At 33.3% G+C, this 72,089-nt stretch overlaps 2 protein-coding genes and 1 long non-coding RNA gene across 6 annotated transcripts; 2 read left to right on the plus strand and 1 right to left on the minus strand.

The window, feature by feature from the left end:
- Nucleotides 1-540: 540 nt before the first annotated feature.
- Nucleotides 541-9,350, minus strand: LOC121217943 (uncharacterized). Of its 3 annotated transcripts, none has more exons than XR_005914205.1 (3): nt 7,864-9,322; nt 7,638-7,754; nt 541-3,152 (listed from the first exon to the last, which is right to left on the minus strand). It is a non-coding gene; the product is annotated as an uncharacterized lncRNA (long non-coding RNA). The 3 variants fall into 3 exon arrangements; XR_005914204.1 differs by lacking the exon at nt 541-3,152 and adding an exon at nt 3,182-4,177; XR_005914203.1 differs by lacking the exon at nt 541-3,152 and having other exon boundaries at nt 7,544-7,754; nt 7,864-9,350.
- An 11,133-nt stretch (nt 9,351-20,483) lies between these two features.
- On the plus strand, nt 20,484-22,839 carry LOC107904182 (probable terpene synthase 9). The gene is made up of 7 exons (XM_016830465.2): nt 20,484-20,657; nt 20,744-20,999; nt 21,115-21,487; nt 21,561-21,779; nt 21,856-21,994; nt 22,066-22,314; nt 22,392-22,839. The coding sequence occupies exons 1-7, from the start codon at nt 20,550-20,552 to the stop codon at nt 22,680-22,682; spliced, it is 1,635 nt and encodes a 544-aa protein (XP_016685954.1). The 5' UTR covers nt 20,484-20,549; the 3' UTR covers nt 22,683-22,839.
- Nucleotides 22,840-37,263: 14,424 nt separating this feature from the next.
- Nucleotides 37,264-38,678, plus strand: LOC121217944 (uncharacterized). Of its 2 annotated transcripts, XR_005914206.1 has the most exons (3): nt 37,264-37,891; nt 37,963-38,208; nt 38,286-38,678. XR_005914206.1 is itself a non-coding variant. In XM_041094667.1 (2 exons), exons 1-2 carry the CDS (start codon nt 37,740-37,742, stop codon nt 38,171-38,173), a joined length of 363 nt encoding a protein of 120 aa, XP_040950601.1. In that variant the 5' UTR covers nt 37,264-37,739; the 3' UTR covers nt 38,174-38,678. The 2 variants fall into 2 exon arrangements, 1 of the variants encoding a protein (XP_040950601.1); XM_041094667.1 differs by having other exon boundaries at nt 37,963-38,678.
- The last annotated feature ends 33,411 nt before the right edge of the window (nt 38,679-72,089 follow it).

Genomic DNA, 72,089 nt, shown 5'->3' on the forward strand with positions numbered 1-72,089 from the left:
GTCTCATCATTCTTCAAAAATGTGCATTTGAGATGCTCGGGAAATAGTTTTAATTCCAGATCTGATGCCTGCACAATAGAAGGTAGAAGTTTAGTGTTCATCGGAGACAACAATTCATTAACAGATTCAAAATCTTCAAATATCATTTTAGGTTTATCTCTATAAGATGACTTAAAAGTTTCTTCTACTAATGAGTCAATTATGTCGATATAGTTTACGTTCAAAATTTCACTAGGATGACTAATAGCACCATAAACGTTAAACTTCACGATCTCCTCGTCAAACTCCATCATGAGGGTTCCGCTATGCACGTCAATTTTAGTATTTCCAGTACTAAGGAAAAGTCACCCCAACAAGATATCTGAAGACCCAGGAGTGTTATCCTCTTCCATTTTTATCACATAAAAGTCCGCAGGAAAGATAAGTCCGTTGGCTTTCACTAATACGTCCTCAAGGACTCCTTCAGGATGCATAATAAACATGTCTGCTAATTGAAAGATAACACTTGTTTCCATAAAAAAAACCATGTTAAGTGATTCGTTAATAGAAAAATGCATTACATTTATGGGGGCCCCTAAATCACACATAGCTTTTTTAATTCCTAAATGGCCTATTTTGCATGGTATTGCAAACATGCCATTGTCTTTACATTTTAGTAGCATCTTCCACTGCAATATCGCAGATACATTTTCACCTACACTTACTCTTTCATTTCCAGTCAATTTTTGCTTGTTGATGTAAAGCTCCTTAAGGAACTTGGCATATCATGAAATTTGTTTGATGGCATCTAACAATGGTATGTTGATCTCGACATTTCTAAATTTTTCGAGGATCTCTTTTTCCCCCTTACCTCTCCGATGTTGGCTCAATCGTCCTAGAAACGGTGGTTGAATTATGGGCAATGGAGGTTTCGTTCAGACCTGTTCATCGTTTTTTTTCTTTTTCTAGGCAAAATCTTGATCAAGATTCCTGTCAGGATTCGGTTCCAGTACTTTTCCACTTCGTAACGTCACTGCATTTGCGTATTGTCTTGGGTTAGATTCCGTTTGTGATGGCAGCTTTCCTTGTGAGTTCATTTTCTCAATTGATGTAGTTAACTCTCTTATGGATGCCTCAATTTTCTGTTGAAAATCTTTTGCTTGTTGATGCAAAGCTCCTTAAGGAACTTGGCATATCATGAAATTTGTTTGATGGCATCCAACAATGGTGTGTTGATCTCGACATTTCTAAATTTTTCGAGGATCTCTTTTTCCCCTTACCTCTCCGATGTTGGCTCAATCGTCCTAGAAACGGTGGTTGAATTATGGGTAATGGAGGTTTCGTTCAGACCTGTTCATCGTTCTCTTTCTTTTTCTAGGCGAAATCTTGATCAAGATTCCTGCCAGGATTCGGTTCCAGTACTTTTCCACTTCGTAACGTCACTGCATTTGCATATTGTCTTGGGTTAGATTCCGTTTGTGATGGCATCTTTCCTTGTGAGTTCATTTTCTCAATTGATGTAGTCAACTCTCTTATAGATGCCTCAATTTTTTGTTGAAAATCTTTTGTTTGTTTTTGGAGATCGAGAGTTTACCGTTGTATTTGCTGTTGGAAATCAACAGTTTGTCATTGTATCTACTACTGGAAATCAAACACATTAGCTGCTAATTTATTGACCATGGTTTCTAGAGAGGTACCTGAATCTTGCGTTTGTTGTGGAAACTGGTTTTGGTATGGCTTGTTATACTGTAGGTTTGCCCAATAACTCAAGTTAGGATGGTCTTTTCATCCTGGGTTATATATATTTGCATAGGGGTCATATCGCATTTAGGGCAGTCCAGGAAAGTTCCCCACAGCATCTAAATGGGTCATAGTATCGTCACACAAACTAAGGCATGCATCAGTTGTATGTTCGGGTGTTGCACAAATTCCGTACTGTCGGGCTGGTCCTGTTTTTACTGTAAAAAGAGAATTCACAATATTAGTAAGTCTATCAACTTTATCTTTTAAAGCTGAATTACTTAGCTGGTGAACCATTCTAGTGGATTCATGATTGGCTCGAAATTTCTGAGTATTTGCAGCCATCGTGGAGATAAGTCCCTTGCCTGTTGGGGAGTCATGTTGACCAATGCCCCTATATTGGCGGCATCTACCATGTTCATTTCTATGAGCTTCAAGCCTTCATAAAAGTATTGGAGTAGAGACTGTTCCGTTATACCATGTTGTAGGCAACTTGCACACAACTTCTTAAATCGCTCCCAATAGTCATGAAAAGACTTTACTTCTTTTTGCCTTATCCCAATGATCTCCTTTCTTAACTCGGATACACCCGATGTTGGAAAAAAACCTGTTGAGAAACAAAATGGAAAGATTAGTCCAAGTTGTAATAGATCTAAGAGGTAGATAAAACAACCATTCCTTAGCAAAATCTGCTAAGGAAAAAAGGGAAAACACACAATTTGATTTGATCCTCAATTACGCCTTGAGGTTTCATACTAAGACAAACTATATGAAACTCTTTTAGATGTTTTGTGGATTTTCATTTTGTAATCCGCGGAAAGTCGACAGTAAATGGATTAATCCTGACTTCAGTTCAAAATTAGTATCCATAGTAGGATATGCAATGCATAACGACGATTGTTCTACAGGAGCTTTGGCCAATTGCTGAATCATTTAAGCAATACGTTGATGTGCTAGATTCGGGTTTTCGTTAACCCTAGCGTTAAGCACTTCTGCTGGTGGACTGACTCCTATTTTTTCGTTTTCTAGTGTGTGACTAAGGTTTTCGTTAACCCTAGACTCAACTTTGTCACCTGGTTCTATTTCCGGCAGTGGGTTACTCTAAGTCCCTACCACCTCTGACTGTTTTTTATGTAGCTTTGTTTCCTTGCGATTAGCTCTCACAGTCTTCTCCATTTCTGAATCAAACATAAGAATTCCTGAAGGCAATCTGATCATAAGAAAAAAAAGAAACAAGAGTAGTATGATACAAGACCCCAGTAACGGTGTCAAAATTTGGTGCGTCATTGAAAACACTAAAAATATTCTATCCCTATAAAATAACGAAAAGAATAGTATAAGGGAAGTAGGGTCAATTCCTCAGGGGCTGAATTTGCACAACTTCTTGTTCCTCGAGATCCCGGGCATAATCGTCCCCAAAAAAAATGACGTACCTAAAAAAAATAAAAAACTAGAATTAAAAGTATGGACGAATTAAGATTGTGTAAATTGAAATTGAAATTGTAAAAATAAACAGAGTCGAGAAAAGACATTCTTGGATTGAGAGATTCTAGCCTCCGGTTATCTCGATCCTCCTTGGGTTCAATTGTAGGCTTTTAGATGATCCTTCTCATGACAGAATAAGCCAGTTATAGTGGAAGAAGACGCATACAACCATAAACTCCACTTAGATTTTAGACTTACGATATAGAGGAACCTAACTCTAGCCAACCATTACTTTTGTGGGACCGTCTTACACTAGATCATCACTTCTCAATGGAGAATGCCACACCATTTTGTCTTTTGGGCTTGACAACCACTGACGCAGTAAGCTAACGAACTGACTGTGCAACCTTCCCTAACAATACAAAGCGGACACCTTTGCACCAGATGAAAAGATCACTTTTGAAGGGACATGGACGAAAGCTTCAGTCCTGTTGTGCGGAGAAACAATGAATACTCGTTGAGAATGCTAAGTGCGGATTCTAAACCTCATGAACCCTTTTTGGGGATTCTCGATAACCTTTGGCTAGATGAGTTTAGTGGTTCATGCTTTTTAGAAAAAAAATAAGTTTAATGAAATGGAATTTTATTGAAAAATAAAAGGAACGAAAGGCTAGAGCTTTTTGGGAGAGGGAGCTTTTATAGAAAAGATAAGTGCCAATTTGTGTCACTCCATCCTCTATTTATAGTACTTAAAAAACCCAATTTGTTCCTACTTAAATTCTAAAAGATAAATAAAAATAAATAAAGATTAAAGCTAAAATTAAATCTAAATAATAATCTTAAAAATAATCCTAAAAAAATTTAAATTTAAATAGAGTCTTCTATTCATAAATCTCTTCTTTAAATTTTTGCCCCAAGTCTTTCGCACTTTGTATTTTCAGCACTACTTTTTCCCTACTTCGCATGCTGTCCCATTTTGTCTTTAAATTCATTCTTTTTGCCCCCAAATTTCCTTTTGCCTTCAATTTAATCCCTAATAGGTAAAAGAACCATAAATAACTTAAATTTGTAGGATCAAACTCAAAATAAACATGTAATTAATACATTCCAGAGTATTATCAATATGTTCATATATCGATCCATTTGCAATGTAAATAACATAATAACAATCAATATAAATAACATTAATATGATAACCTTTTATACGAACTTACCTTGATGACTAAGGCGTAAAAACGAAATCGAGCTAATCCGAAACTTTTACTTTTCCCTGATTTAGGCCCGTACGTGGTTTATATTGATCCAAATAGATAATTATATTCAATTAAGTTTTCAATTAACCTCAAACATTCAATTCAATCCATAATTCACATTTATGCATAATTACCATTTTTCCCCTAATATTTTAACTTTTCACAATTTAGTCATTAAGCTTATAACTGTAAACCTAACCATTTTAATCAAATTCCATATCAATTAAACATACAAGGGACCTTGAAACTATTCATATTTATTACCATTTCACAATAAAACCCTAGAATTTATACCTTTAAAAAATTAGTCCCTAAATGACATTTTCATCACAAATCACTTTACCAAGACTTGTTTATTTTTCAAAAAATGTTCATAATCTATCATTTAGCATCACAACCTATTCAAATACATTCATGGAAAGTCCTTTAACCTTTAATAGTTTTATAAATTGACCTCTGGGCTAGTTAGATTAAGCTACAACAATCACAAAAACATAAAAATCATTAAAAACTAACCTTAAAACACCAACATGCATGAGGTAGACTTAGCTGAATCTTCAAAGCACCAAAAATGGTGTTTTTCTTTAATATTTCAGTGGGAGAAACCAATTAGAAAGATGATACCATCTGTACTTTGTTTTAATTTTACTTTATTTATCAAATTACTAAATTAACCTTTGACATTAACATTAGAATTCGCTTAAACTATGTCCATAATTGTCCACTAACCTTTTGAATGTATAATTACCATTTAAGTCAATTTACTTTCATTTCCATAATCATTTAACCCTTTTAACAAATAGAACTCAACTTTTATCCTTTTTACGATTTAGTCTTTTCCCCCTAATTAATGATGCAAACATCAAAATTTCTTAATCAAATTTTAATACGACCTGAATAAAATCTCATAGACACTAAATAAATGATAAAATATTAATTTACTTGTCAGATTCATGGTCCCAAAACTATTGTCCCGATATCGTAGAAAATGGGCTGTTACACAAAATGTGAAATTTTATTTAATAATATAAATAGTAAATTTAAATAAAATTATTACTATTTAGGTTTAGGAATTTTTTTGGATGATTTTAATTTTTTATTTGGGGGTAAAAGGTGAGAAGTAAAAATTTAAGGAGAAATAAAAAGTTTTGGGGTTAAGGGAGTAAATTTTTTGAGGGAAAGTAAATTGGGGAGCAAAATTTTGGGGGAAAATATTCAAAAAAGGAGGGAAATTGGGTTTGGGGTAGAAAAGAGTGGGATGGAAGGGGAGTAAAAGTTTTGAGGGGAAAGTACAGAGGTTTGAAAGTTTGAGGTAAAAATGTAAAATATTATAATTTTATATTCAGTTTATTCAAATTATTCTAGCCATTCGAATTCAAAAACCAAACTCGATTCAAACTTGAAATTAAAAAAAAAAGTTTGAGTTGACTTGAATAACTCGATTCGTTTAACTCGAAATTCAAAATTTTTTGTTTGATTTTTTCGAATCGAATCAAGTTTTACTCACCCTTAGATGGAGAAGGAGGAGATATATTGGGAACAAAGGACACGAGCCAATTGGTTGAAGATGTGGGATAAAAATATTGCTTTCTTCCAAAATTTTGCATCCCAATGTAGGTGAATGAACCAAATGTGTGGTTTGCAAAATGATGATGGGGAGGTAACTATGGATGAAAGAAAGATGGAGATGATAACCCGTAACTATTTTAAGAATATATTCTCTACAAGGGGTAATGGCGACATAGACCATATTTTATTTGGTGTGAATAAGTGTATTACGGATAACATGAACTAGATGTTTTCGAATAGATATACGGGGGAAGATGTTTATGTGGCACTAAAAGGTATGGGTCCAACAAAAGCATCATGGGCAGATGGTTTTTCAACTTCCTTTTTTAGAAATTTTAGCATATCGTTGGGCGTGATGTTAGGTCATTTTGCCTGGAAATTTTGAATGGAAGTCAGTCTTTGTAATCTCTAAAACTCACCAACATTGTGTTAATACCAAAGATAGGGCATCCAGTGAATTTAATGAATTTTAGACCGATAAGCCTTTGAATGGTGTTATATAAAATGATTTCGAAGACAGTTGCTAACCGGTTTTACAATGTTTTAAATTGTTGTGTAGACGAAGCCTAAAGTGCATTTGTTTTGGGCCGTTTAATCACAGATAACCTGCTCATTGCTTATGAAATTCTACACACGTTTAAGCAAAAAAGAACAGGTAGGAAAGGTTTAATGGCATTAAATTAGGCATGAGTAAAGCTTACGATCATGTAGAATGGGATTTTTTAGGATTTTTTAGGAGTATGGTAATTAAAATAGGATTTGCTAAGTCATGGAGTCAATTTATTCTGCAATATATTAGCACTATCTCTTATTCTATTATCTTGAATGGCGCAACAGGAGAGGTGTTTAAGCCTAAGAGGGGCTTACGACAGGGAGATCTATTAAGTCCTTTTATTTTCTTGATATGTAGTGAAAGGCTCTCGACACTAATGAGGATGGCAGTGGAGAAGGGTATAGTAAGAGGGGCAATAGTAAGTTGAAGGGGTCCACAGATTTCTCATCATATTTGTAGACAATTTTATTTTATTTGGGGAGGCTACACAGAGGGCGACTTATATCCTTAAAAATATTTTAAAGGAGTATGAAGCGTGCTCAGGATAATATATCAACTATGAAAAATCCATTGTGTTTTTTAGCTCAAATACCTCCAAAGCTGTAAGGAATTTAGTTTTGTAGGGACTGGGAGTTCAATGTTCTATTAATCGCAAAAAATATTTGGGCTTGTCAAATATAGTAGGTCAGAAATGATAGGTGTTTCAAGGGTTAAAAGATTGCATTAAATCGAAGATCAATAGTTGGAGCACTAGCCAGTTGCGTAAAGGGGTAAGGAGAATTTTATGGAAGTAGTGTTACAGGCAATACCGACTTATGCAATGACTTACTTTTTATTGCCTAAATCTCTTTGTGTGGGAATAGAGCGGATAATGGCAAATTTCTAATGGCAAAAAGCATAAGGTAAGCGTGTGATCCATTGGTGTGAGTGGAGGTCGCTATGCGAATTAAATGAAAATTGGGGCTTTGGTTTCCATTGTTTAACAAAATTCAATTTAACCTTAATAGTTAAGCATGGGTGGAGGTTAATAAACAATCCAAATTTGTTGTTAACTCTAACATTAAAAGTTAAGTACTATTCGATTTTAGATTTTCTGAGTGTTGGATTAGGGAATATACCTTCCTATACATAGAAGAGTGTAAGGGCTACTAAGGGCCTCTTACAAGCTAGGCTTTGCTGGCAGGCCTGGACAGAAAAGGTAATCCCAATGGAGGAGGCTGCATGAGTGCTAGGAGCTGTGAGGTTTAAGATATAGCAGGGAGTAAGTGATCTGAAGATCAGGTTGGTTGTAGATTTAATTGATGTTGATAATAGGAAAAGGAAAGAAGATACAATTAAATATACCTTCTGCGACAGTGATGTAAGATGAATTTTGTGTATTCCGTTGGCAAGATTCCCACATGATGATTACATAGTGTGGCGAGTGGAGGCATCCAGGGAGTATTTGGTGAGGGGCGGATATAAACTTATATTACAAGGTATTCTTGATCTCGTGCTAAATTATAATCAAAATGAAAATGTAGAATTTTACAGAAACTTCGGGGCCTAGATCTACCCTCTAATATTAAAATTACAGTTTGAAGAACTGGTGTGAATTTCCTACCTATCCTAGCTAATTTACAATACAAAACATTAGTTGCAGAAGCAATTTTCCCAAGATATAAAACGAAATTGGAAACTAGGGAACATGTTTTTTAGGACTGTCTTGCAACAAAGGAGATCTGGGATAAATTACAGTTTGTATGGTCACAGGAACTGTTAAATCTAAAATATATGGAGTGGATTACCTATGTTCTGGCGTATAAACCCAGTGATTGGTGTTGAACCTTTGTTTGTACTTTATGGGAAATTTGGACCGAGAGGAATAAATGGGTGCGTGATGGACAAAAAAGATCAAGGTCAAGTATCGCAAACTTCATTAAAAGCTATATTCGAGAATTGGATGAGCTGGAGAAGAAGTTACCAATCAAGAGTCGAGCCAGTGAAAGATGGTGACCATTGGATTCATCAGTTTTCAAAATAAACTTTGATGTTGCATTTAATAATAGAGAAAGCAGGTCTTGTTTGGGAATGGTGTTACGAGATTCAAATAGAGAGATTTTGAAATCGAAGATAGTGATAAATGAGGATATACTTTCAATGTTTGCGGCGGAGGCCATTGCATGTGTGCAAGTGGTTACACTAAGCAATGATTTAGGTTTAACGATGGTGGAGATAGAAGGGGACACACTATTAGTGGTCAAGAAAGTCCAAAGCGATGGGGTGAATAGATTAGAAATTGGAGCCTACATTAAGGATGCGAAACATTAGGTGAGGGTTTTCAAAAATATAGATTCAAATGGGTTGGGGGAGGCAAATGGACTCATTCTTTGGCAAATGAAGGGTTAAAGAGGGGAGAACAAATGTACCTGCAAAATGAAGTACCTAACTTCGGAATAGTAGCAACGGAGAATGATCGGGGTTGGGAAAGAGATCTGGATTTGAGGCGACATCGATGAGAACTAGAACGGGAAGTTTTCGTTGGAGAAGGTATGGGGAATGTGAAGAATGCAAAAAGTTTTCCTCCAAAAGCTATTGTTGATTCAAGTCAGTTTAGAGGCTTCTAGAACCTGACAGCTCATTGTTGGATTAGTTTATTTATTTTTGTTGTATTTTCTTTATTTTATTTTATTGTGTGATTGTTGTTTATGCCCAACGGATTAGAGTGGGCTTTTTTTTTGTTTTTTTGTTATTATTCAATCCAACTTATACTTCTCAAAAAAAAGAAGAAGAAGAAGAAAGGATTTAGGCGTTTGTATCAGTACTAAAGATATTTTTCAATCTAATAAAGTTATCAGGACTTAAACAAAAAGTCATAATAATAAATTTAATTTTTAATGTTTACATTATTTTATCCATTTGTTCTTTTTAAAGCCAATTTTTGTTATTAACCTTTCAAAAAAAGTTGAATATTTTTTAATAAAAATGATGACTAAAAACATTTTTTTAACAATGTTGGCTTGGCAATCCACATCATGCTAATATGACATTATTTTAAAAATACTTTTGTCCTTTTATATTTTATATAATTTACAAAAAAACATATTATGAAATTTGAACTAAAATATCGTATTGTTCATTTTTTTTTCAATTTCACCATTTCAACCAAAACATTGTTGATCTTTTACATTAATTTTTTTAAATATAAAGCCTAAAAGAAATCAAGTTCATTTTGTTGTCCACTAGGATTAGACCTGATCATGGGTAGGTCCACCCGTCCAAGCCCAAAGGTTCGCTTGAAAAATAGGAAGGTTTGGACAAAAATATAGGCCATTCTAAATCTTATAGCTTTTGAATTGAAAAATCTTAAAAAATTAACAGCGTGTTTGGTTCAGTGGAATAGGTAATCCATTACGCCCCGATTACTCGCCTATTACATTACCGATCTATTCCGGCATTTGGTTCGCTGTAATCGGTATTACGCGGCTATTACAATACCGACCTAATCCCCAAATTTGCTACTTTTCTATTCCCTTCCCAAATCGACGATTACCCTATTACGTGCGTGTTCCCTTCCCAAGTCTTTGTTTTACCCTCCCTCCCTACCCGAAATCGACCTCCACCCTCTCCTTTTTCTGTCCTCATCATTTGTCCTCCCATTTCCCACTGCTTCATTTTTTCTGTCGGTCTCGGCGTTTGGTTTTTGAATCTTGAGGTATGAATCAACTTTTCATTTCTTGAAGCATTTTACATGATTCTTTTCGTAATAATGGTAGTATAACTGTGGCATTATCTCCACATTTTATAGGAGTTTCTGCCATTTTTTGAATGAGTTGGGTTTTTTCCCCAGAATTTTCCCTTTGTATATAGTTTCTGCTAGTTCTATTTCTTCGTTTTTCTTTTTGGTGCTAAATACTCGCTTGAATCTGTTATTCTCTTTTTCTTTTTGACTGTCCTTTTATGTTTTCTATATTGGTTGAACAATTGTTTCATCCTGCATGAGATTCAATCTTCAATTCCAGTACTTGTTATATGCTGATTATAGCAGATACGATTCCTCTGTCCTCTCTGAAACTAGAACTGATAGTATAAACTTGCTATGATTAATGTTAATATCTTGGATAATAAAAGGCTAATTTCTTCTGGGATTATACCTATGTACTCAATTTTGTCTTTACACCTTCAAATATTTTCCTTTAGATATTAAATTTTAATCAGATTATAATCTTAGTTTGAGTTTTTCGATTTGGAATTAGGGTGTTTTTAGTGTTGTCAATTTATGTTATATCCAAAGCATTTCCAGCCAGTTTCCTTCAAATTCTGCCATTGAAGCTTTGATCTTTTTCCCCATAATAGATGCCTCCATAGAGTTCTGCAGCAGTATAGAACCAATTTTCCAATTCCTGATATAATTTCCAGATTAGAAAAGGATTAAACGTTTATACTAATATTGTCGAATTCAACATTGACCATTCAATATTCAATAAATATATTCAACCCTTCATCCTTGTAACATCAACAAGATGTCTTCGCATTCTCTTCTGATATCTTCCCTTCTGGCCCTCTTCTTTCTCGTTGTCTTAACTAGAGTTCCGACGATTTTATCCATCTACGATCTGCAGTACTTGGCATGCAGGAACCTCACCCTATGTTTATTTATTTTTATTTGTTTTAGGGTCGCATAGATAGTCAATCTTGGTTTCAGTTGAATATTTTAACTTTAAAAAATAGATTTAATGTTGGAATTATTAAATGAATGAAATTGAAGAGTATCCTCTTTATTGATTTTTGCTGTCTCTCAACACTTAATCGATTTCCCTTTTCTCATTACAGGTTCTTTGTTCCAACACTTCTTCATCGCAGTCATTCCCGATTTGCTCATTACAGGTTAGTTTTTCATTGGTATTCATGGTTTTGTTTGTATGTTTTCCCTGATTGCATGTTTGTATTGTTGTAGCAGCTTTTGTTGTTTCCTTTGTATGGTTTTGTTTGTATGTTTGTATTGCTTATTACAGCTATTGTTTGTATGGTTATGGTTATTGCTGCAAGAAATGTAGAGACAAAATGAATGTAGGAATATAATGATTCTCAATCCTTGCTTGCAAGCTAGGTTTGGTTTGGTTTGGTTTGGTTTTGTTGGGTTTTTCCATTCACACATACACTCCACTCTCTATCTGACTCATAATTCATTGTTTGCTTTCTCTGCTATCTCTCTCTCCCACATGCCTTACAACTTTTGTTTTGTGTATCATGGAATGACAGTGATTAACATCACCCTATTGGTTTTAGTAGATTGTATATAGTCCAACCTGCGAAAAAAGTGGTTATTAGCATTATTGGACCAACAAAATTATTGGGATGCAGGCAGCCTGCACCACACAACTTTTTTTTCTCCCTTCTCTAGGTCTGCCAGCTTTATCATATGAATGAAGAACCCATGTTCCATTTGTTTCAACAGAATGGGGAAAGCTAACCACTTGTGTACATATATTTCTGAAGACGAGTAATAAATATCTTTTCATGGAATGAACCAGGTTAAAAGGTCACGTTAATTCATCTAACACCATTTAGCACGATTTCTTAGTTAGGTAATCAAACTCAACTTCTCCTTTTGTTTCATGTTTATTCCAAACTACCCGATTTCTTAGTTAGAAAATAGAACTATATATGGTGAAGTGTTGAGTAAATGATAAAAATCATCTGTAAAAAAGAAAAAGAGAATCCTTATCTTTTGCAGCACATGGTAGGGAAGCTAATAATAATAATAATAATAGTAATAATAATAATAATAATAATAATACCACTAATTAATTAATTACTCTCCACTCCCTGCATTGTATGTCCTAGGAATAATTTTGATTGCTGAAATCTTGATTCACAAGTTTGGTTTGAATTCTTTTGTTTTGCTTGCAATTACCGGCCAACAACAATGTAGGTCCTTGCCATTGAAGTAAATTCCAAAAAGTCTTGATTCATTTTATTTCTTTTATGTTGTTTTTTAAATAATTAAAATTATGGTTAAAATTATGAAAACATATTTCTATTTATTTATTTGATATTTTTCTTTTCTGGGTTATTAAAATAAATATTAAAAGTATTTTTTTTAAAGAAAGTAGTATGTATTCAAAACTAAAGTTAAACACTTTTTGAATTTAAAATAGGTTATATGTTTTTACTAATAGGTAATATGTTTTTTTTTAAGAAAGTAGTATGTATTCAAATTATTGGTGTACCAATGCACCAACTTTTTACTAATATATAATTTATTAGTGAAAGCGTACATAAAAAAAATTGATACAAATTTGATATATAATTTATTAGTGAAAGAGTACATATAAAGAGTACATACAAATTTGATACTAATATATAATTATGTTCAACCTTTAATTGATATTATTTAAATAATAATAATTATTCAACCTTTAATTATGTTCAATCTTAAAGAGCATTATGCCTACAAATAATGGGCTTAAATCATAATTATTTGTACATTTAAATACAATACTACATTTCAATCTTTTCCAATCATAATTGCAAATACAATAGTATTAATAATAATTTGTGCATGTAAATGAGATAAAAGTTATATACATTTTTACAAAATGAAATTTAAATTTAAAATGAAATAAAAGTTTTAAAACTTCAATTTCATTATTAAACCAAATCCTCATTCTTCGTTTTATTTGTTTTAAAATTAGAAAACCTTAATTAAACTAATCATCAATAAAAAAACTAATCAATGATCAAACTTTGAACATGCTTTATTAAATCTTCAATTTCATTATACGAAACAATATTTAAATTTAAATTTAAATTTAAATGTTCAAACTAATCAATGTTCAAACTTTGAACATGCTTTAATTAACTAATCAATATATTTATATGAAATGAAATGTTATAAAAGTTTTAAAACTTCAATTTCATTAGTAAACCAAATCCTCATTCTTTATTTTATTTGTTTTAAAATTAGGTGACCTTAATTAAACTAATCATCAATAAATAAACTAATCAATGTTCAAACTAATCATCAATTATTTTAAGTCAATTATACATATACCTTTAAATCCTCATTTATTTAAAATGTAATTAAATATATTTTCTTTCATTATTGTTTGGGTGATTGATAAAGAAATGAAATTAAAGTTGCAACGATATCATTTAATAGATACTTTTTTGCTTCTTGTGTTTTAAATTTGTGCTGTTTATTTTTATTTGATAATGTGTAATTGTAACTTCAATTCTTTGATAGTGTATTCTAATTTTAATATGTTGTAGTAATGGCTCGTCTGCCTTTAATTGCACAAAGTGTGAGGCGTAAAAGAATTGGTATTGCTGTGACAATATGGTTGGAAATCTGTAGAATTGCGATTTGGTTCTTATTTAGAATGGGTGCCAGCCTTAGCCTACATAGACCAAGGATTAGGTCCTATACCTTAGATTTTTATGCAAAACGAGATTATGTGAAAAGACTTGTATATGCTAGCGACGAGACCTGTATTGAACAAGTTAGGATGAATAGAACTGCATTTTTAAAACTATGTGAGATGTTAAAATCGATAGGGGGATTGAAGTCGTCAAGGTTCATGCTTGTTGATGAGCAAGTAGCAATGTTTTTACATATCATCTCCCATCACCTGAAAAATCGAGTTATCAAGCATCACTTTAGAAGGTCCGGGGAAACTGTTAGCAGAGCATTTCATAGTGTTTTAAATGTTGTCATATGTTGTATCGCCGGCACCCCTACGGCGCAACGGAAAAATTTAATAATCGGTGACCCTAACCACGGATCCATGTGTGAGGAACGAATCGGGGTGAAAAGGGTTACGAAATTACCTAATGCTATTCTGAGTAGACAACAACTTCTCAACAACGTGTAGTCTGATCTACAGTCGAACTAAGCCGCAATCTATCGAGACTCCGACCTCTACGTGATCCACCCAGTTGACTACGGACGGAAGAAATTTCCAAAACAGTTTTGAGAGTGAATTTTCTTTGACGGCTGCTAGACCAAAACAAAAAAAAATGGGATACTTATATCCTTATTATTTATTTTTTAGTGTTTTTTTATTTATGAATTAAAATAAATAAAATAATATTTTAAACCAAAAATTATAATTACATTAATTATAATATAATTTCGGTAAACCATATATTTATTTGAATTCATATGCTAACCTCATTATGTGTACAACAACCTTGTACATAATGTGTTGGAAATCGAATTAAATTAATTCTATAATTAATTTAATTCAAGTGACACCTAAAAACAATACCAACTATGGTTTATTCCGTTCATTTTAACTATAGGGTGTGACCCTGTAGGTTCTTGTAACGTTAGCAGTAATACTAGAACGATTCCAATGTTACAAACAATGAGTGGCATCTAGCAATGCATCATTGCTACCTAAGTCACAAGAGATCATGATTCGACATAACCTTTTATGATTAACCTTTTATGCAATAATCCTTAAGTCCTTTATCTCTGGATTGGACACAAGTCATGGAATAGTCACACTTGTATAGTCCATTCCATGTTCCTTGATATTTTAAGCAGACTACGATATACAAATAAGTATGACATCTCATATCAACTTATTTGAGCATGGCCATGCATTTCTAGTCTCACTTAATCAAGTGGCCTAAGATATTACTCCCATTATGTAGGAGGGACTTATTCTATATCGACCAACCATATCCCTCTACATCGATTGTGGTATATCCAACACCAGCCTTTATAGAACAACCAGTTACGGTGTACGTTTGACTGTATCAAAATATACTACTCACGATATTGGGATTATGATGATCTCAAGTCTGAGGATCATATACATATTAATCACTATGAGTAATGTCGTGACAATTACATAATAATTCAAGAAACATACTCATAATGGGTCAGTCCAATATGTTGTTCTCTAACACACATATTCATGCATCGATTCTGATATTCCATATCAATGATAACTCTTTATCATCAATCAACTACATGTTAGTCTTAATGCATTATTGTTGTCCTATCCAACAATAATACTTGACTAAGGATCTTTTAAGAATAATCATATTATTCTTAGGACATTATTAGAAAACAGTTTATTTATACACACAGAAAAGAAACTGAAATAATAATGGTAACGCCTTATATTAATAAACATGATAAATCAAGTATGTTATTACAACCATCTCATGATTGATCTTTGGGCATACTTTAATATCATACGCTTACAAGATGTGTTATTTAAAAAGCCGGAGCCAATTACAACCGATTCTTCTGACATAAGGTGGAAATGGTTTAAGGTATTGGACTGAGTTTTATATATAGTTTGCACAACATTTAGTTGCTTTAGATTTAAAATAGTATTCTAACTCAAGGTTTTATATCATGTGATATAGAATTACTTAGGTGCTCTTGATGGAACCCACATCAAGATTAGGGTTCCAACAGTTGATAAACCTAGATATCGAACGCGAAAAGGTGACATAGCAACAATATCTAGGTGTTTGTACACCTGAGATGCAATTTGTTTATGTTCTTCCTGGTTGGGAAGGTTCAGTTACCGACGGACGGGTTCTTCGAGATGCCATTAGTAGAAGACATGAACTAAAAGTTCCTCATGGTAAAGTGGATAGTTAGAAGACTTTGATATTGTTCATTAAGATCAAACTTTTTGTGCTGAATTAATCATTTTTAAAAAAATTTAATTTTATAGGTTGTTATTATCTAGTTGATGCTGGATACACAAATTGTGAGGGATTTCTTGCACCTTTTAGAGGACAACGATATCACTTGAACGAGTGGCGTCAGGGTTATCAGCCAAGTTCTCCACAAGATTTTTTTAATATGAAACATGCCTCAGTATGTAATGTTATTGAAAGATGCTTTGGGTTATTAAAACTTAGATGGGGAATCCTTAGGAGTCCATCATTCTATCCTGTAATGGTGCGCAATAGAATTATTATTGCATGTTGTTTGCTCCATAATTTTATTCGAACCTATATGAGTATTGATCCCATTGAAGCAGAGGTGGGAGAAGGATTACCTAGTAATGTGGTGGATGACGATGAACCAAATATCACAAAAATTCATCCATCGGATGCTTGGGCTACTTGGAGGATGGAACTAGCCAACCAAATGTTCGATGAATGGCAAGCATCTAGAAATTAGTTAGGTTTAGGGACAAATTGAGTTTGACTTAATTTGTTGATGTTATTTTATGTATCTAGTTTATGAAACTTTGGTGGTGTTTGAATAAAATTCTGTATTGTACTAAACTTGTTGAATTATAATTTAATTTCTTTTCATTCAGCATGTGTTATAATTTTAAATTTAGTATTGAGCTTTTGATTTATGATATTGAACTAACGATATAATTTTATAAACTGTTCACCTTTTGATTCATGATATTAAAAATAGTAAATAATGTTAATTTGTTTTTTTTCTTAAGATAATTATGTCAGGTGTTCTACAATCACATGCTTCTTCTCAAGCTTCTCGAGGAACCAAAAGAAAATGGGTTCCAGAAGAAAATGCAGCCTTGGTTTCTTGCATGGTGGATTTGCACAATGTTGGAACATTTAATGCTGATACCGGGTTCAAAGCCGGTTATTTGAACGAGTTGGAAAAATGCTAGAAAAGGCTTTACCAAATGTAATGTTGAAGGTGGAAACCAAATATTGAATCGAGGATTAGGTTACTAAAAAGGGAATGGTCAATCGTCTACGACATGCTTAATGGCCAAAACAATAGCGGCTTTGGTTGGGACAAGCATAGGCAGCTCGTTGTTGCTGAAGATGCAGTTTGGGACTCCTATTTAAAGGTAAAATGTATTTCAAGTCTTTATTTGTTTTTTTTACCAAACTTATAACTAATATGATTTCCTCATTTTTTTTAGAGTCACAAAGAAGCCGATCAATTCAGACATTGTACTTTCCCTTACTACGACTAGCTTACTGCCATATACGCAAGAGATCGAGCGACTGGGAAAAATGCTCAAACAGCTGCTGATGTTCTTGAAGAAATAAATGCTGAGGATATACCTACTACAGATATGAATGAAGAGAGAAACACATTCTATGATTGCGAAGCTGACATCTCTTTGGATGACATGGATGTTTCTGGTACGGAGCCGCGAGGAGATAAAGACCAAGGGGGTTTCTCATATTCAAACAAGAGAAAAAAGAAATATGCTGCTCGTGATAATATCTATTCTTCATTTGATGAGGCTGCCACTTTATTGGCCGAAAACATCAAGGCCGTTGGCGATCAAATCAGTAGGAGTATTGCCTCCGAGGTGGTAGTTCAGCAGAAGTCAGAAGAATATCAAAAGATGGAAGAGAAAGCTTCAAATTTATATTCAACCTTATAGGAAATTGAAGGTTTAACCGACGATCAGCAGTATGAAGCTTTGAGTAAAATTCCAGATCATCCAACTCAAATGATCGTTTTCTTTAGTTTACCTTCTGTTGCGCGATTGGAATGGGTCAGAAGATTTCTTTCTCACCATTAAAAATCAATGTTCAAACTTTTTGATGTTGTAAAACTATATAACATATGGATTATGATGTAGAATTTCATTTTCATCTAACCTTTTCTTAATATAAGTTAATTATGTTTATGCAGAATATAATTCTCAAGTTATATTTTGATTTTAGTAAATTCATATAAGAACATTTTATTATTAATAATTTTATGAAATTATATATCATTATTAAATTATATTTAATATTAATTATTTTAAATTGTATAAATTCATATAAGAAAATTTATTATCAAGAATTTTATGAAATTATATATTATTATTAAATTATATGTAATAATAATTATTTTAAATTATACAAATTCATATAAGATAATTTATTAGTTATAATTATTTTAAATTTTATTAAGTCATATATTTTAATTAAAATATATTTCATATTAATTATTTCAAATTATCTTTTATAGTATCATATATTATGATTTGAGTAAATTCATATAAGAATATTGATTACTAAGAATTTTATTAAATTATATATTTTAATTATAATATATTTAATAATAATTATGTTAATTTATATTTTATAGTATCATATATTATGATTTGAGTAAATTCATATAAGAATATTGATTACTAAGAATTTTATTAAATTATATATTTTAATTATAATATATTTAATAATAATTATGTTAATTTATATTTTATAGTATCATATATTATGATTTGAGTAAATTCATATAAGAATATTGATTATTAAGAATTTTATTAAATTATATATTTTAATTATAATATATTTAATAATAATTATGTTAATTTATATTTTATAGTATCATATATTATGATTTGAGTAAATTCATATAAGAATATTGATTATTAAGAATTTTATTAAATTATATATTTTAATTATAATATATTTAATAATAATTATGTTAATTTATATTTTATAGTATCATATATTATGATTTGAGTAAATTCATATAAGAATATTGATTATTAAGAATTTTATTAAATTCTATATTTTAATTATAATATATTTAATAATAATTATGTTTAAATATGATTAAATTATTTATTATTGATATTAATAATCTTATTAAAATTTAAATAACAATAACAATAATCATTTACCAAAACAAATTTATGCTAAGGGTATTCTAGTCATTTTAGTTTTTTCCATTATGCTATTACACTTTTATTCCATTCAACCAAACACAAGAATACTATTATGCCTCTATTCCATTACATTCAGCCAAACAATTGATTTGCTATTACCCCTCTATTTCATACACCTCTATTCCATTACGCCTTTATTCCATTACGCCTCTATTCCAATACAGCGAACCAAACGTGCGGTAAATATGATCTAAATCTTAAATGTTGTTATAGGTGTTTTGTGTGCTTTTATATGTGTATAGCATATGTCTCTCTATAACATCCAAAAAAATTTATAGACAAGTGAGGCTATTATGTAAAAGATTGATTGTATTTAGACTCCAAATTTAATTTCTTTTTATGTTTTCTAATCCACTTTACTCCATTTTGGCTACAATTAAGGTCACTAAACTATTCGTAAGTTTACGTTTGGCTCACTCAACTTCAAAAAATTATAAAATGGTCACTGACCTATTTAAAAGTTCTCATTTAAGTAACTGGGTTTTTAAAATCTCTGCTATATGGCACTCTATTCGCACCACTTGCACAAATCGAAAACTCTCTTTTTCCTTCTTTTTTACAATTTAATTCTTTTCATTAAATAACTTTGAACATCAAAAACCTGTAAACCAAAATCCAAATAATGTTCTTCTCTAATATTCAACACTGATCATCAAATCAACTTGGAGCTAAGGTATATTTTTTTACTCATTGATGAATATTGATCTATCATACCAATTGTCGAATCGTCGGTTAGAGCTAGCTAGCCAAACTTTTTTTAAAAAGAAAAATACTTAACAACCCAATAACTTAAATAAAAATTTGAATAGTTCAATAACTTAAATGAATACGTTTAAATAGTTCAAAATCAATTTATAATTTTTTGAAATTGAATGACCATAACAAAAGATTACTATTTAAATGTAATTGATTTTTTTTAATTTTAACTACTAAACTTATACTATTTATTGTATACCAACTTATTTATTTATCTTAGACTAAAATCCAATGTACGTTCAAAGGTGGATAGAATTGAACAGATAGCCGCCATGCGACGCCCATCAATTTGGGTTTAATGAGGGCAGGGTTGAGTTGGATTTAAATAAGACGAAACTGATAAAATATTGCGTACTGTAATAGTCAAATCTATAAACAAACCTAATTTTAAAATACAAGTGGATAGCTTTCAGCTAGATTAATTTTGACGTGTCTATATTTATGAGCCAACGACACTTGCATGCATGACATCCAATATACTGTTATTATTATTAGACATTATTGGAAGATATTATTTAACTCAACTTTGATAAATATCTTGACCGTCCACAAACTCTATATAAGGACATCCAAGTTCAGATAAGCTCCATAGCAATTCAAAACTTACAATATATTGAAGAAATAAGCAAATCTCAAACTTATTTCTCAATGGCACCAACATCCCAATACTTGAATGATGAGCAACGTCGAACCGCTAACTATCATCCCAGTATTTGGGATCCCACCACCATCCAATCCTTTACCACTCCATACACTGTAAGTTGTTTTGCATGCTAGGCTTGTGATAAATGTTATTATAGATATATGTTGCATGTAACAGCCCTTTTTCTTTTGAATTTTAGTACGAACTCTATGCTACACAATTGGAGGATCTGAAACAAAAGGTTAGTAAATTGCTTGCCTCAACGAAAGACAAAGCTGCCTTGTTGAAGCTAATAGATTCAATGAAGAGGCTTGGAGTGGCCTACCATTTTCAGGAACAGATTCAACAGGCTTTGAATCAATTGAATTCGGATCTAAATCTTGTGTCCAATGATCTTTCCACAGTTGCATTGCATTTTCGGATCCTACGAGAGGATTGCTATCCTATTACCGCAGGTTTGTTTGTTTCTGGATGCTTTCAAATTTGTTGGCTTATTAAGCACGGTGACGTTACAAACAAATTCTATCCTTTTCTTGTTTTCGTTTTAACTATTATGGTAAAATTAAACAGATGTGTTGGAGAAATTTAAAGGTGGTGATGGGAGGTTCATGGGGAGCTTATGTGGGGATGTTGAAGGGCTTTTGAGATTGAATGAAGCTTCATCCATGGCAATACAAGGCGAAAAAATCCTTGAAGAAGCTAAGGCTTTTAGCAGTGAAAATCTCAAGAATATAATAGGGAAACTGGAGAAAGTTGAGGCTAAGCAAGTTCAACGGTCATTGGAAGTTCCACTTTATTGGAGGATGGAAAGGATTGAAGCACGAAACTTCATTGATTCCTACGCCACGGATGATTCAAACAGCTCAGTTTTGCTTGACCTGGCTAAGTTAGACTACAATCTTATCCAGTCAGTTTACCAACAAGAACTGAAACAACTTGCAGAGTAAGATTAATTTACTTATAATATATGGTTTTTATTTTCGAAATTGGGTTTTTATTCATTGGATGAAAAATAGGTGGTGGAGGGAATTGAACTTCAAGGAGAAACTTAGTTTCAGCCGAGATAGATTGATGGAAATATATTTTTGGGCTACTGGTTTGAGCTTTGAGCCCCAATATGCCAAATGCAGGATTTGCTTCACTAAGTATGCGTGCCTAGCAACTGTAGTTGACGACATCTATGATATATATGGATCACTTGAAGAACTCGAATGTTTCACCAAAGCAGTCACTGGGTAATATATAGTCTTTCTTTCATAATATTTTTATAGCAGCTAAAATTGGGTTTTTGATTATATGGATTTGCTATAGGTGGGATGTGAAGGTCGTCCAAGAACTTCCGGAGTACATGAGAGTAATGTTCTCAGCCATTTCAGACTTTACTAATGAATTAGCCCAACAGACCTTGACAGACCATGGCCTCGACGTTCTGCCCTACATCAAAGAACAGGTAACATTGAGAGCCTGAGAATTAATATTTTGTAGAATTGGCTCTGATTTGTTGTTATTTGCCAATTGCAGTGGGCTATACTTTGCAGAGCTCATATCAGAGAAGCCAGATGGTTTTATGGAGGTCAAACTCCCACTTTTGATGAATATATTAAAAACGCATGGATTTCAATTGGAAGTCTCGGAGGGTTGGTTCTTCTTTGTTTTGTGGAGGCAGACTCCATTGTTAATCAATTTCCAAATTGTCTCAAGGATTATTCTCAATTATTTTATTGGTCATCTCTCATTACTCGACTTAGTGATGATCTAGGTACTTCCAAGGTAATATATTCATTTGTAATACATAATTTGCTACAGTCACTAAATTCTAGATTTGCTAAATTTGTTTCATTTTGAAGGCTGAGATGGAGAGAGGGGACATACCAAAAGCAGTGCAGGCTTATATGATTGAAAAAGGAGTATCAGAAGAAACAGCACGAAATCATGTCAAAGAACTGATAAGCAATTCATGGAAGAAGATTAATGAAGAAATTTTGGATAATCGTTTCTCTCGAGCTATTGTGAATTTATCTAAGAACATGGCTCGAACTGCTCAATGCATATACCAGCATGGCGACGGATTTGGGACATCTACCGGTGTCACTAAAGATTGTATTATTTCATCAATTCTTAGGCATTTTTCAATTTGAGTATTTAACTTGGTAAATGCATGCATTGATTGAATAAAGAGTTACACTAAGTTTGGTTTGCTGTAATGGAATAAAATTATAATGTACTAGAGATGTAATGAAATAGGGTTGTAATCCGTTTGAAATGGAATAAAACTATAATAGTACTTTTGTGCTTGATTGAATAAAATGAGGTTGTAATAGCATAAGGAAAAAAATGAAATGACCAAAATACCTTTAGCAAAATTGTTTTAGGTGGATGATTACTAAAAATAATTTAATAATAAATAAATAATTAATCATATTTTAATATAATTATTATTAAATATAATTTAATAAAAATAATTTATAATTTAATAATATTTTTAATATAATTATTTTATATTAAAATATTTTATTTTAAATTATATTTTGAAATTAAATATTTTATATTAAATTATTTAAATTTTTTTTCTAAGTTCAAGTTTTAAAGGACTAATTTGGAAAAAAAATTGTTATTCAATGTTGCATAAAATAACCATTTTTTGGTAATACCAAAGAATAGCTATTACGGTAAGACAAGTAATAGGAAAGTAATGGTCATTTCAACTAAATAAATGAATGATTTATCATTTAATGAATAGGGGAAATGCTATTCCATTCCCCCAACCAAACATGATGTTAATGTTATTAAATCTTTGTATTATTTTAAATTAATATCATATTTTCTTAAACCTGTAATATTCTTAAATTGAATAATAAGTATCTTTTGTCTAACAATATTAACTTGCACATTTTGAATTTAAATTTATACACTTATAAATAATTTATTTGATTTTCAAATATAATATTTCATAAAATAAAACTATGTTATGCAATAAGAGAATGTTACTTAAAAATTCAAATTAAAAACATATGACATTTCTCGTATTCTTGATTTCCTATAAATATAGGATTTAATCAATCCACTAATATAAACTGAAAAAACTCTTATATAAATTATATAACATTCCACTATTAAAAATAAATGAAATACACACTCTAAAATATAGTTTATTTTATATTGATAACTTAATTTGTTTTTTTTTTTAATTTAGTAATTCGTTTCTCACTAATTAATCACTGATGTGGCACATTAATCTATTGAGTGAGGACTGACACTTTTTTATTGACTTTTAACTTAAAAACTTCTCTATAATTAATTTAAACCATTTTTGGGGGTTCTTTCTCTTCTCTGTACCTCAGAATCCTCACTTCTCTCTCCGCCGATGAAAGCCACACCAAGTCATCCCCATCACTTTTATGCATGGCACTGATGTGTCTGTCATTGTACTATCACCATCTGGTACCACCTCAACATCCAAAGACGGTGATGATACTTGCAAGAACTAAAACAACTCGTAGAGTAAGATTAATTTACTTATAATATGGTTTTTATTCATTGAATGCAAAAGAGGTGGAGGGAGTTGAACTTCAATGAGAATCTTAGTTTCAGCCAAGACCGATAATTAATGGAAATATATTTCTTGACTACTGGTTTGAGCTTTGAGCCCCAATATGCCAAATGCAAGATTTGCTTAACTATGTATGCGTACCTACGTCAATGACATGTATGGATCACTTGATGAACTTCAATGTTTCACCAAAGTCGTGACCAAGTCTTATATTCTTTGAATTATACTTTTTATTTACTACAAATTATTTTTATATTTAAGCTTTCAGCACAAATATTTCTTTTGATTTCTATTAGAATTTAGTCAAAATTGTATGCCATACAAAAAAAACCTTTCTATTTTTTCTTTTGTTGAGATTTCAAATTTTAAATAAGATATATAAGATAAAATAAGTTGAGTCAGACACAAATATTTTCAATTTTCCATAACTTGGGTTGCTATGGGTCGGACTTCAATTTTCCTTAGTTTGATTGCTATTTAGGTTTAGATGAAACTGATCTTAATAACAATTTCTCATAATAACAGCATTTCATGTAAATTTATTGTAAAATTGATTTTTTTTATATTTTATATTTACTTATTTTATCTATCGCAAAAACAATCAAATATATAAAATATATTTTTTACTAAATTAATTATCTATAACAGTGTTTTGTCTTGAAATTTAATAAAATCAGTTCTATTCTTAACTGAAATAAAAATAATAAATTTTAGTTAAGATATTATTTTAAAAAAATATTTAAATTTTATATAAAAAATATTACTTATATTTTATTACATGAAAATGATCTTTAATAAATAAAACTACACTTGTAAATTTTATTAATGATACAATCTAAATTTCTTTGTTTAATAACATTATTAATATATTATAGTTACAAAATTACAAAATTTTTATTTAATTCACTAGGCTTTTAAAATATCTGCTACATAGCATTCTCTGTTCGCACCGCCGGCACTAATCGTATGCTCTCATTCCCCTTCTCTTTTACAATTTAGTTTTTTCATTAAACAACTTTGAATGTCAAGAATCTGTGAATCAAAATCCAAACAATTTTCTTCTCAAATCTTCGACATTAATCATTAGATTAACTTGGATCTAAGGTATGTTCTTCTACTTATTGATGAGTATTGATTTATCGTATCGATCAACGAATCATCGCTTTGGAGCTCGCTAGCCGAACTTAAGAAAACACACTTAACAACCCAATCTCTTAAATAAAAACTTTTGAATAGTTCAATGACTTAAATGAAAACTTTCGAATAATTCAGTAATCAATTTATAACTTTTTGAAATTGGGTGATCATAACATAAAACTTACAAATAGTTTAACCACCTTGGTTGTAGTTAACTTTTTTTTTTAATTTTAGGGTAAACTACCAAAATAGTTACTTTTGTTTACCTCAGGTTACATTTTAGTCACTTATGTTTGAAATGTTATGTTTTAGTCACTTACGTTAACGTGTTGTAATATTTTAGTTATTGAGCCATTAATTGTCGTTAACGGTGTAATGGTAAGTTGACATGGCATGTTAAATCAACATTGAAAAGAAAAATTTTAGGTTAAATTATACAATTGGTCCTCATATTTGTTTTTTGTTTTGAGCAATTTAACTTTTTTTATTTTATATTCTTTTAGCTTTCTTTTTTTTTTCTTCTTTATTTTCCATTCTCTTCCGCTTCTCTCTCTCTTTTCCTCCATTCTCCATATCTTTTAACGTAACTTTTTTATGTTTTCCATTTGTTAAAACTTTTTTATGTTTATAAAAAAAGAAAAGGCAAAAGCTAAAACCAAAATAAAACATGCTTTGCATATATATTCTTACCCCATAATTATAAACCCTCACCATCCATCATCAATTTAACGAACCAATTTGGATCTCTCAATGACCTAGTCCACAAGCTCCTCTCACTTGAAGACCTCGTCAACCGTGACTTATGACAGTCCACCCTCAACAAAGTTTTCTGAGCCCGTCCCTTAACCTCCTAACCAACCCCCACAACCACCTTATCAATCTTACCTACAATATTCTCTCCCTCTCAAAACTATGTTGTTTCATGGATTCTTCAAATGAGCTCCACACTCTTAATGAAAAAAATGACCACCATACGAAACTTACCCTCAACTTTACCACATTTGTTTGGTTTCATGCTCCCTTTCTCTCTTCTACTCATCTATGCTCGGCTTCCAATCAAGTTTGCTTGGAAATATCCAAGAAGGTTTAGATCAATTTTATCGTTTGCTTAATTTTATTCGTCAGAAAATAAAAGAAAAGGAAATGAAAATCTACACGATTCTGTAAAAGTTTGGAAACGAAAAAAATTTGTTTTGGATATAAAGAATTCAATTTATGTTTAGATTTGATTAAGGATATGATTTTTTTATATTGATTAGTTAGATCCAACTTTAGTTTCAAAATTAGGTTATATTCAAATCGAGATTTGATTAAGAATGATGGATTTTCAGTTTTGAGTGAAATTCTATTTAGGGATTGTAATGGGCCATTTATTCCTGGACCCTAAACAGACTAAACAAATAAAAATAAAAATAATTAACAGTCCAAGTCCAAATGTTATAGGCCCAATTTACAAGTTAATAGCCCAAACCCTAACCCAAAGTCTAAAGCCCATAACCTAAACTAATTTAGAAACTTTGAAACCTAGTTTTCTTTGGTGCCGCTCCTCGTGCCTCTGCAGCGTGCTCATCGCCCGAAGTCTAATGTACGTCTGCTGCTTTGCACCAAAACGGGAAAGGCACGCGTCCCATCTTCCATTGACTGAGCGTCGAACCTGCAAAAGAGAACAAAAAAAGAACACAAGAGCAACAATAGAGAAACAGTAGCAGAAATGAAAACAAACAGTGTAAGGCATTCGACTATAAAAGCCACAAATTCAATGTAACCTGGACACAAAAATTTACAAAAAAAAGACCAATAAATAAAAAAAATATCAAATTTCAAGAGGTGATTTATTTTCTTTTTTGTTTTATTTATTTTTGAATCAAAAGCAAAAAGTAATAAATATATATAAAAAAGGAACCCTTTTTACCCGTCATTTGGTCGCACCAATGGTGTTATCTCTTTCAGTTCGAAGGTCACCGAATCCCTGGGGATTCGGCCAAGGCTGCAGTAGAGGACAAAATCGAAAGGTTTCCCTTTTAAGATTTTGGTGGGTTTTTGGGTATTTTGGTCTTAAATCGGGGTTGAGTGTAGAAAAATGATAAAAAGACTTTTTTATTATTTTTCTGGGCATTATGGACGGCGGCGCCGTCGCCGGCGGAGCTCGACGACTCCAACAATCGGCCTGAGGATGGCTCGGAGAGAAGGGAGAGGTTTTTTAGTTTTTTTTTATAAATAGGGTTAAAATAAATTTTTTAAGGTTATTTGGCTTATATAGGGTGCCAAAACAGCACCATTTTAGAAGGGTTTGAAAGGCCCAAAAACAACGTCGTTTTGGGGCCAACCTGATCCGACCCAGAGGATCCGCATGTTTTTAACTAAGGGTCTATTTACCCTTTCAGTCCTTCCGCTTTTATGGCCTGTTTCAATCTAGTCTTATTCTTTTTTTTTTCTTTAGGGTTTAGGATTTAGGGTTTTGACACATGTCTATTATTTTTATTTCTATGAAAATAATGCATCTTTGTGTCCCACTTGGCAAATATTCTATTTTTCTCTCTCTTTTTTCTCATACTAATACTACACATTTAATCATTCTTAAATTTATTTTTTTATTGGGTCTCCTTTTATTCTTATGATAGGTCTCTAGATATCAATAATATGAGCAACACTGCTGTTAACTCAAAGTCTCCTTTCGAGCAGGATATGTGTCTAAAGGAACCTTAGAACTTTAAAGATGATTGAAATTGTAACTTGTCTCCTGATTTGTTAAAGATGGTAAAGCAAGATGAGAAACAGATCCTACCTTACGAAGAGTCAGTGGAAATTGTGAGCTTAAGGGATGAACCAAAAAAGAAAGAGGTGAAAATCGAAACTTGCATCACTACATAGACAAGGCAAGACCTCGTTGAGTTACTTCAAGAATTCAAAGATGTCTTCGTATAGTCATATCAAGACATGCCTGGTCTAAGTATTGATATCGTGGTACACCGGCTTCTCATAAAGGAAAAATGCAAGCCGGTCCAGCAGAAACTTCGAAGGATGAGGCCCGATGTGCTGTTGAAAATAAAAGAAGAGGTCAAGAAACAATTCGACACGGGCTTCTTACAAGTGGTTAAATACTCAGAATGGGTAGCTAATATTGTCCCCGTCTCCAAAAAATATGGGAAAGTACAAATGTGTATAGACTAAAGGGACTTAAACAAGGCCAGCCCAAAAGACAATTTTCCATTACCGCATATTAACACTTTAGTGGACAACATGACAGATTACTCACTGTTCTCCTTCATGGATGGCTTCTCGAGATACAACTAGATAAAAGTACATTCTAAAGACATGGAAAATACCACGTTTGTAACCATGTATGGAACATTTTGGAATAAGGTGATACCATTTGGGCTAAAAAATGCGGGAGCGACGTATCAAAGAGCCATGATAACCCTGTTTCATAATATAAGGCACAAATAAATTGAGGTTTATGTCGATGATATGATCGCAAAATCCCTAACAGAAAAGGAGTATATACAAGTCATAAGGAAATTGTTATTAAGATTGAGAAAATTCCAACTAAAGCTCAATCCAACAAAATGTACCTTCGGGACTAGGTCGGGGAAATTGCTAGGATTCGTAGTCAGTGAAAAGGGGATTGAAATTGACCCAGATAAAGTCAAGGCTATACAAGAGTCGCCTCTGGCACGCACTCAAAAAGAAGTTCGAGGTTTCCTAGGAAGACTAAATTACCTCACTCGGTTCATTTCACAACTAACTGAGAAATGTGACCCCATATTCTGTCTTATTAAGAAACACAATCCAGGTGTATAGGATGAGGAGTGCTAGAAAACATTTGATAAGGTTAAACATTACTTGTCTAATGCCACAATGTTGATGCCTCCTAGCCCAGATAAGCTACTAACACTGTACTTGGTAGTATTTGGAAATTCTATGGGATGTGTGCTTGGCCAACATGATGAGTCAGAGAGAAAAGAGAGGGATATATCACCTCAGTAATAAGTTTACTGAATGTGAGACAAAATATTCGCCAATTGAAAAGTTGTGTTGCGCCTTAATCTAAACAACCTAGAGACTGAAATAGTACATGTTGTACTATACAACTTGGCTAATCTAAAAAATAGACCCCTTAAAGTACATGATAGGGTCAACTGTTCTGAATGGAAAGATGGCCCGATGGCAAATTCTGCTTTTCGAATTTGATATAGTCTATGTGAACCAGAAGCCAGTAAAAGGGAGCGCAATAGCAGATTTTCTAGCAATAAGAGCTCTAGAAGATTACGAGCCTTTGAACTTTGATGAAGATCTGATGTATGTTGCAACCACTGAAGAAGATGCTCAAGAAGGACATCTTTGAAAATTAAATTTTGACGGAGCGTCAAACGCTATAGGTAACAAAATCGGGGCAGTCCTAGTATCCCCAAACGGATATCATTATCCCTTTACTAGTAAATTGCACGAACAATATGGCAGAATACGAAGCATACATCATGGGTATACGTACGACTATAGAACGCAAGATCAAAGTATTAGAGGTATATGATGATTCTGCACTAGTAATCTATCAACTCAAAGGAGAATAGGAGACGAGAGGCCTCAACTTAACCAATTATCGAAGGCTGGTCCTTGAATTAGTTAAGAAGTTTGATGACATCACCTTCTGCTACCTCTTGCGATATGAAAATCAGATGGCTGACGCTCTAGCTACCTTAGCTTTCATGGTCAAAGTGAACAAACAAGAGGATGTAAAACCTATTCAGATGAGTATTTATGAGGTTCTAGCTCATTGTTACAACATCGAAGAAGAAGAAAAGGATTATTACCCTTGGTGCCACGATATATTGCGATATGTGAAGAATCGTGAATACCCTGACCAAACAACTGAGAATGATAAAAGGATGTTGAGGAGATTGGCCAATGAATTTGTCCTAGATAGGGAGATCCCATAGAAAAGAATAAAGGATTAGGTGCTACTAAGATGTGTGGACGCCGTTGAAGTTAAAAAAATCTTGGAAAAAGTCCATGAGGGTGTTTGCGGAACACATGCTAATGGTTTTACAATGGCTAGACAAATAATGAGGTTCGTATATTATTAGTCCACCATGGAAGGAGATTGCATCAGTTATGCCAAAAGATGTTATAAGTGCCAAATTTATGGAGACAAAATTCATGTGCCTCATTCACCTCTTCATGTTATGACTTCTCCATGGCCTTTCTCTATGTGGGGCATGTATGTCATTGGGCCGATCTCGTCAAAAGCTTCCGATGGGCATCGGTTCATCTTTGTGGTCATCGACTACTTCACCAAGTGGGTAAAAACTGCTTCATATGTCAATATTACAAAGTCGACAGTCAACAAATTCTAGAAGAAAGAGATCACATGTCGGTATGGAATGCCAGAAAGGGTCATAACTGACAATACATTAAACTTGAACAACAATACAATAGTGGAGGTCTGTGGTCGACTCGAGATCAAACACCACAACTCGTCACCATATTGCCCAAAAATGAATGGTATAGTAGAAGTGGTCAATAAGAACATTAATAAGATAGTGGGGGAAAATGATAGAGACTTACAAAGATTGGTATGAGAAATTACCATTTGCCCTCTATATCTATTGAACGTCTATTAGGACCTCTACCGGGGCAACGCCTTTCTTATTGGTTTATGGAATGGAGACAATTTTACCCATTGAAGTCGAGATCTCTTCTCTCCGAGTTTTGTCAGAGTTAAATTTAGATGAGGTAGAATAGATCCAATCTCGATATGATCAACTAAATTTGATTGAAGAAAAGAGGATAAAAACTATCCATCATGGTCAAATGTACCAAAAATGAATTATTCTAGCTTATAACAAAATGGTTCATCCCAGAGAATTTCATTAGGGGGACCTGGTATTGAAAAAAATCTTTCTCATACAAAAGAACTTTAAAGGAAAGTGGATGCCAAATTGGGAAGGACCTTATGTGGTAAAGAAAGTCTTTTCTGGAGGAGCGTTGATTTTGACTGAGATGGATGATAAAAGCCTACCTAATCCTGTGAATTCAAATTCGGTCAAGAAATATTTCACTTAACAAAAAAGGAGAGGCCAAGGCAAAAACTCGTAAAAGGGCGCCTTAAGACCAAAGGGGTTTTGAGTTGAAAACCCAGGAAAGGGCAATTCAAATTTTGATCAAATGTGGGGCATGTGATAGTATTTGCCTCTTTGAGTTAACAAGAAAAAGAGATGTTACATACTGGGGCATCAACAAAGTACTCTAGATCTCCTAAACACATATCAAGTTCAAAAGGGTCATCGAGAAGTTAGTGCGAAAAAGCTCATGCTACGATATCTAAGGCATGTAGTTTCATATTACTCATTTTATATTTTATCAACGTTTTTTTCTATTTTGATTAATTTATTCATTTTGAGTTTTGCTCCTAATAAATTTTAATCTTGTCCACTGTTATGATCTCTTTCAAGCATATTACATTGAAATAACGATTAATGGACTAATAATATTCAAGTAAAAAGAGTTCTGCATATTGCTTTAAAAGGTTTTCTAAATAGTACGAGGATCTGAGACAGGACCACTAGTCAAAACTAACCAAATTCAAGAGTTGGAAACATTTGGGAAAGAATAGTCTAAATTGTGATTATTTCTTCGGGTTTCCTCTCAAAAATACTATCCGAACAAGAAGGTAAGGTAATACGTCAGTGATAAAACCTTGATGAACAACGAGCAATGTCAACCTAAGTATTAAAAGGGGATCATTCTTGACAAATGGCATTCTACATCCATGCAAATATCATTCATACACATTTAGTTAGGAGCATTTGGTTCATTCTGATCATAACATCCTAATTTCTTGGCATAAATATAGGCCTATAAAATGGATTCTACAGGTCATGTTCCCTAGAGAACAGTGTAACAAATCAGTGAAACCATAAATCCTATACCTCTGAAGTTGCAGTGGAATGGATTGAAGTTATCGTGGCAAATCTTATCTCCCTGAAGTTGCAGTGGAGCAGATTAAAGCCACAAATTCTATCTCACTGAAGTTATAGTTGAGCAGATTGAAGATACAAAAATTATCTCCTAGAAGTTGCAGTGGAGCAGATTGAATATGCGAATCTTATTTTCCTGAAGTTGCAGTCGAATAAATTAAATCTACAAATCACAAATCCTATACCCCTGAAGTTGCCGTAGGATGGAATGAAGTCGTTATGGTGAATCTTATCTCTCTAAAGTTCCAGAGAAGCAGATTAAAGCCGCAAATCTTATCTCTTTGAAGTTACAGTGGAGTAGATTAAAGATACAAATCCAATCTCCCTGGAGTTACAGTGGATTAGATTGAAAACACAAATCTTATCTCCCTGAAGTTGCAGTGGAGTAGATTGAAAACACAAATCTTATCTCCTTAAAGTTGCAGTCGAGCAGATTAAAGATACGAATCTTATTTCCCTGAAGTTGCAGTGGAACATACAAATCTTATCTCTCTGAAGTTGCAGTGAAAAAAATTAAAGTCACAAATTTCATCTCCTTAAAGTTGTAGTGGAACAAATTAAAGCTAAAAAACTTATTTCCCTAAAGTTGTAATGGAACATATTGAAGCTACAAGTTACAAATCTTATCTTCCTGAAGTTGCAGTGGAGCAAATTGAAACTACTAATCTTATCTCCCCAAAGTTGCAGTGGAGCAGATTGAAGTGACAATTCCTATAACCCTTAAGTTGCAATGGGTTAGAACAAGGCTACTTGAAAAAAAGAGACACCAAAGAAGTCAAGATTCGACGAGACCAGACAAAATTGGCCCTTCTTAAAGTCTTTGATCCATTCCCGTTACACGTCAATGAGCAAAGTGCGGCAGCTGTAATGAGCCATTTTTTCCCAGGCCTTAAATAGACTAAACAAATAAAAATAATTAACAATCCAAATCCAAATGTTACAGGCCCAATTTACAAGTTAACAGCCCAAACCATAACCCAAAGTCCAAAGCCCATAACCTAAACTAATTTAGAAACTTTGAAACCCTAATTTTCTTTGGCGTTGCTCTTCGTGCCTCTACAGCGTGCTCGCAGCCCAAAGTCTGACGTGCGTTTGCTACCTTGCACCAAAAAGACAAAGGCGCGCGTCCCATCGTCTGTTGACAGAACGTCGAACCTGCAAAAGAGAACCAAAAAAGAACACAAGAGTAGCAGCAGAGAAACAGTAGCAGAAATGAAAGCAAACAGTGTAAGGAATTCGACGATAAAAGCCACAAATTCAATGTAATCTGGACACAAAAATTTACAAAAAAAAAGCAATAAAAAAACAAAATATCAAATTTCAATAGGTGATTTATTTTCTTTTTATTTTATTTATTTTTGAATCGAAAGTAAAAAGTAATAAATATATATAAAAAGAACCCTTTTTACCCGTCGTTTGGTCGCACCACCGGTGTTATCTCTTCCAGTTCGAAGGTCACCGAATCCTTGGGGATTCGGCCAAGGCCGCGGTAGAGGACATAACTGAAAGGTTCCCCTTTTAAGATTTTGGTGGGTTTTTGGGCATTTGGGTCTTAAATCGGGGTTGAGGGTAGAAAAACGATCAAAATAGGATTTTTTTTATTTTGTTGGCCACCGTGGATGGCGGCACCGTCGCTAGCAACCGGTGGCCATCGCGGTGGGAGCCCGGCGACTTCGACAACCGGTCAGAGGATAGCTCAGAGAGAGATGAGAGGTTTTTTGGTTTTTTTTTAGAAATGGGGTTAAAATGAATTTTTTTGAAGGTTATTTGGCTTATATAGGGTGCCAAAATGGCACCGTTTTAGAAGGGTCTGAAAGGCCCCAAAATGACGTCGTTTTCAGGGTCGACCCGATCCAAACCAGGGGATCCATACGTTTTTAACTAAGGATTTATTTACCCTTTTAGTCCTTCCACTTTTATGGCCTATTTCAATCTAGTCCTATTCTTTTTTCTTTTTAATTTTACCCTATAATTTTATTTTTATTTCATTTTAGTCCCCTGAGGAATGATGTCGTTTTAGGGACAGGGAATAATTGCACAGTTAGTCCCTCCTCCTTTGCGCACGTTTTATTTTAGTCCTTCATTTTGCCTGTTCTTTTTTTTATCCTAAACCCTAAACCCTAAATTTGGTTTAAATTGCAACTTAATCCTCATTCATTTAACTTCAACCCTTAATATATTTTATATATGATTTATTTATCTATTTATTATCATTTACTCTTTTTATATATTTAAAGATTATGTTTATGTATTATTTTATTCTTATCTTCATTACTACTACTATTATTTATTTATTTATCCTTTATTTATTCAATGCCAACCTTTTTCATGAATTATTATTATTTGTTTATTTACCTATTTATTATTATTACCTTGTTTTTTTCATTTTAAAATTCATATGGTTCATATTTGTATATATTATATTGTCATTAATATCTCATTTTTATCTTATTTTATTTCATTTTTCCTTTTATTTTTTGGGTACTTTTAAGTCGTGTCTTTTCAATCATGTATTTTTCGTTTATTTTATTTTAAGTTACTTTATCTATTTATTTAGATTATGTTATTATTATTAAAGTATACCCTTATTTATTTATATTTTATCATTCCAATATTCTATCCATATAGTCATTTTATATTATTCCATTTATCACTACTATATGTTAAGTTTAGATATGCCCGTCCATTGAGGTATTGTATCCAAATAAAAAAATACGCATCGTTTTAAATATGATATTTGTTATTGTTTAGAAAAGAAAATTTTTAAAAAAGAGAAATAATACAAGGTTCCGTACTTGGTGATTCGAGAAGTCGTGCTCTAACTTACGGGGTTCGACTTTCTCGTTGAACCTAGATAACCGAACATCCCTTTTAAATTTAAGTCGCATGAGTTTTAAATAACAGTTAAATAAAGAGTAAGTTTATTTTAGAGGACCCGAAATGCTGTGTCTTAACTTATGGGATATGACCCTTTTGTTACCTCGAGATAAGATCTTTTACACACGTTTTGATTTTACCAAAAAATACATTAATACAAAGAGGGATCGTATTTTAAACTCTTTTCGAGTTTTCAACTTTCAACACTAAGACATTAATTAATCAACTAGGTATCAATTTTGGGTGTTACGAGGGTGCTAATCCTTCCTCGTGTATAATCAACTCCTGAACCCACTTCTTGAAGTTTGTAGACCAAAAATCGTTGTTTTAGTAAATCAAACCGTTTATTAAAACAATCAAATCATGAGGTGACCCGATCACACCTCATAAAAAAGGATTGGTGGCGACTTCTATTTTCGTTTTCGTTTTTAAATAAAAAGTCGATTTAAAAAAAATTTCGACAGGAACCATGTGAAAGAAACAAAGACTTGATTTATTTAGTGGGCAAAGATTATGTTTCTGCAGTGAAGAATATGAGAAGAGAGAAAATTAAAGGGGAAGAAGAAAAGGAAAACAAAAAAAAAAGAAAAAATTAAATTGTTCAAAAAATAAAAATATAGGGACTAATTTAACAAATGGAAAATATAAAAAAAATTATGTTAAAAGAAATAAAGAAGGGAGAAAAACAGCGAGAGAAGGGAAAGAGAATGGAAAAAAAAGTTCAAAAAACATAAAAGACAAATTAAATTGTTCAAAACGAAAAAATATAGGAACCAATCATATAATTTAACCTAAAATTTTTATTTGAAATGATAATTTAATATGTCACATCACCTTACCATTACATAGTTAATGACAATTAACGTTCAGTAATTAAAATATTGTAACACGATAACTGAAATGATCGAAACGTAACATTTTAAGTGACTGTTTTGATAGTTTTTAAGTACTAAATTTAATACTATTTATTGAGTATCGACATATTTATTTATCTTTAACTAAAATCCAATGTAGGTTCTAAGTTTGAGGATGGAGTAGAGTTGGGTTCCCACTGGATTTTATTTATTTATTTGAGCCTACTTTTTTATTTCATTTAATATTAAAAAATAAAGTTTATAGATTGATATTTTTATTTATAACTAAATCTAATAAACAAATAATTTTCTAATAAAAATAAATTTGATAAGATGAAACTGAATCAAACCTAAAATATAAAATAACTTGATAAATTCTGCCTACTCAAATAATTCAATCTATAAACACCGAAATTTAAAATACAAGTGATGCATCTCTATTATTATTATTATTATTATTATTATTATTATTATAAGAAGAAGAAGAATCTATTATTAGACATTGGAAGATACTATTTAATTTAAATAATTTTTTTAAATAATATAATAATTAGTTTATAACTTTTTAAAATTGATGGATCTTAATGTAAACTTATTAATAATTTAATTATTTTAATTATTGTTAATTTTTTTTAAATTGTTTTGGTAAATTATAATAACAGAACAAAACCCAATTAATAAATGTGACTAGCACAATTCAAAGTCAGACCACATAACAATAAACACTTTTAACTACTAGGCCATCCATCGCATAGAATTCTTATTTTTAAATTTAATACTATTTATTGCATATGGACGAATTTATTTATCTGACATCCAATGTACGTCCTAAGTTTGAGGACAGTGTGGAGTTGGGTTCCCAGTAGATATTTTTTGTTTGAACCTACTTTTTATTTCATTTAATATTAAAAAATAAAATTTTTAGATTGATATTTTTATTTATAACTAAATCTAAATAAGCAAATAATTTTCTAATAAAAATAAATTTAAAGAAGATGAAACTGAATCGACCTAAAATATAAAATAACTTCATAAAGATATTGACAGTCCACAAACTCCATATAAAGACATCCAAGTTCAAATAAGCTCCATAGCAATTCAAAACTTACAATATACTGAAGGAATAAGCAAATCTCAAACTTATTTCTCAATGGAACCAACGTCCCAATCCTTGAATGAAGAGCAACGTCGAACCGCTAACTATCATCCCAGTATTTGGGATCCCACCGCCATCCAATCCTTTACTACTCCATACACTGTAAGTTGTTTTGCATGCTAGGCTTGTGATAATTGTTATTATAGATATATGTTGCATGTAACAGCCCTTTTTCTTTTGAATTTTAGTACGAACTCTATGCTACACAATTGGAGGATCTAAAACAAAAGGTTAGTAAATTGCTTGCCTCAACGAAAGACACAGCTGTCTTGTTGAAGCTAATAGATTCAATGAAGAGGCTTGGAGTGGCCTACCATTTTCAGGAACAGATTCAACAGGCTTTGAATCAATTGAATTCGTATCTAAAGCTTATCTCCGATGATCTTTCCACAGTAGCATTGCATTTCCGGCTCCTACGAGAGGATTGTTTTCCTATTACTGTAGGTTTGTTTGTTTGTTTCTGGATGCTTTCAGAATTGTTAGCTTATTAAGCACGGTCACGTTACAAACAAATCATATCCTTTTCTTGTTTTCTTTTTAACTACTCCGACAAAATTAAACAGATGTGTTGGAGAAATTTAAAGGTGGAGATGGGAGGTTCATGGGGAGCTTATGTGGGGATGTTGAAGGGCTTTTGAGATTGAATGAAGCTTCATTCATGGCAATACAAGGCGAAAAAAATCCTTGAAGAAGCTAAGGCTTTTAGCAGTGAAAATCTCAAGAATGTAATAGGGAAACTGGAGAAAGTTGAGGCTAAGCAAGTTCAACGGTCATTGTTGTTATTTGTCAATTGCAGGTAACATGGAGAACCTGAGAATTAACATTTCGTAGAATTAGCTCTGATTTGTTGTTATTTGTCAATTGCAGTGGGATATACTTTGCAAAGCTCATATCACAGAAGCCAGATGGTTTTATGGAGGTCAAATTCCCACTTTTGATGAATATATTAAAAACGCATGGATTTCAATTGGAAGCCTTGGAGGGTTGGTTCTTGTTTGTTTTGTGGAGGCAGACTCCATTGTTCATCAATTTCCAAATTGTCTCAAGGATTCTCAATTATTTTACCGGTCATCTCTAATTACTCGACTCAGTAATGATCTGGGTACTTCCAAGGTAATATCTTCATTTGCAATACATAATTTGCTACAGTTACTAAATTCTAGATGTGCTAAATTTGTTTCATTTTGAAGGCTGAGATGGAAAGAAAGGACATACCGAAAGCAGTGCAGAGTTATACGATTGAAAAAGGAGTATCAGAAGAGAAAGCACGAAATCATGTAAAAGAACTGATAAGCAATTCATGGAAGAAGATCAATGAAGAAATTTTGGATAGTCGTTTCTCTCGAGTTATTGTGAATTTATCTAAGAACATGGCTTGAACTGCTCAATGCATATACCAGCATGGTGACGGAGTTGGGACATCTACTGGTGTCACTAAAGATTGTATTGTTTCATCAATTCTTAGGCCTATTCCAATATAGATCACCAATACTTGCTCTCAATTTTAGTTTTTCAATTTTGTTGGAACATTAGCAGCAGCAAAAACAATTTACAAAGCAGAAAACCAATGGAAATCGAAGCAAAGAAAAGAAAACAACAAGCAAAACTTAGACACTCAAAGATTGTAACTGAACATTCATGATTTTTCATTCAAAATTTGAAAAATTTATTGGAGTTACAAACTTTGACACATTGACATTTACCTAATAAGATAACTGCTCCCATTAAGCTAAACTAATACAAGCTTAAAACAGAAACAAAGATAAGCTGACATACCAGCTTTTACTTCAAAATCACATCACTAACTTAATCCTACTAACTTTGTAAGTTAGTTAGAAATGAACAAAACAAAAATACATAACAACAAGGTGACCAAATCAGTTTGCTTCATTCGGTTCAGCTTCAGTCTAGCGCACCAAGCAAAGTTGCTGACCTCGATGGCTGCATGCTGCTGGTTTCATGTTGCATTGCAGGCCAACTCTCAACACTCCTCCTTGGTCTGTATGCAACCCCTACCAATTGCATTTATCAAAGCTTCAAATCGAGTAGCTCCTAATGGCTTAGTCAATATGTCTGCCAGTTGAAGCCCTGAGCTACAATGAACAAGGCTGACTTCCCTAGTTTGCTTTGCCTCTCGAACAAAATGCAATTTAATCTTAAAGTGCTTAGTCTTACCATGGAACACAGGGTTTTTAGCTATAGCAACTGCTGATTGATTGTCCACTCAAATTTCAGTTGCTTCAACTTGATCTTCATTGAGATCTTGAAGAAGTTTCCTCAGCCATATGGCCTGGTTAACAACTGCTGCAGCTGCAATGTACTCTGCTTCAGCTGTGGACTGAGCAACAGTTTGTTGCTTCTTCGAACTCCAGCAAAACACACTCAATCTAAGTGTGAAAAAGTAACCAGAGGTACTTTTCTTATCATCAAGAGAACCTGCCCAGCCACTGTCTGAATATCCTTCAAGTTTCAGCTCTCTTCCACTTTTAAACATAACACCATAGTTTGCTGTACCTTTAATGTATCTAAGAACCCTCTTTGCTGCCTTCAAATGAGCCCCATTACAGCAGTGCATAAACCTCGATAGCAGACAGACACCAAACATGATATCTGGCCTAGTTGCTGTTAGATACAATAGACAACCTACCAGGCTTCGGTAATGTCTTTCATCAACCCTTTCTTGGTCTCTATTACTAGTCAGTTTCTCACCTTGAGCCACAGGTGTGCTGACTGTTTTACAGTTTTGCATGCAAAACTTAGTAAGAATCTTCAAGGCAAAAGTATGTTGGCTGATGAAAATGCCCTGATTAGACTGATGTACTTCCATTCCAAGGAAGTAATTCATGATCCCCAAGTCAGTCATTTCAAATACTTGCTATATTTGGACCTTGAACTCATCAATGAGCTCCCTTTTGCTTCCTGTCACTAGTAGATCATCTACATACAGAGAAACAATCAGCAAGGTCTCACATTCTGATTTCTTCACATAAAGTGTAGTTTCACTAACACTTTTCTCAAACCCGAGCCTAGACAGGTACGTGTTAACCCTGTCATACCAGGCCCTTGGTGCCTGCTTCAGGCCATAAAGAGCCTTTCTCAGCCTATACACCTTGTCTTTCTGTCCAGCAACTTTAAATCTATCTGGTTGCTCGATGAAAATCTCCTCCTTGAGAAAGCCATTTAGAAATGTTGATTTCACATCCAATTGGTGAACCTTCCACTGTTTCTGAGCAGCTAAAGCAAATAGAAGCTTGATTGTATCCAATCTTACTACAGAAGCAAATGTCTCCATGAAATCAACTCCATACTGTTGACTGTAGCCCTTCACCACAAGCCTAGCATTGTGCTTGTTCAGTGAGCCATCAACATTATATTTGGCTCTAAACACCCACTTAACACCTATGACTTTCTTGTGGTCTGGTTTTCTCACCAATTTCCAGGTCTGATTCCTGTTAATCATCTCTAATTCAGCTTCCATTGCCTTCTTCCAGTTCCTATCCTTGGCAGCCTCTTCATAGTCAGTAGGCTCAACTACTGCAACATTGCACCTTTGGTAAACATCAGCCAAGGTTCTGGTGCCTCTCACTGGTGCATCATCAACAACATCAACATTTGGTCCTTCTTCTATAGGTTCAGTGACCAAGTCCAACTGATTTTCTTCAAGCAATCCTGCTTCAACACCATTCCAGCTCCATACTCTTTCTTCATCAAACTTCACATCTCTGCTGACTAACACCTTCTTTGTTAAGGGATCAAACACCCTATAACCCTTTTTGTTACTGTTGTAGCCAACAAAGATTCCTGCAACAGCTCTACTTTCAAGCTTGGTTCTCTTTTCTACTGGAACATGAGCATAACACACACAACCAAATACTTTCAAGTGTGCTACCACTGGTTTGACTTCATGCCAAGCCTCAAAGGGAGTTTTGCCTTTAACTGCTCGAGTTGGTAACCTGTTGAGCAGATACACTGAGGTGTTGACTCCCTTAGCCCTAAACTTGCTTGGAAGCTTACTCTGAAATAACAGACATCTGGCCATATCAAGCACAGTTTTGTTCTTCCTCTTACATACTCCATTCTGTCGAGGAGTATAAACATTGGTTAGTTGATGATGAATCCCAACATTTTCACACAACTTCTGAAATCTATCAGACACATATTCAGAGCCATTATCAGTCCTCAAGGCTCTAATTTTGCAACCAGATTGGTTTTCAACAAGTGCTTTAAATTTGCAAAATGTCTCAAACACATCTGACTTTTGCCTCAAAAAATAAACCCAACAGAACCTTGTCAAGTCATCTATAAACAGAACAAAATACTTGTTGTCACTGATTGAAGGTGTTTTCATAGGACCACAGACATCAGAATGCACCAATTCGAGCCTCTCCTGAGCTTTCCAAGCATTGTTAGTAGGAAATGGCAATCTAGCTTGCTTACCAAGCTGACAAACCTCACAAATAGTCCCATTAGCTCCAATTTTAGACATGTCATCAACCAATTTTAGCCTATGCAACAGATCAAGAAACCTGAAATTAGCATGGCCTAATCTCCTATGCCAGAGGTCAGTGCTATCAGCAAGGCTGGTGTAAGCCTTTCTTTCTACTTGACTTACATCCAACATAAAACATCTATCATTCATAGCTACAGTAACCAGTTCTTGACCAAGTGAGTCTTGAACAATGCAGCAACCATTTTTAAAGACTAAGGCATAACCTTTTTCCACTAATTGGCCAACACTAAGCAGATTGTGGTCTATATCAGGCACAAAGAGCACATCAGTAATCAGTTTGTTACCTGAACCAGTGCTTACCAACACATTGCCCTTGCCTTTAGCCTCAATCAGCTTCCCATCTCCAATTCTGATCTTCAAGGTGAAGGTCCTGTCAAGGTCCTTAAACAACCTTTCATCTGCTGCCATGTGATGTGAGCAGCCACTGTCCACTAGCCAATCACTTGTGGCCTTTGTTGTGCTGACAAAACAGGATGTTGTGAACACATGCTCCTCCTGAGCTTGAATGTCCTCAGCAGGTCGAGCTTGTTGCTGAGTAGCCTCCTTTCCCTTGCTTTTGCATACTTTTTCTACATGACCAAACTGTTTACATTTTCTGCATTGAATATCTGGCCTATACCAGCAATACCTCTCTGAATGTGTTATCTTCTTGCAATGAATGCATGGTGGAAACACCCTTTTTCCTTCATCTCTTCTTGGTTTATCTCTTCTGTTGTGCCAAGGCTTATTGTCTTTCAAATTCAAACTTGAACCTTCATTGGCTTTTGCCTGGAAAGTAACTTCAGGATGTTCATCCTGCCTATTTGCTCTCCTTTGCTCAAGTGCATACAGGGAGTTTATCAGCTCAGATAATGAGATGGCTAATAAATCCCTCGAGTCTTCAAGTGAAGAGATCTTTGACTCAAATTTCTCAAGGAGAGTTGTGATGACCTTTTCAACAACTCTGCTCTCATTGAAGTCCACTCCAAGGAGCCTTATGCAGTTGACAACGGCCATTATCCTGTATGAGTACTGTTTAATGGTCTCAGACTCTTTCATCTTCAAATTTTCAAAGTCTCTCCTGAGATTGATCACTTGCTGCTGCCTTGTTTTGTCAGTCCCCATGAACTCCTCCTTCAGCTTCTCCCATGCCTGCTTAGGTGAGTCACGGGCCATTATCCTAGTGAAGATTACATCAGATACCCCATTCTGCAAGCAGGCCATAGCCTTGTGCTTCTTGGAGCATTCTTCACTGTGCTGCCTCATCTGAGCAATGGTGGGATTGGCTCTCAATGGAGGTGGTTCAGCATCATTTTCAATCACATTCCACAAGTCATGTGCCTGGAGGTATGTCTTCATTTTGACTACCCAGATATGGTAGTTCTCTCCAGTAAACACAGGTGGTGGAGGTGGAGTGAAACTCATTTTGTTGGACTAGGTTTAAGGCTTCAATCTTTCCTCTTTTAAGCTTTGCTTTTGACAGAATACAACCAACAACAAAGGCCCATCAAAGACTCGGGCTCATGATACCATTTGTTGGAACATTGGCAGCAGCAAAAACAATTTACAAAGCAGAAAACCAGTGGAAATCGAAGCAAAGAAAAGAAAACAGCAAGCAAAACTTAGACACTTAAAGATTGTAACTGATCATTCATGATTTTTCATTCAAAATTTGAAAAATATATTGGAGTTACAAACTTTGACACATTGACAGTTACCTAATAAGATAACTGCTCCCACTTAAGCTAAACTAATACAAGCTTAAAACAAAAATAAAGATAAGCTGACATACTAGCTTTTACATCAAAATCACATCACTAACTTAATCCTACTAACTTTGTAAGTTAGTTAGAAATGAACAAAACAAAAAATACATAACAACAAGGTGACCAAATCAGTTTGCTTCATTCGGTCCAGCTTCAGTCTTGCGCACCAAGCAAAGTTGCTGACCTCGATGGCTACATGCTGCTGGTTTCATGTTGCATTGCAAGCCAAATCTCAACAAATTTGAGTATTTAACTTGATAAATGCATGCATTGAAGAAAGAGTTAATGTTATCTAATCTATCTATTATTTTAAATTAATTTTAAATTTTCTTAAACCTATAATATTCTGAAATTGAATAATAAGTGATCTTTTGTCTAACAGTATCAACTTGCACATTTTGAATTTAAATTTATACACTCATAAATAATTTATTTGATTTTTAAATATAATATTTCATAAAATAAAAGTTTGTTTTTCATTCTTTACATGCAATAAAAGCAAGGAATGAAATAATATTACATAAAAATTCAAATTAAAAACATGACATTTCTCTTATACTTGATTTCCTATAAATATAGGATTTAATCAATCAACTAATATAATTTTTTCGAGAAAAATACCTTATATAAATTATATAACATTCCAATATTAAAAAAATTACACTTAGTCATTCTAAAATATAATTTCTTTTATTTTGATCACTTCAATTTTTTTTCTCAATTTAGTTACTCCCATTAAAGTAATTTGTCTTTCACTAATTGATCGCTGACGTGGCACATTAGTCGGTTGAATGAGGACAGTTGACACTTTTTTATTGACTTTTAACTTAAAATTTTCTCTATAATTAATTTAAAATACTTTTTTTGGGGGGGGGTTCTTTCTCTTCTCTATACCTCAGAACCCTCACTTATCTATTCGCCGTTGATAGCAGCACTGGGTCATCTCGATCACTCTCACGCATGGCACTGATGTGTCTGTCATTGTACTACCACCATTTGGTACCACCTCAACATCCAAAGATGGCGATGATACTTGCAAGAACTAAAACAACTTGCAGAGTAAGATTAATTTACTTATAATATGGTTTTTACTTTCAAAAATGGGTTTTTATTCATTGGATGCAAAATAGGTGGAGGGAGTTGAACTTCAAGAAGAAGCTTAGTTTCAGCCGACCGATTAATGGAAATATATTTGTTGGCTACTGATTTGAGCTTTGAGCCTCAATGTGCCAAATGCAGGATTTGCTTCACTAAGTATGCATGCCTTGCAACTGTAGTTGACGACATTTATGACATATGGATCACTTGATGAACTCCAATATTTCACCAAAGTTGTCACTAAGTCTTATATTCTTTGAATTATAATTTTTATTTACAACAAATTGTTTTTATATGAATGCGATGTTTAGATTGTGGTTATCTCGATTTCATTTATCATAATTCATAGATATATTCGATGTAATCACAATTAATTGTTATCACATTTATATCTCACGTCGCAATATTTTATATACAAATTTAAGTCCATAATGTGAAGGGATAAAATCGTGAAAGTGGACAATTTAAATATGGGATCATTGGAGTGATATTGGTTCTATATGCTTTGACTAGGACATCAAGTTTTTATAGGGTATATTGGCTTTGAAATTGGGGGATGTTAAGGTTGTTCAAGGATACCAAAATACATGAGCGTAATGTTCTCAGCCATGACGGATTTCATTGATGAATTAGCCCAACAGACCATGAATGACCATGGCTTAGTCGTTTTACCTTAAATCAAAGAACAGGTAATATCGATAATTTGAAAATTACATTTCATATAAATGAATTGGGTGTTAAAACTCAATCCAGTAAGCATGTTTGGACTTAGACAAGATGAATCAAGTTTTAATAATAAATTAATATATAAATATACATATATTAATATAAATTTTTGAGAAAGTTAACATTAGCTTGGATTTAAACGTTGTCTGAATCACAACTGGATCATGAACACTAATGCTATTAGATGCCTCTAATTTGTTGTTATTTTCGAATCGAAGTGGGCTATACTTTGCAAAGCACATATCACAGAAGCCTGATGGTTTTATGGAGGTCAAACCCCAACTTTTGATGAATATATAAAAAATATGGATGGATTTCAATTGGAAGTCTTGGAGGGTTGGTTCTTCTTTGTTTTGTGGAGGCAAACTCTATTGTTGATTAGTTTCCGACTTATCTCAATGATTTCTCTCGTTTAGTTTACTGGCCATTTCTCATTACTCGACTCAGTATCTAGTACTTCTAAGGTAATATACTTGGTTTCAATTTTATACTTTATGTACTTATTATTTTCATTTTGAAGGTTGAGATAAAGGGAGGGGACATACCGAAAGTAGGGCAGAGCTACATGATTGAAAAAAGAATATCTGAAGGAAAAGCACGAAACCATGTAAAAGAACTAATAAACTATGCATGGAAGAAAACCAATGAATAAATTTTGGAAACTTGTTTCCCTCAAGTTATTATGAATTTATCTAAGAACATGACTCAAGCTGCTCAAAGCATGTACCACATGGTGATGGTGTTGGCACATCAATTGGTGTCATTAAAGATTGTATTGTTTCTTCTATCCTTAAGCCTATTCCAATTTATATGACCAATAATGGTTTCCTTTTCTTTTTTAATGGGTAAAGTAGATAGATAGCCACTTAACTACAAAAAAATTTTTATTTTAAGAACTAAAAATAAAAAGGTTGCAATTTAAGCACTCACGTTACATAGTTCGGTCATTTTTATACAATCAATAATGATTTCCTTTTCCTTTTTTAATGGGTAAAGTACATAGAGAGTCACTTAACTATAATTTTTTTTTTATTTTAGGCACTAAAAATAAAATAGAAAAAGATTCAATTTAAGCACCCACATTACATAATTCGGTCAATTTCATTAAAATAAATGACGAGAAGCTAATGTTACAATTTAAAAACTCAGTATAATAATAAATTTAGCCATCAACATTTATATATTATATCGATTTAGTCATACTTTTTTAAAAAATAATCCTCAAAATTTACAAATGTTCTCAATTTGATCCTAATTCTAAAAAATTCAAAGAAATATATAAAAATACATAAATATTTTCAAAAAATATAATAATAAATTTAAATTTTATATTAATATTTATATTAATATTAAATAAATATAATTATATTCCTATTAAATAAAATAAAAATATTCCCACCCCTCCTCCCCCTCCCCCTCCCCCACCCCACCCCCGTTCCATCCATTTTGCTCCGTTTTTAAACCTAAACCACTAAACTCATGTCCAATGAAACAAAGGAGTAAGGGGACCAATGATTGCAAATAGAGCCCAAAACCATTCTCTGGTAGAATAACATCAGCATCTTAGCATAGCTCCCAAAAGATTAAAATTATTAATCACACCTTCCCTGGCTCAGCTCTCGGCCTCCACAAACCCAACCTATATTTGTGGGTATATTTCAGTATCAGCTTCCTCTGCCACACTAAAATCAAAAACAAATCGATGACTCACTCAGAGTTAATTTACCTAAAAAAATTTTTAAAAAAAATTAAATGCTGAAAGGTGTCAGCTTAATTATATACGAAAATGGTATGTTTTTATGGGTCGTGCCTATCTGACAGGCGCAACTAGAGGTGATAATGGGCCGGGTCGAGCCGTGTTCGGGCCGGGCCCAAAAAAAATTTGACCAGCCCCCTAGGTCCTAGCCCAGCCTGGTCCAAAATATGAGCTTGAAATATTATCCAGACCCGGCCCAGGAAAAAATTTCTAAGCCCGAGCCTGGCCTGGCCCGGCCTATTTTTTAATAAACACCAAAAATTTATTTTAAAAATAAAAAATAAAAAAAGTATTTTAAAAATATTTTAAAATTAAAAAATAAAAATAAAAATAATTATTATATATTTGGGTCGGGCCCGGGCCAAAAATGTGTTGCCGGAGGCCCGACCCATTTTCTTGTCCAAACCCATATTTCGGGCCTATATTTTCACCCGAACCCTCTCATATTTCAGGTGGGCCATCGGGCCAGACATGATCACCTCTAGGCGCAACCACTTTCTTTTATATTAATTTTTTTAAAAAAATATTATTTTTATTGGTGGCCTTTCTCATAGGCGCCACTACTTGTATTTTTTTTCCAGCCTAGTATATGACCCGTGTAGAGATACGAAAATGGTATGGGGTAGGTAGCGCTTATCTGGTAGGCGCGACTGGTGGAACCTATCTGACAGGCGCGATTGGTGCTTAATTTTTCCCCTATATATACTCCCTCGAAAATCAAATGAGCAGAAGATATACACAAAATTTAGCAGAACAGAAGTAAGAAGATAGGGAGAAGAAAGAAAGAAAGGAAAACAAAAAGAAAGATAAGGCATTTTAGTTTATTTCTTTTTAAATAGAAAATAGAGTTTTGTTAGTACTTTTATTATTTGAAAGTTATTTTGTTAGGTTATTAATTTTGTTAGCTTCTGAATGAAAAATTTTGTATTAAAAATTGTATGTAACTTTTTTGCTATTCGAAACTGTTTTAAGAATTTTGAATTTTTTTTAACAGATCTAGCATTGAAGATGGAGAATTAGTTCTTCGTATGCGTTTATTTCGATGGAGAAATTTTGACAACAACTGTGGGATGTATATTTGAATGCCGCAAGCAAGTAGCAATGAGATTTAATAGAAATATCTTGTTCGATGATACGAAAGAAAGAATTAGTGAAAATGGCTTAATTTATTGATTTTTTTGAATTAGAACTAAAATGACAAACTTTGTAAACATTGATGGTTAAGTTTGTTTAATTTTTTAGATTTAGGATTAAATTTATAAAATGTGTAAATATTGGAGGGTTAAATTTGTTATTAGACTAATACAAAATGGCCCAAATCAAGTTTCCGTTACTCGTCTAATGACAATTTACAGGAGAGTGACTAAAATATTTAATTTCAAAAAGTTGAACGATTAAATAAATAATAATAATAGTTGAATGACTAAAATAAAACTAAAAACATAATTGAGTGACTAGTGTTATAGTTTACCCAAAAGAATATTGGCGAAAGTAATTGATTCCTAACCAAGATAAGAATTTTCCCACTTGAGGGCATTGTGGATTGACTAACAAGAATTATTCAAATCGTCCACTTCAAGAGACTTTAATCTTATCTATCAAATCATGCCCCACTAAAGGAATTGGAAAATAGACGAATATTTTTTTAATATGTTATTATTAGAGTATAAATATAATTAAATTAATATTATATGAAGGGTAATAGATAGAAAATCGGCAAAAAAAACCCAATTTAATATATATTACAATTGCACATTATAAGATTTAAACTTAAATGTTTAAACATTTATAAAAAAATAAAAAAATAAATATAGAGTCAAAGTAATTATAGTTTAATGTAATTTATTCACTATCAAAGACTTTTATTTTGGTTCAACTATAAAAAACGAATAAGTAAATAAATAAGTGGTGGAGCCAAAGGTCCAAATAAAGTTCATACTAATCCTATACATGGAATGTGGAAAGAATGGCTTGCAATATGAACTAGGATCTTCTTCCTATCATGTTAACCTTCTCCTTGGATTGTTATATTTTGATATAAAGATAGTTGAATATAAACTTAGAAGTTAAAAAACCCCAATGTTTGGTTTATTAATCAATGGTATTTATCTTGTGAAACTAAATTACAAAAATTAAGTTAAAAATTTTTTATGTTAAAAGTGACTAATTTCAAGTTTATAAAAATTTATATTAATATTAATTTCACGCTCACATTATTATTTAAGTTTCAACTTTTACTTAAATTCAACTCAAATTCAATTTATCAATTTTAGAATAAAATTACTTTTGATTTAAACTGAGTATTTGAGCACACAAATTTTATTAAATATTAATATAAAAAATTAATTTTGTACCTAAAACCATTACGTGAATACAAACAAATATTTACATATGTTCAAAGATTCGAATATGGTTAAGAGACATTACCTACTAAACTTTTTCTTTTCTTTTTTATTTCAACATATGATTACGTTAATGAGGTTTTGTTTATAAGATAAAGTTAGAAATTTTAATATTTTGAATGTTTTTGTTTTGATTTATATGAAATAGTAATTAAATTTTATATCAAATACGTATTTGAAATGGATTTAAATCGTGTAAATTTTAGAAGGCTTAAGTTCTTTCTATGTCACATTTTAAAATTTTATAGTACGAAGATATTAAAAACATAAGTTTAATATATGTATATATATATAATTCTTAAAAAATAGTGTAAATTACAAAAGGAAAAGAAAAAAATAGGAAAAAAATTAATTAGACTAAAGATAATATAATATTTAATTTTTAAAAATAATTTAAATTAATAAAAGGAAACAACAAAAAAATTAAAAATAATGAGAATTGAAATTTTTTTTATTAAAGATTATATAATATTTATGTTACGTTTAGTAGGAGCGTTAGTATATGAATTAATAATAAACTAATTTAATTGGTAATATTTAGCCACTGACTTATTTTTAGTAAAGAGCAAGACAAAATTTTACTTATTTTAGAGAAGTCTTATTTTTTTACAAGAATTTTTATTTATCTTTCTAATTTCAAGTTATTTTTTTTTGAACAATCTGTCTTACCCCATAATGTGGGTTAAATTTCCTGGATTAAGTTTGTAATTATTGAAATTAATTTATTTTCTGCTTGGGCATGTAATTGGGCTTCTGTTTGGGATTGGTCTCTTAAGGATTTTTGAAAAATCTTAAACTCTATTTTCCCTCCTCATCTTTTTCCTTATGTCTCGCATATCCTAGTGTTAAAACCTTAGGGTGCTGCCCAACCCTAGTATATAAGCACACTTTTCTAAGGCTAGTGTAACAGCTTTTTTATTGGGGTTAGAAATAGTGATTTTGGGATCACAATTTCGACGAGTAGTCATATCTAGTAATATAGTGAATCGTGATTTGATAGAACTATTAACTAGCTAGTTAGATACAATATAAGTGGTTCATACCAAAAGTCAGTGGTTTTGAAAAATGAGATATCATAACTTCGTTTTTGTAAACTGAGTCGCAAATATTTCCATTGAATATTTATGGAGCTATTATATAGGTGAATTAAGGTATAGTCCGAAAATTTTGATTCTTTAATAGTTAATTAAGGTATAAAAACTAAATAATAAAAAATTATAAAAGTTAATCGTTATTATTAACGGTTCAATGATTTAAAATGCAAATTGACCCTTTTAATAAATGATGGACGGTTTGTGTATTTCTTTTAAGTGAAGAAGATGCTTATTATAATATTAATTAATAATAAAATATGATAAAACATATGAAAAACCAAATCATTATCATTCAAAACCATCTTATAGTTCATCATTTCTTATTTAAGTTTTCCTAGTTCTTCACTTTGGGTTTAGTTTCTTGGGACTCTAGGAATACAAATTTGAATCGGTGGCATTTCATTTTATCAAATTATATAATGACAATAACCACACTTGTAATAAGAATAGTCACTTACATATGAAAAATACACATTAGAAATAATATATAAATGTAGAATTGTGATATTTAGATAAAGTAATTAAAATTTATGGCTTGATTGAAAAGACTTAGGTTTAAGGTTTTTTTAAAAAAAAAAACAAATAGATTGAGCTTTATTTACTAATTACTCAAAACAGTAAAACCAAAACCCAACCTAACAGATAGACTTGCGGGCTTACTATGAAAACAATAAAACTAACACCTACAACAAATGCGTCAAGAAACACAATCAACTCCAAAATTATGCCCAAGAAGAAAAGATGGTACTCTCAGATCATCCAAAAATCGGGAATCCAGATTGATGAAGAGGATAATATTGAATCAATATTCTCTATTGATGATGAACCCAATGAACAGTCGCTATGTGCAATTCAGAGCATTGAGCTCAGTGACTCTGAATCATCATCATCAGAAATATTTATAGTTCAACCAAAGTCAATCCATTCTCTTCTATCAAACTCTCAATTTTTTTCCCAGATTCCCATACCACATGTTCTAGTCTCCATCTACCTAGAAAAATATGGCAAGCCGATTACTGTCATTGCCTTCATTGATACTGGAGCAGCAGAATCCCTGAAGTTTTGCCAGCAAATTGGTGGGAACCCTATACCAAATACTTTCAATCAGCAGCAAACAAAGTCTTTGCGACTCACTTAAGAAGCAAGCCCATCAAGATCCAATTTTCCCTGGATGTTTAATTACTACTACAATTCTTGGATCAAAACTTCCAGGCAAAGATCTCATTGTGGGTTTTGACCTTTACACCAAAGTCAAACAATTGAGGATCCTCCCAGATGGAATAAAGTTCAAACAGATGTTCAGACCCTTTGTCCAAACCCCAAACTTTTCTCGGTTTATGAGACAAAGATCCAGCAAATTATTGAAGAATTAAAAGGAAGATCTTGTGCTAAATCTCATTCGGAGTTCTTGAAAAAATGCAAAAATCCTTTATGGATGAACTCTGAATTTTTCCTCAAGTTACCATTCAAAAAGAATGAGGATATCAACCCCACAAAAGCCAGTCATATGGGCATGAATCCAGAACATCTCAGACTAGCAGAAGAGGAATGCCAGCAGCTACTGGATCAAGGGTTGATAGAAGCCTCAGATTCACAATGGGCTTGTGAGGCGTTCTATGTTAACAAAAGATCAGAACAGGCCAGAGGAAAGTTAAGACTGGTAATTAACTATCAGCCTCTTAACTGTTTTGTCCAGGAGGATAAATTCCCTTTGCCCAACAAAAATACTTTATTCTCAAGCCTTGCAAAAGCCAAAATTTTTCCAAGTTTGACCTAAAGGCAAGGTTTTATTAGGATTATCCATACTCATTTTATTGGAAATCCTGATGATCTGTTAACTCTCAAGAGAATAGAATTTTTCAAAAGAAGATGTTGTTCCTACAGAAAGAAAATTTTGTCTAAGCATTTTTACGCTATGACAAAACTATTTTGTGCCATAGGATTGGATTCCAGTCTAAAGCAAGCAGTGGTTGCATCTATTCCAGATCCATTACAAGTAGCCATAAACCAGAATCTCTACAGGCAAAACAGAAACATTCTCAATCTAACCATGGGAGAAATCCAGCAAGAAACGTATATTGCTTTGGAAGACTTATGCAACAGAAGGAAAGTCTTCAAAGACTATCTCCATTGAGACAAAAGATTAGATAAAGCCTGTGATGATTCACATCTCAAGATCAAATGCGGAAAGGACAAATCATGCTATTGTCCTACAAAAAAGAAAAGACATTTCAGAAAAACGAAGAAGTTTAATAGATTTCAGCATCTGTGAATCTTCCACTCTTGTATCCACAAAGTTGTCTTTTTCTTGTATCTTCTTCTAATAGAATTGCACCCCAATATTTGTCACTGGCATCAGTTTGCAAAATTCTTTTTCCTTCTGAAGGGATCTGTAATAGTGGTAAATGAGCGAGTTATTCTTTGAGTTTTTGAACTACTTGAGTCTGTTTCTTTCTCCATGGAGGAGGATTCTTTTTTAGCATTTTTCTTAAAGGATTTGTTAATTTTGAAATTTTTGGAACAAAATCTCTGAGATAATTAACAATTTCTAAAACTGCTGAACTTGCTTCTGAGAGAAGTTCTTTATTGGAAATTTCTTTAATTCCTCAACAATACTGGGGTGAGGCTGGTACCTTTTATCTTTTATGATCATGGCCGGGAACTCTATTTCTTCTTTGTTGATCTGTATTTTTCATTCAAAGAGCACGATTCCATATTTAAAGATGATCTGTTGAATTTTTTCAAGGAGGGTTGCATGACTTTCTTGGTCTGGACTATAAAGGAGAATGTTATCAATATAGATCAGTGCTTTGTCCATTACGGGCTAGAAAATCTTTATAATGGCCTTTTGAAATAATGATGGAGCCGTTTTGAGCCCAAAAGGCATCACCGTCCATTGGAAATGTTTGTTTGGGATACAAAATCTCGTATTGGGCCTGTCTTCTGGACTTATACGTAATTTCCAAAACCCTACCTTTAGGTCAAACTTGGAAAATATTTTAGCTTTTGCAAGGCTGGAGAATAAAGTATTTCTATTGGGCAAAGGGAATTTATCATCCTGGACAAAACAGTTAAGAGACTGATAGTTAATTACTAGTCTTAACTTTCCTCTGGCCTGTTCTGATCTTTTGTTAACATAGAACGTCTCACACGCCCATTGTGAATCTGAGGCTTCTATCAACCCTTGATCCAGTAGCTGCTGGCATTCCTCTTCTGCTAGTCTGAGATGTTCTGGATTCTTGCCCATATGACTGGCTTTTCTGGGGTTGATATCCTCATTCTTTTTGAATGGTAACTTGATGAAAAATTCATAGTTCATCCATAAAGGATTTTTTCATTTTTCCAAGAACTCCGAATGAGATTCAGCACAAGATCTTCCTTTTAATTCTTCAACAATTTGCTGGATTTTGTCTCATAAAGTGAGAAAAGTTTGGGGGTTTAGACAAAGGGTCTGAACATCTGTTTGAACTTTATTCCATCTGGGAGGATCCTCAATTGTTTGACTTTTGTGTAAAGGTCAAAACCTACAATGAGATCTTTGCCTGGAAGTTTTGATCCAAGAACTGTAGTAGTAATTAAACATCCAGGGAAAATTGGATCTTGATGGGCTTGCTTCTTAAGTGAGTCACAAAGACTTTGTTTGCTGCTGATTGAAAGTATTTGGTATAGGGTTCCCACCAAATTTCTGGTAAAACTTCAAGGTTCATCATTGATTCTAGTACTCCAGTATCATTGAAGGCAATGACAGTAATCGGCTTGCCAAATTTTTCTAGGTAGATGGAGACTGGAACATGTGGTATGGATATCTGGGAAAGAAATTGAAAGATTGATAGAAGAGAATGGATTGACTTTGGTTGAACCATAAATATTTCTGATGATGATGATTCAGAGTCACTGAACTCAATGCTCTGAATTGCACATAGCGACTGTTCATTGGGTTCATCATCAATAGAGAATATTGATTCAATATCATCCTCTTAATCAATCTGGATTCCCAATTTTTGTAACTTTTACTGAATCATTTCCGCACCCTTTTTATTGTTTGGACATGATTTTACAAAATGTCCTTTCTGTTTGCAGATATAACATCGGGTGCACTTGATTCCTTTGGAAGACCTTTTCTTCTTGAGATTTCTCCATTTATACCTTTTTTCAGAAAGGTCTTGAAGAGAACTTCTTCATTTTTCTGAAATATCTTTTCTTTTTTGTAGGACAATAGCATGATTTGTCCTTTCCGCATTTGATCTTGAGATGTGAATCATCACAGGCTTTATCTAATCTTTTGTCTCCATGGAGATAGTCTTTGAAGACTTTCCTTCTGTTGCATAAGTCTTCTAGAGCAATATACGTTTCTTGCTGGATTTCTCCCATGGTTAGATTGAGAATGTTTCTGTTTTGCCTGTAGAGATTTTGGTTTATGGCTACTTGCAGTGGATCTTGAATAGATGCAACCACTGCTTGCTTTAGACTGGAATCCAATCCAAGGGCACAGAATAGTTTTTCATAGCGTAAAAATGCTTAAAAATCTTTCTTTCTGTAGGAACAGCATCTTCTTTTGAAAAATTCTCTTTTCTTGAGAGTTAACAGATCATCAAGATTTCCAATAAAATGAGTATGGATAATCTTAATTGCTTGGGATAAATCTGCCAACACCAAGAACTGCATCTAATTAGCTTGACTAGTGGAATTCCACCAATCTTTTAACATCCCAGTGAATCGTGATACAAATTCCATGAGGATGTTATAATGACTTTCTTCTGTTAATCTTCTACTTTCAAGCCAGGGATGAAATTCCTGTAGTCTTTCTGGCCATTTGTTAGTTGGAATATCATCTAAAGTAAACACTGTCTTGCTTACTGAGACATCAGGTGTAGAACTTGCAATCGAGGGTTCCCCTGTTTCAGTGGCTTCATCTTCTGACATTTCATCGATCTTTACCTCTGTTTTGACAGTAGTCATTATTTCTTGTTCTTCTTCAGAACATGTTGATATCTCTGAATCTTCTGAGACTGAAGTTGATTCTGGGGAGGCTGACTATTCTGAAGGGGATTCTTTTGTTTTTTCTAAAACAGTTATCTTTGGTAGTGAGCTCTGATTGTAACCCCTTAGAAACTCTGTTAAGGGATTTGTATAAGAATTATTTTCTTTCTGAATCATCAATGATTTTGACACTTGTCTGGACGGAGATGAAGGGGGCTTTCCTCTTCTTCTGAAGGAAAGCTTTCTTCTTCTTTCATCACTGGTCTTTTACCCAGGGCTTTTTCTTTTTGCTTTGTCGTTCTTTTCTTTTCTGCTTCTTTTTCTTTTTTTTTAATCTGTAAAAACAGATCAAAAGTACTTGCCTTTTTTTTCTTCTGGTGGGGGAAATTCGATCCTCACATTTTCGGATGATCTTGGTTTATCAAGTTGTCTGACAGAGGGGAATAACTCAATACCATTTTTTGCAAGCTGTGGTATTGGCAATTTCCCTGTCTCTTCAAGAGTTTTCATGTGGTCATTCAAGCTTTGGATCCCCTTTTCTCTCTGCTCTATGTGAGAGAAACAGTCTTGTCTTGGTGCTGCTTTCTCAGTGACAACTTCTTTTAGCCTCTTTTTGAAAAGGCTGATTTAATCCTTGATCATCTCTGCATTTTTGTCAGTTTTTTCTCCAATTTTCGAGACATTTGCGTCAATTTTATTGACCTTCTGATCTATCTTCTTTAATGCAGTATTTTGGGCCAGAGCGTGTTCTGTCTGCCAATTTACACTGTGTTTGGTTCAGTGTATTAGGTAATCCATTACTGACCGATTACGCGCCTATTACATTACGCCCCTATTCCGGTGTTTGGTTCGTTGTAATAGGCATTACGCGCGTAATACAATCCCAACCTAATCCCCAAATTCCCTGCTTTTCTAATCCCTTCCCAAATCGAGTATTACACATTACGTCCGGCTTCCCTCCCCAAATTCCCTACTTTTCTAATCCCTTCCCTGTTTTACCCTCCCTCCCTACCCAACCCTATCCTCTTCTGTCCTCATAATTTCTCCCCCCATTTTCCCACTGCTTTCGTTGATGATTCTGTCCTCATCGTTTCTTCTCTCGGTCTCGGCGTTTGGTTTTTGAGGTATGAATAAACTTTTCATTTCTTGAAGCATTTTACATGATTCTTTTCGTAATAATAGTTTCAGCCATTTTTTGAATGAGTTGGGTTATTTCCCAGAATTTTCCCTTTGCTTGTTTCTGCTTGTTCTATTTCTTTGTTTTTCTTTTTGGTGCTAAATACTCGCTTGAATATCGAGTTAACTCTTTTTCTTTCTGCTAGTTCTATTTCTTCGTTTTGCTTGTTTCATTTTTTGTGCTAGTTCCAGAACCGTTTTGCTTGTTCCAGAACTGTTGCGGTTTCTATCTTTGCAACTGAAGCTTGGGCAGGATTTCCAACAGTTTTATCCTCACAAACAATCTACTTTTCAGCTATCTCATTTTCACTCATCTTTTGAGCTTTCACAACATGCTGTTACAGATTAAAGCTTCAATATAAATAGATATATAGAGAATCAAGACAAGAATAAGATTAACACATTTGAGTTTTCTTACCTTTTAAGTTTGAGTGGTTTCCGATGCTTTGTCTTCAATCAGTTTACCCTTTAGCTCGTCTTCTCCTAGGCCATCTTTCACCGGCAGTTTTGGTTCTGAAGTCAGATAAGATGTTTCAGCAACTCCCTGGACCTGTCGACATATAACCGAGAATGAATAAAGAAAGTAGATGGAAATTGTTAAGTGATGCATTTGCTTGATTACCTCTTCTTTTGAAACTTCATTCACTATGATTTCATTTGTTTTGTCACACTGATTTTCTTCATCTATTACTTTGACAACTTCCTCTTTGATTAATTCATTGTCAAAAGCCTTCTCACTTGTCTCAACTTCGACACTTGAGGCTCCTTCAACCTCTGTTGCTTGTTCTTGGATCTTCTCTGGACTCTCATCTTCTTTCACTTCAGTTTCCGTTGTTTTGTCATCTTCCTTTGTTTCAAGCTTAGTTAGTTCCTCGGTTATTGAAGCTTGAGCAACAGTAGTTTCTTGACCCACAACAGCATCAGCCAATGCTGAAGCTTGAATTTGATCCTTTGGTTCCTCCACTTGAATAGCACAAGCAACACCAGTTTCAGCTTTCTTACCATCTCCAAGCTCATCAATCTCTTCTTTTTCCAAGCATATCTCTGCCGTTTGCTTTGCATCAGATAATTTATCCTTAGAAGGCAATGTCAAAGATGTTGTCTGAATTTGATCTTTGGGTTCCTCATTTTGAAGACCCTGATCAACTATGGTTTCTTCTACTGAAACAACCTTGGGCTCTGTCTCTTCTTCCTTGTGCAAGCTTACCTCTTCCATTGTTTTTGTTTCCGATGAATCCTCTGAACTCTCATGTTTAACTATTTCAACAACCTCTTGTATTTGTTCTTCTATCTTCTCACTCAATTGTCTGGTTTCAATTTCTTGCTTGGAAGCCAATGTCGTGGTAGAAGTTTGAACACTTTGAGATAAGCATTCGGATGATGTTTCAGGCACAGCTTTGGCTTGTTCAACTTCATTCACTTTTGGTTCCAAGGCTGATTCTGTTTTCTCCAGTTCATGTTGTGGATTTTCGACTTCTTTAGTCTCTTGATTAGCATCACTCTCACAATTTTCTAGACTCATCTTGACCGAGCTCAAATTCACAAGCTCCTCATTCACCTTGGTGTTGTCTAAGCTTGTCTCAACTCCGACTTCGGTCACAATTTTGTGACTCTTGTCTTGACAATCATGCTTGGATTCATCAACAATGTCCTTAATTTTTTCTTCTGATTCTGCGTCTTTGGTGCCTGTACTTACAGGGTCTCCAGACTCTTGATCCTGTCTCCTATCTTTCGATTCTACGATGACAGATGCTTCTTGGTCCTTGATTGAATGATCTTCAAACTCCAAGTTTTTCGCTTCTACCTGTTCTTTTGAGTCTCCTTCCTTTAGACATTCTTTTGAGACGGAACTGTAGTCTTCCACCTATCAATAGATAGTTAAAAAGTTTCAAAAATTAAAGAAAATTTTAGATGACTAGCAGCTTATATAGTTAAATTTTAATTATGAGAATATTAATAATCTGAGTTTGCTTAGCCAATTGATGATCTTGTATCCGGTTGATGTTTTGGTATAAATGAGATATTGCAGTTCTAAGTTGTACAATGTGAAAATGCAATATATATATTAAAAGAAAAAAAAGATGACAATGATTACTCTTTAACAGTTTATTTGTTGTTTAGTTGAATAGATTTTGCAGAACCACCCATTTCCTTTGTTTTTTTCTTGTTTTCATAATGTTTGTTGTAATATTGAATTTGAATAATATATATTCAAAGCTGCCAAGTTGGTATATTTAATAATCTAAAGGACTGGTTACTAAAAGAGAGGCTGCTTTGGTTATTGGATGATCAATTTTATAAACTGATTATTTTTGTAACATCGATTTCCCTTTTCTCATTACAGGTTCTTTGTTCCAACACTTCTACATCGCAGTCGTCCCCGATTTTCTCATTACAGGTTAGTTTTCCATTGGTATTCATGGTTTACTAGTATGTTTTCCCTGTATGGTTATGTTTGTATTGCTGTAGCAGCTTCTGTTGTTTCCCAAATGAATATGCTTTTGTTTGTATGTTTGTATTGCTCATTACAGCTTTTGTTTGTATGGTTATGGTTATTGCTGCATAATTATTGTTCGACGAATGGCAAGCATCTAGAAATAGTTTGTGAAACTTTTGTGAAACTTTTGTATTGAGTTTTGTATTGTACTAAACTTGTTGAATTATAATATATAACTTCTAATTCAGCATGTGTTATAATTTTAAATTTTTTGTGGAACGAGCTTTTGATTCATGATATTGAACTTAATTCCTTAGATTTTATAAAGTGTTGACCTTTTGAGTTATATATATTAAAATAGTAATTAATATAATTTGTTTTTTTTTGTTCTTAAGATCATTATGTCAGGTGTTCCAGAATCAAATGCTTATTCTCAAGCTTCTCGATGAAGTAAAAGAAAATGGGTTCCAGAAGAAGATGCAGCATTAGTTTCCAGCATGGTGGACCTGCACAATGTTGGAACATTTAATGCTGATACCGGGTTCAAAGCCGGTTATTTGAACGAGTTGGAAAGAATGCTACAAACGGTTTTGCCAAATGCAATGTTGAAGGCGAAACCTAATATTGAATCAAGGATTAGGTTACTTAAACGAGAGTGGTCAATCGTCTATGACATGCTTAATGGCCAAAATAATAGCAGTTTTGGTTGGGACGAGCATAGGCAGCTCGTTATTGCTGAAGATGCGGTTTGGGAGTCCTATTTAAAGGTAAGATTATTTCAAGTCTTTATTATCTTATTTTTACCAAACTTATAACTAATAAGATTTCCTCATTTTTTTAGAGTCACAGAGAAGTTGCTCAATTCAGATATCGCACTTTCCCTTACTACGACCAACTTACTACCATATACGCAAGAGATCGAGCAACTGGGAAAGATGTTCAAACAGCTGCTGATGTTCTTGAAGAAATAAATGCTGATGTTCGTACTACAGCTATGGATGAAGAAAGAAACTCATTCTATGACTGCGAAGCTGACATCCCTTTGGATGACATGAATGTTTCTGCTGTGGAGCCGCAACGAGATAGAAACCAAGGGGGTTCCTCATCTTTAAACAAGAGAAAGAATAAATTTGATGCTCGTGATATGTCTTCTTCATTTGATGAGGCTGCCACTTTATTGGCTGAAAACATCAAGGTCGTTGGCGATCAAATCAGTAGGAGTATTGCCTCCGAGGTGGTAGTTCAGCAGAAGTCAGAAGAATATCAAAAGATGGAAGAGAAAGCTTCAAATTTATATTCAGCCTTATGGTCAATTGAAGGTTTAACCGACGATTAGCGGTATGATGCTTTGAGTAAAATTCCCGATCATCCAACTCAAATGATTGTTTTCTTTAGTTTACCTTCTGTTGCCCGATTGGAATGGGTCAGAAGATTTCTTTCTCACCATTAAATATCAATGTTCAAACTTTTTGATGTTGTAAAACTATATAACATATGGATTATGATGTACAATTTCATTTTCATCTAACCTTTTCTTAATATAAGTTAATTATGTTTATGCAGAATATAATTCTCAATTTATATATTGATTTTAGTAAATTCATATAAGAACATTTTATTATTAAGAATTTTATAAAATTATACATCACTATTAAATTATATTTAATATTAATTATTTTAAATTGTATAAATTCATATAAGAAAATTTATTATCAAGAATTTTATGAAATTATATATTATTATTAAATTATATGTAATAATTATTATTTTAAATTATACAAATTCATAAAATATAATTTATTGGTTATAATTATTTTAAATTTTATTAAATCATATATTTTAATTAAAATATATTTAATATGAATTATTTCAAATTTTCTTTTATAGTATCATATATTATGATTTGTGTAAATTCATATAAGAATATTAATTATTAAGAATTTTATTAAATTATATATTTTAATTATAATATATTTAATAATAATTATGTTAATTTATATTTTACAGTATCATATATTATTATTTGAGTTAATTCATATAAGAATATTAATTATTAAGAATTTTATTAAATTATATATTTTAATTATAATATATTTAATAATAATTATGTTAATTTATATTTTACAGTATCATATATTATGATTTGAGTTAATTCATATAAGAATATTAATTATTAAGAATTTTATTAAATTATATATTTTAATTATAATATATTTAATAATAATTATGTTAATTTATATTTTACAGTATCATATATTATTATTTGAGTTAATTCATATAAGAATATTAATTATTAAGAATTTTATTAAATTATATATTTTAATTATAATATATTTAATAATTATTATGTTTAAATATGATTAAATTATTTATTATTGATAATAATAATCTTATTAAAATTTAAGTAACAATAACAATAATCATTTACCAAAACAATTTTATGCTAAGGGTATTCTAGTCATTTTAGTTTTTTTCATTATGCTATTACACCTCTATTCCATTCAACCAAACACAATTTTACTATTACGCCTCTATTCCATTACATTCAACCAAACAGTTGATTTGCTATTACACCTCTATTCCATTACACCTCTAATCCAATACAGCGAACCAAACGTGTCCTTAATGTGGCTTCTGCTGCTGCTATTTTGACTTGCCGGCCTTCTACATCTACTTGTAATTTAGAAGGAATTTTTTGAGCATCAAGATACTCCTTGTTTGAAAATTCTTCTAGTGGGGGAAAATCTTGTTCATAAGAAGAAGAGGTTCTTTCATACATCTGTACTTCTGCTCTTTTTGGCTTTGGTTCCAAGAGTACCATCTTTTCTTCTTGGGCACAATTTTGGAGTTGATTGTGTTTCTTGACCCATTTGTTGATCCTTTTGTAACATGGTTGCTTTAAAGGCTTTAGTAATCATTTTTGATCTTTTGGATCCTCTTTGGGTGGTTGGGGTGGATCCGGAGGAGGTTGATCCTGAATTTTAGGAGACTGTGGCTTTGATCTTGATGCAGAATAGTCTACAAGGTAAACAAATTTTCCATTATCTCCTTCTAGCGGGCCAATATTTGGATCTCCATCCATCCATCTTTTGTAAAATTCTGACTGGCTTGATTTCTTGCGGCTTTTGTTCCTGCGGGATCATCTGACTTCCTCATCAAGATATTCAAAAATAGATTCTTAACATCCTTCACAAGAAAAATTTATGTCCCAAGGACAATGTCCTGTACTGGGATGAGAGGCGCCTCTAGTCCTGGCTGGAAAATACTGGCGGAGTGGGGAGCTATTTCAAATGACTATGGTCGAATCTTATTTCACTCGTCCCATCAGACTTAGTGATAATCTAACTTTTTGTGGATCGAATAGGATGATCATGCTGGTGAATCTGCTCATAGTTGGTGACCCATTTTTCGGCAAGAGTTTGAGTAACTCTTGCTTTGGGATCTGCTTTGGCACATGTAAGCAATGAGGTTCTTCTCTTGTGCTGACTGAAATAAAAAGAGAATCTTCAGATCCTTTATTTGACAGCTTAAAAGCATGATCTTGGACTCTATATGCTATCTGATAGTGTAGGGTCACTGTTACTGCCGATTCTACCATCTCTACTCCGATGATCTGGATCTGGATTTTTAAAGCGTCCAGAAGATTGAGATCTTGTAGAGACATGGTGAAATTTGGAAATAGTGTCACCATAGCCATTCCTGAACTTAATGTTGCTTCCACTGTACCGATGCAAGCATCCTGGTACTTGTTGTATCTAAAATCAAGTAGAGTAATCCTGGACACAACTGGTTTCCCAGTAGTTCCATGATAATTGAGGGCCAGTCTTACTGCACCGAAATGGATATGAGAATATCCATGCTAACTCCATTCCTGCAGAAAGTTTGAAGGAATCTCAAGAGTAACAAATTGTTCCTCTTAGCCTCCATAGATAAGATGCTTATAAAACTTTGAAAACTGTACATACTTACAGACAAGATTTTCCTGGCCAACCACATTTAATGCAGAAACCGTACTTTCAAATAAACACTTTTAAAAAAGTAGACGATTTCAGCTTCTAAGGAACCAAACCCCATTTCTAATCTAACGTTCTTTGTTCCTTCTAATTCCCTGCACACCCCTTTTCAGTCTGGTTCATGTTCTCTCCGCCTCATTTCTCCGCACGGCGAAGCAGAGAAATCCTCCATACACGTAAGTTGGTTCCTTCATACACACCTTGTTTGTGTGTTTGAACTGAATCCATCCTAACTATTGTGAAATCTGATGAATGCCTCTGATATGAACCCTGATCTCTGATCTATCTATTTGATCTAATTGACATTTCTTAATGATGGTTAAGGCATCACTTTCTATTATTACATTTCACCACCCCCTTTATGTACTTGTTTTCACTGGCCATAAGTATGCAATGGATTCCGTTGCAAAAGGCGAGCCAACGTTCAGGTGAATAATTGCTCGTGAAACCAGAACCTCACCGTGGGTGTTTCTTGCTACTATGCCAGAGCACGATCTAGAGCTTTTTTTTCTGAAAGGCACCATCAAAGTTGATTTTAATAATCGATCCAGTTGGGGGTCTCCATTTGGCCTCCATTCTACTCCTTGTATATATCCTAACCTTCGTATCATCTAGTTCCCTCAAATACTAGCCAATAGTATATGAGATGTCCTTTCCAGACTTTTGCTTTCTATCATGTATTAATTTATTTCTTTAAAACCAATGAGTCTATAGATCACATCCAAACATTCGACTTTGATGCTGAGAGCTCTCTACAAAGACCCAAGTAAGCTAATCCAAGTGCTCCAAATCTAGCCTATTCAAAACCCAGATTAATCCTAAACAGGTCTAGACTTCTATTGATGTAGGACACTATCTAAAGACATGGTCCACAGACTCTATTTTTCCCCCACACCGAGGACATCCTATGTTCACCACAAATCTTCTTTGTCTCAAATTTGGGAAAATGGGAATAAAATTTCTCACAATTCTCCAGATAGTAATTTTCACTTTAGTTGGAAGCTGTAGGTTCCATAACTTTACTAGATTCCAGATTGTAATTTTCACAATATTATTTCATCAATTTTTTAATGGGGAACCCAAATATCATGCTCTCCTTTCCAAATAGATCTGTTTCGGCCTTCAAAGCAATCGAATAGGGAAAATCATCATATGCCTTTTCTTTTTCACCTATTGAGAGCTTATCGCACTCCTTTACCCCATGACTCATCCTTCTACATCCAAAACAAAAAGTCAGTGTAACACCCCAAAATTTTGGAAAATTAATTGTGAGACTTTACAATAATTAAATTTTTGTATCTGTGGTTCTGTGTTCTGCTATTGTGTTTAAGGTCTAGAGTTTGAGCCGCATCGTTAAAGGTTTTGTCATTTTAAAAGCAACCTATGATCATGCATTATGTAGTTAAGTTTAATTCAATGTGAATTCATGTTAAGAATGAGCTTATTGGTTCACCGGTTAAGCATCTATAATTCGTTAAGTCCCGTGTTCGAATCTCGAATCTCAGAGTTGGTGGTTAACTTAAATCATTCTAAAATTAATTTTATCCTTCCTTTCCTTTTTTTATTTTTCTCTAATTCATTGTTCTTCTTCTTTCTTTACTTTTATCTTTTTGGTCGTTTCTATACTTGATTCTATATTAACTAGGAATTCTTTCGTTGCTTGCAACGTCAATTGTGAGATTGTTGTGTAAGTTTCGTCGTTATCTCATTTCGTTTCTGCCAGTTTTATTTTGTTAACGTTTATTCTGTCGAAACGGGATTTTGCTTGTTTTACTTGAACGCTCTGTTTCAACGCTCGATTGCTTACTTTATAGGCGAGGATCTTGCAAGAGACTGTAACACCCCTAACCCGTATTCGATGTCGAAACAGGGTTACGAAGCATTACCGGTGTACAAGCCCAAATTTACTCGAGGCCCAATATGGTCCAAATAAAACCAACCCAACACCCACCTAGACCTAACCCAAAATCAGCCCAACAGTACAAACCCTAGCCCAAACCATAATAAAATAAAAATAAAAAACCTAGCCTCCATAACCCTAGCCGGCGCTCTAGCCTCTGCCATGCCTGCCACCGTCCCCTACCGTACATCAACTCCACCTGCTCCACCACCCACTTGCACCTGCAAAAGAAGAAAAGACAGCATAGAAAAATAAAGAAAGAAAACTCTGTAAAATGGCTATATAAGCCATGAAAAAGTATTATAAAAAGGGGGGATTTTTGAAAAAAAAAAAGAAGAAGGAAAAACCGATTCAATAAAAACAAAGATTTAAGAAGAAATAAAAGTAGCTTTCTTGTTCTTATTTCGTCTTTTTTATCTCTTTTATTCTATTTTTCATTAATCTTTTTTTTTTATTTTTTATTATTTTTTTACTTCTGTTTGTTCTAAAATATATATATGTATATACGCACATGTAGCAAAAAACATAAAAAAATAAAAAAAATACCTTTTGAATGTTTTCACGGTGGCCGGCGCGGCGGTGGCACGGCGGCGACGGCAGTCCCATCGCCGATTTCTGGGCAAAGCCCAGAGAGAAAAACAGAGAAAAGAGAAGGGGACCCTTTTTTTAAAAAAAAGGGTGTCAAATGATTTTTTTTTGGACTTTTTTTATATTTATAAAACTCCAAAACGACGTCGTTTTGGATAGCCTTCTTAGGCACCGAAACGACGCCATTTTGACCTAACCCACTGGCCGACCCGACCCGCTCCAGGGGATCCGTGTGTTTTTTATATTTGGGTTATTTACCCTTTTGGTCCTTCCGCTTTTAAATATTTTTGCAATTAAGTTCCTTTTAGTTTTTTAATTTGGCCCTAGATTTTCTTTTAGATTTCAATCCAATCCACCTTGAAGCTGTGCGTTTTGGAGGGACGAGATTATTTCTCATTTGGTCCCTTCTTGTTATTCACGCACTCAATGTGGTCCTTTCCCTTTATTTTATTTGCGATTTGACCCCAAATGTTATTTTTTAATTTAATTTAGCCTTCTGATTGTATTTTGATTATTTTATTATTAAAAATAATAAATTATATTATTAGTATTAGTATTAGTATTAGAATTATTATTAATATTATTGTTATTATCATTATATTTTCATTTATATTTACTTATGTAAATTTTAAATATATGTATATCAAATACTTTTTTTTACTCCAAATTTTGTTATATGTATATACATACATACAATTTTTTTAGTATATATACGTACGTACATTTTATGTTTTATATATTTATATGTACATATGTTTTTTTTATTTTACAATTTTAAATATATATATATGTGAATACATTTTTATAATATATATACGTACATATTTTTTTTTATAAATATATATATGTATACACATACTTATATATTTTTATATTTTATAACTTATATACATATCTATATATATCTATATACATTTTTTAATTTTTATGAATATATAAATACATACTTATCTATTTTTATTATATCCTATAATTCATATATATATATATACACATATACATACATATTTTTAATTTATATCTATATACATACATATCTCTTTACATTTTTAGTTGTATTCATTTTCTTTATTGTTATTTACATGTTCATTATTATTTTGAAAGAATATTTTAATTTTATTCGCTTATTTACTTGCAATTATATGATTGATTTGTCTTTTATATTTATTCATTTTTTATGATTGTTCATATTTTTCATACTCATATTATCGAATTCATTATTATTTTGTTACAAGTATTAACATCATGTTTTATTTCTACTATTTCATGATTTTATTCGATGCATAAATTATGATTTTTGAATAAATGACATTTCGTATGTTTAGATTTGAGAAGGTCGTACCCTAACTTACTGGGTTTCGATTTTCACGATGAATCTAAATAGGCGAGTCTTTTTTTCAAACCTAAGCTTTAAACGATCTGGGAAATTAAGGAAAGATCAAGTCTTAACTTACTGGGCCTGATCCCTTTCTTTTAAAATCCGAGTAGCTAAATATCTTTTAAATAAACAAATTTTTAGCATTCATTCGTGTATCGGGAATTCAATACATTGTGTCCTAACTTACTGGATATGATTCTCTTTTTCGATTAACGTGAAATATGCCCCTTTTCCTGAAAATTTTCAACATATTAATACAAGGATCGTATTTTTAAAATTCTTCAAAGTTTTCAAATTTTCGATATCAAGACATTAGCTAATCAACTAGGTACCAATTTTTGGGCGTTACGAGGGTGCTAATCCTTCCTCGTACGTAACCAACTCTCGAACCCGTTTTCTGAATTTTGTGGACCAAAATTGTTGTTTTATTAAAATCAAATCGTTTATTAAAAATAACCACTATTCAAGGTGATCCAATCACACCTTATCAAAAAGGACTGGTGGCAACTCTCGTTTTCGTTTTCGTTTTCAAAATCCAGGTCGACCCCGTTTCATCAAAAAAATGGTGGACTTATAGAACAAACAATCATACATGTCATATTCATTTCTCATTCAAATCAAACAACATTCAAACTCATTCACATAGTCCCTAATACGAGCTCTCGATGCCCCAAATAGACATTAAAAATAGTTCAGGAGTAAACCGAGTACTCAAGAAATTTTTAAGAAAGCATTAAAATTTTTCAAAGTCCCTAAGCCGTGTTTCTCACACAGCCAAGTAACGCACCCGTGTCTTAAGCCGTGTGGGCAATCAAAATGGGGACACACAGTCATGTCCCAGCCTATGTCCTACCCCGCGTAACTCATTGACTTGGGTCACACGGCCAGACCACAAGCCCGTGTGCCAGGCCATGTACCCTTCGAAATGGCCTCACACGTCCGTGTGCTAGGCCGTGTGCTAGGCTGTGTGAAAACTAGAGGGTATATTGACTTGTACCACACGACCAAGCCACATGCCCGTGTGCTAGGCCGTGTAAAGCAACTAACTTATTTTCTAAGCAAATTTTAGGCGAACACGGCCATGTCTCTACCCGTGTAGACCAAAAATAGGTAATTTTTCAAGCCTTATTTCTCACCCAAATTGGTACCAACCTAAACACAACAATTTGCATATAACCATGACATAAATAGGCATGCAAAACCAACTAACATCAAGCTTATAACATGTAATATCCAAACATAACAACATGATGCCCATAAGCACCCCAGTTGACCACTTATAATCAAGCAAACTATGCATCTCAAAAATACCTAAATGGTCAAATACATATATGCCTCATTGTGCCTAAAGCTTAACATGTATGTCACTTATCAAAATCAACCATTTGATACTCAAAACACCAATTCACAAACAAGGCATTTACATGGCAACCATACACCACATATAATAAGGCCATTTACACATATATACATACACAATATACCTCAAATATAAGCCAAATCAAATGGCTACAAACATAACAAAACATGTAGGCTATCATTAGCCAAAATGACCTATGCATGCAATTATAACCAAAATTATAAAACCACAAATACCAAAATAGTCAATAGGTAGTGTGATGAAATCTCTGCCAACTTTCAACCCGAACGAGCTTCCAATATCTAAGTACACAAAGAAACTAACACAAAGTAAGCATGTAATGCTTAGTAAGTTCGTAATTCAAAAATAAAGCTTACCACTTCAATTTATAAGCATAATCCACTTTAGTCAATGCAACATATCTTGGATTTATCTTAAACAAGATTAGCCTCTCAATTTTAATTATCATATAAACTAGCAATCATCTCAAAACATCATAGCATAAGTACACACTAATTAAGTGCATTCACATTTTCAAGCATGTGCCTAACCATATTTCGATCATCTAATAACTCATACCTTTTCATGCTTTCATAGCAATTCTAAATAAAAGCATTTGTCGATCCTTTCTTCATCTCATACTCGTTTAACCATAATTTAAGTAAAACAAGGCATATTACAACTCAATTTGGCCCAAAAGCCTTACACATAATCATCAACCAAGGTAGTCATGCCATCTATTCATTTGTCATAAATGTATACCATTTCCATGTATTTCGCATACATACTTGTACTAGTTTGTATCGATCTCTTATGACCTCGTAACAATACTATGCTCGTTGAACCACTTGCAAAACTATCGAATACGGGGGTATCTCACACACTATGTGCAAACACGTGGTTGAAACCACTACAGTCTCATATCTCGCATTAATACTCTCTCTCGAGCCACATCTGGGTCTACTCACACAAGCTGCTAGTCAAGACGTAGCTACACGGTGCTACTCACACAAGCTATAAAGTAATCACAACACATGCTAAAAACTTACCCACCGATAGGAAATACGAGACCAACACCCAAAACACAGTAACCCCTAATGACGTCATTTGTATCCTCTATATTCCTAAGGTTCACACGGGATTCGATAGTCGCCAAAACTTTGTTAGATTTTTTTGTAATGTGGCAATATCAAATCGTTTATTAAAAAGAACCACTTTGCAAGGTGATCTAATCACACCTTATCAAAAAGGATTGGTGGTGACTCTCATTTTCGTTTTCGTTTTCAAAATCCAAGTTGACCCCGTTTCATTAAAAAAATGGTGTCATCAGCTTGGCGACTCCACTGGGGACAAATAAGAGAGTCAAGCCACGAGTTGATTATTTTTTGTCTCTTTGTCAAAAATTGAAAACTTGATTTAAATATACGATTATTTCGTTGCATTTCATCCGTCTTTATTATGATATTCATCATTGTGGTTTATAATTGCTATGTTAGTTTAAGTTTTGGTATCTTTCTGCACATTACATTGCATGACTGTTGGTCACACCCTTTTAAGTGGGAGTGAGAAACTACGCCTTCGTGAGGTTTTCACCTCCGTGCAGGATAGTGGATCGCTTTCGAGATACATCCGTACCTATGTCTTCGTGAGATTTTCATCTCTGTGCAGCCATAGGGAAATGTATTCCCCTGAACCAAACTCGGTCCGTATGAACCTATAATGGGTGAGGATCGAGGAATCTACTGGTTCAGGTACCTTTGCTTTAGAACCACAACCACATGTAGAAGACCTTAGGAGCCCACCCTAGGTAGAGCCACTTCAAACCCTTAGTGGTTACCTGAATAGGTACTCTATTTTTCTTGTTTACATTTGCTTTGTACTAACCCGTTTCGTTTTGTTTTGGTTATGACTGCATTGCATTTTCATCATATAAAAGAGGTGTTGATTCACGTTCAGTTGCTAAATAGAGAGCTTATCATAAGAAAATGGGTTTCTTGATAAAGTGGATGACAATACAGCTGCTCGACTATATCCCAAGAAACACAGTAAAAGAAGGGTGATGGAAGAGTACATGACTTTACTTCGTGGCCCGAAGATTCAAGCTAATTATTCGAGGGTCGCTGACATTTCGACTTCCTTAAAGAAGCTGATGAGCATTACGAGAATGGGTAGACGATGGATCACAACCATGATCAAGTAAGAAGGAGTTAGTAGTGGCATTTCGCGAGATTCATTTTAACATCCGAATGAAGAAAATGATCGATGTTGTTTTTTGGAGTATGAAGGCAAGGCCGTACTTGCATCGTTTTATATAAAAAAATTTGTTTTTTAGTAAAGCTTTCTAAATGGAATTGAATCGGAGTCAACATCTTTTTTGCATTCATGCATCTGCATTACATTTCATTGCATGCATCGAATTTCACTAAAAGACCCTAGTCAAACGAAATCATTTCAGATTCAATGGAAACCAACACCCTTGCGCTACCCGAATAGAAACTAAAGGAATGGACCAAAGGTTGGAGAGATTAGAGCAAAGTAAAATACAGATGCAAGAGCAATAACCAAAAATTCAAGAAGATATGAAGGATCAGATGCTAGAAGTCCAAAGAAATCTGATGAGCCAGTTAACCCAGTTATTGGATATGGGGTTAGAAAAAGGAAAAAACCCAGCGGTCCACTTTGAAAATGATAATGAAGACCATGCTTATTTTTTAGGCTCTACACCAACAATCACCCAGGCACAACTAGATGGGTATCCATAAAAGATGTCTGTTAACATCCGACCACAATACCAGCCCAATACCTCGACACCGGTAAATTTTGCGACAGGCTCAGGTTCCAATCTTAGAGGCAATCTAACTAATCCTGTTGTCTTTGATGATCTAGCGGAAACAAAACAGGCGAGAGTAGAGTTCTCAAAACAATTTAAAGATCGTTACAAACGGAGAGGGCAAGAGTGGAACTCCCAAAACAATACTTCAAAGGTCCCTAGGAAGAGGAAAAATGAGGTGACTAATGTGGGTAGGTATAACGAGGGTTATTCAAAGCCGATTATCGTAAACCAGCCAAGGACGGTTGCTACTGGCTATCAAATTCCCCCAAGACAAGAATCCGGTACAAAGCAAAACATTAAGAAGTCCCAATTTGTACCAATCCCAATGTCATACCGGGAGCTGTATCAGAGTTTATTTGACGCACATGTTGTCTCCTCTTTCTACTTGAAGCCTTTACAACCTCCGTACCCCAAATGGTACGACACAAATGCGCAATGTGACTATCATGCGGGAATTATGGGGCATCCTATAGAAAACTGCACAGCCTTTAAAAAGCTAATCAAAAGGTTTATCAATATGGGCATTGTCAAATTTGAGGATTCACTCAGTATAGAAAACCTGCTACTCAACCATATGGATAATGAGGGGAACGTGATGAATGAAGAAATGTTGGGAAACGTTCACATCAGTGCTGTATATGAAGAAACAATTGAAGAAGAGATCTTATTAGATATTCGCCCTTATAATCTTGGAGTGTTCTAAATAATGGGACAGTAGAAGAAACCCTGTAGTATTTAGAGCTTACTCAGAGTAATATTCAGAACACACTTTTTACTTTTAAGCCTAGAGGCAATAAGAACTTTGTGAAATAGGTTCATGTCTGAACGTCATTATTTTAATGAAATATATCTTTGCGATCATTTTGAGCCAATATTCTTTCATTCTTTATGAATAATTATTCTTTTATTCTTTCTTCCAAATCATTCATATTCATATGGAACAAATAATTACTCATAAGTTCATATATTCTTTATACATTCTTTTGTACCTATAATAA

Source organism: Gossypium hirsutum, chromosome D05, assembly GCF_007990345.1.
Source record: "Gossypium hirsutum isolate 1008001.06 chromosome D05, Gossypium_hirsutum_v2.1, whole genome shotgun sequence".
Classification (NCBI taxonomy): domain Eukaryota; kingdom Viridiplantae; phylum Streptophyta; class Magnoliopsida; order Malvales; family Malvaceae; genus Gossypium; species Gossypium hirsutum.

What these genes read in the sequence shown, in the direction of transcription:
- LOC107904182 (XM_016830465.2), top strand. Translation starts at nt 20,550, where the DNA reads ATGGCACCAACATCCCAATACTTGAATGATGAGCAACGTCGAACCGCT. An exon ending in GAACTGAAACAACTTGCAGA is followed by an intron (nt 21,488 to 21,560) that starts GTAAGATTAATT and finishes GATGAAAAATAG; the next exon opens with GTGGTGGAGGGAATTGAACT. An exon ending in ATGATCTAGGTACTTCCAAG is followed by an intron (nt 22,315 to 22,391) that starts GTAATATATTCA and finishes TTCATTTTGAAG; the next exon opens with GCTGAGATGGAGAGAGGGGA.
- LOC121217944 (XM_041094667.1), top strand. Translation starts at nt 37,740, where the DNA reads ATGAAGCTTCATTCATGGCAATACAAGGCGAAAAAAATCCTTGAAGAA. An exon ending in TTGTTATTTGTCAATTGCAG is followed by an intron (nt 37,892 to 37,962) that starts GTAACATGGAGA and finishes TGTCAATTGCAG; the next exon opens with TGGGATATACTTTGCAAAGC.